This window comes from Bubalus kerabau, chromosome 3, assembly GCF_029407905.1.
Source record: "Bubalus kerabau isolate K-KA32 ecotype Philippines breed swamp buffalo chromosome 3, PCC_UOA_SB_1v2, whole genome shotgun sequence".
In the NCBI taxonomy this organism is placed as follows: domain Eukaryota; kingdom Metazoa; phylum Chordata; class Mammalia; order Artiodactyla; family Bovidae; genus Bubalus; species Bubalus kerabau.
In genome coordinates, this window is record NC_073626.1 from 63,992,529 (window position 1) to 64,064,617 (window position 72,089).

At 37.7% G+C, this 72,089-nt stretch overlaps 2 long non-coding RNA genes across 2 annotated transcripts; both read left to right on the forward strand.

The window, feature by feature from the left end:
* The first annotated feature begins 670 nt into the window (after nucleotides 1–670).
* Nucleotides 671–1,319, forward strand: LOC129647679 (uncharacterized). The gene is made up of 2 exons (XR_008712425.1): nucleotides 671–849; nucleotides 883–1,319. It is a non-coding gene; the product is annotated as an uncharacterized LOC129647679 (long non-coding RNA).
* A 1,445-nt stretch (nucleotides 1,320–2,764) lies between these two features.
* On the forward strand, nucleotides 2,765–53,842 carry LOC129647680 (uncharacterized). Its single transcript, XR_008712426.1, has 5 exons — nucleotides 2,765–2,839; nucleotides 4,840–4,960; nucleotides 9,970–10,061; nucleotides 50,939–51,001; nucleotides 53,784–53,842. It is a non-coding gene; the product is annotated as an uncharacterized LOC129647680 (long non-coding RNA).
* Nucleotides 53,843–72,089: the final 18,247 nt, after the last annotated feature.

Consider the following 72,089-nt stretch of genomic DNA (forward strand, 5'->3'; position numbering starts at 1 on the left):
AGAAAAAATAAGTAGTGGCCTTGGTGTTAGTAACTTTAGACCCTTAAGGTAATAAATTCTTTCCTTTGTAAACCCATTACACATCCACCCTATAGGAACGTAATCTTATCTTCGGAAGATGGCGCCAAACCTTAAAATAATTACTCTTAGAGAAAATAAGTCTTTGTTGATAAGTCCTTTTCAAGAGTCATAAAATGTTAATAGGCCTTCTGGCCAGAAGATGATGTAAATCACCTAAACCATTTGTATACGATAAATTTACAGGAAAGAAACCCTGGTTTTTGATAAGCATCAAAGACTGCTGACTTCGCATCCCCTATTATCCTCTATGTGTAACTTAGGGTATAAAAGCCCCTGTTGAAAATAAAGCTATGGGCCTTGCTCACCAACGCTTGGTCTCCCCATGTCATTCTTCGCTTTAACTTCCAGCTGAGTGTCCATCTGGAGCGCGGATATCCTCTGCGACCATTTATTTGCCTGGGCTTCTAAGACCCACTCGAGAAGGTGTCTAAGGTGGGGCACCTTCCGCTATTCGAGAGGGCGCCTGCGGCCTCCGTGGTCAGAGCTAACCTGGTGTCACGGGTTATATTGATTTTCCGCGTAAACCAAGCCACTCAGCTTCTTTTCTCCACTGAATTTTCCTACTGAGCTATCCTCATTCTATTACTGAGAGGGTAACAGGCAGGAAGGCCAGGGGTCTCCAAATGGAGGAAATAGCCTGCAAGTGTCAGACATTTTTGTCTCTCTTAAGCGGCAGGAGGAAACAAACTAACAATATTTTTTTTCCTTCTCTATACAAATTTAAAGAGAGGTTTCTCTTAAAATACTGTGTTGCCATAATGACACCTGGTTTCACCTGAAGTTAGCTATTCTTGAGCCTAGAGATAACCAATGCCTTTTTCTTATGGAAATGTTTGTCTTAAGCTATGCTAATGTACTACGCCTTTACCCCAAACTCTGTCTCCAAGTCGGTTCCGCCTCTTGGCCCAAAACCTACTTGACAAACCAGTATGTTATACTCAGATATTGTTCCCCTAATCTATGTAAATGAAACTATTTGTATGGTGGTCTGTCCTTCTTTAAGATTCAAGTTAATTATTTTATGGCCCAAGATTATCCCAAAATGCATCTTATGGGCGAGGGGCCTGGTGCTATTCTGAATTATAAGACATTCCTTTCTTTCATTAACAGACTGCTAGTGACTATATAACATCCAGCTGAAGACTAGCAGGGGGGTGCTCTTTCTGCCCCCTTCTGATGCCTATGTCAGAAGCTTTCTCTATCTCCTTTATACTTTAATAAAACTTTATTACACAAAAGCTCTGAGAGATCAAGCCTCGTCTCTGGCCCCGGATTGAATTCTTCTCCTCCGGGGGCCAAGAATCCCGGTGTATTCGTGTGATTCAACAACAACCTTTCATTACTCTTTATTATCTCTAATTAACATTTGAATAGGTCGCCTAGCCGTCTCTCCTTCGAATACCCTGGATCAGCCGGGGCTGGACCTCGGCACTTTTGAACTGTGGTGTTGGAGAAGACTCTTGAGAGTCCCCTGGACTGCAAGGAGATCCAACCAGTCCATCCTAAAGGAGATCAGTCCTGGGTGATCATTGGAAGGACTGATGCTGAAGCTGAAACTCCAATACTTTGGCCACCTCATGCAGAGTTGACTCATTGGAAAAGACTCTGATACTGGGAGGGATTGGGGGCAGGAGGAGAAGGGGATGACAGAGGATGAGATGGCTGGATGGCATCACTGACTCGATGGACGTGAGTCTGAGTGAACTCTGGGAGTTGGTGATGGACAGGGAGGCATGGCGTGCTGTGATTCATGGGGTCGCAAAGAGTCGGACACGACTGAGCAACTGAACTGACTGAATTATAATGTATCCTCTTTCATTTTCAATTTTATGTGAGACTTCTCTCTTTTCTCTTGGTTAATCTAGTCAAAGATTGGTCAATTTTGTTTACCTTTTCTAAAAATAAACTCTTGGTTTCATTAATTTTTTTCTATTATGTTTCTAGTCTCTATCATCTATTTCTGATCTAATCTTTATTTTTTCTTTCTCGCATCTAACAGGCATAGTTTGTTCTTTTTCTAATGATTTGAGGTTGTAAAAGTAGTTTGTTTATTTTAGCTCTCTCTTTCTCTTTTTTTAATGTAGTATTTATTTCTATAAACTTCCCACTTAGAATGGCTTTTGCTGCATCCCATCTGTTTTAGTGTGTTTTCCTTTATATTTGTCTCAAGATACTTTGTAATTTCATTTTTGATCTTCTTTGACTCGGTTGTTCAGTAGCATGTTGTTTAATTTCTACTTATTTGCGAATTTTCCAGCTTTCTTCCTGTTGGTGGTGGTTAGTGGTTTAGTCCCTAAGTTGTGCCCGTCTCCATGCAACCCCATGAACTGTAGTCTGCTAAGTTCCTCTGTCCATGGGATTCTCTAGGCGAGAATACTGGAGTGGGTTGCCATTTTGATTTCTAATTTCATACCATTGTAGTTAGAAAAAACTTGACATGATTTCAATAATTACTTTAAAAACTTTTTCATAGTTGTTCTAAGTACCGGGTTTATGATGGCAAGCAAGAGTGAGAAGGTGCTTGACCTAAATGAAGAAAAATAAACAAAAAATTTTAAATAGTGATATTTTTCAGAGAATTATGATGTAGGGAGGAAATAATAGAAGATGGAAGATGGGTTAATTAGGAAATTTTCTGAGAATTTAACATTAAAAATGAAGGATGAGAAGTTTGCTTTACAGAGGTCAGAAGGACGGAGAAGAAATGAGAAAAAAAAACATCCTCAGGGACAGAATGTTCCAGGTACAAGGGCTTCGGGTGAGAAAAGGAATATTTCCTTTCATTATTATTATTATTAGCATGTTCTTTATAATTTAGCCATAGTGCTTTTTGGGGTTAAACAATAAAATTAGGAATATTAATGCCTTACTAATATGCAATAAGTAGTATATATTTATAATATTTTTAAAACAAAAATACTTGCAATATTCTGTTTCTTAATATAAATTGTATCTGAGAATTGATATCTTCAGTTCCATTTCTCTGTTTTTAACTTGCTGGTTTTGCAAAAAGGTGAGAAATGTCATTTAATTGGTATATTTTTTACTTTATGCAAATAATTTTATTTTAGCTAAAGGATGTGCATTTAAAATTTTTCATCATTAGTTTCAGCATGAAAATGTCTAAAAAGATAGGAGCTGTACAATGTTTAGGGTTTTTTTCCCTCTAACTTAAGGGTTTGTATATAGATAGCACCATATAACCTAAAAAAAGATGAATACAATTTTTAAAATGTTTTATGTTTTTTATACAAAGCAAGGTGAAATTATATTAAGCCACTGACCTCTTGATCTTAACTTTGCATTGACTATTAAAAGGAAATAAAAATAGAGACATTCATTGCTAAGAATAAATTTCTTACCTTAAATTGAGAGAAAATAAAAGCCCTGACAACCTTGACAGAGAGTCAGAAGTTTCCATCTTTGGAGTAAACAGGTGTCCACACATTCAAGTGCCAAAAATGCTAAAATCTTAAGGGGCAGAGAGACAGTTACAGAGAACATTACTGGACCTACTGAGGTTAAATCATTTATTACTTTATGTCTTTTCAATCTATCTCCTTGATCTAGTAGTTTCAATCTATCTCCGTGATCTAGTATGTTAGGGCTGTTAATGTTTTAATTAGTCTTAAGCTGTTAACTTATCACCTTTACATTTGGGTATACATGAAATTGTTTCTTGTGGGAAAGCATCTTATTGAGCAGTGTTTGAACATTCAACCTTGAAAGGGAAGTTATATGAACTTCTTGCTAAACTAGTTACCTTTCTCAGTAAGTTATCACGTAGTTTGCCCAGCAGTTAAGCTGATTGAAAGTAGATTAGTGGACTGGGAGATATCACTGATGTCTCACTTTCCTTAATCTCTCATATGCCACTCCAACCTCCCATCATCTTTAAAATTTAGTTTTTTGTTGTAAGAACACTTAATGTGAGATCTACCCTCTTTGTAAATATTTAAGTTTGCAATAATTTATTGTTGACCATACCTATAATATTGTACAGTAGATCTCTAGAGTTTATTCATCTTGCTCGGCTGTAACTTTATGCCTATTTCCATCATCAGCTTTTGATGGGCTTTTAAAAATAGCTCCCTGTCTCCCAGCCTACAGATTCATTTTCTAACAGTCACCATCTCACAAGCTATTGAAGACTTGAAAGAGATTTCCAAAACATATCTATGACCACTTCACTTTTCCATTGAAAATTCTTCAGTCGTTTCCTTTCACCTTTTGGATTCATGATAAGCAAAGATTCCTGTCTGCTTTTCCCAACTTATTGTCTGACTTTGTCAGGCAGTAGAATACAGTATCTCAACATTCAGCCATCCATATATTCAATAAAGCAAGAACTGGTTGAAAATTTCTCAATAAGTGACTTTAATCAAACTAAAATACCAACCAAAAGAGAGTAGATCTTATCAATGGATTCTCTCATGCCTACATCAACAACGTTGTGAAAATGTTCTCAACTAGAGACGGGAAACATGCATTGGAGTCCTAGATAATACAGCCCTACAAACCAGAAGTGTGCAGGGTGCCATGATTATCAGTTATTGCTTGGTAATCTATAGTTTGTAGAGGTCAGTTGGAAGGCTACCTATTGTATTACCAAGGAAAGAATATGTTCCTTAATATAAGTACTAGGCATCATTTTTAAATAATAGTTCAGTTTCTTTCCTTTGAAACTTAAGCCTTCACATTATGTATTAAATTCAGCTTAGTTCAACAAATGATTATTGATTACCTACTACATTTCAGGCTACTTGAGAATACAGCATTGAACAAGGCATCCAGAACTTTTTTTCAAAAGAGTTCATAGTCAAGTTGGGAAGACCTAAAGGATAATTTTGAAGTGATGTGATAAGTTCAAGTAATGCAGGTATGTATAGGGTGCTATGGGCATATAATTAATAAGACAAATATAGATAATGAAGACTTCTCTAAATCCTTTGGAGTTTTAAAATGGAAAAAAAAGAGATAATTCAGGAAAGAAAATGAACAAATATTCAAATTTTGGGTGTAGAAAGGACCTATTAACTGTCAAAGATGATTGTAAAACCACTTTGCATCTAGACACATGTGATCAGAACTCTAGGTCTAAAAGTAAATGATTTAAGCATATATAGGAAAAAAAAATACAACCAAATGAATGCAACTGAGAATGACTTCAAATAACTTATCAACAACAAGAGACTGGAAAGTGCCAAGTTCTAATGGAAATTGAGTTTGGATCTATAATTCTGTTTACAGCAAAAAAAAAAATGTAGAACATGATATGCAATAATGAAGAGCAGCTAAGGATAATATGAAATGAGTATAGAGAGTCAACAATACATCAAAGCGGATCCACTGAACTTTGATGCTTAGAGCACTTGTCTTTGAGCAGGAAGAGTTTAGGATAAAGTGAAATACAATTAAATTTACTTCTAAAGTGCACAATAATCTCAGAATTATAATGATTATAATTTTTGTATACCAATGCTCATAACAGATCTGTAATAGCAAATGCTTAAAAAACCCCAAATGTCCTTTAATTAAGTGACTAGTTTAACAAACTATAATGTTACACAGTAGTAAAAAGGAGCACACAATTGCCACACATAATAATTTGGATGGTTTGCAAGGGAATTATTCTGAGTGAAAAGAGTCAATATAGAAAGATTATATAACATATAATTCCATTTATACAGCAAACTTTTTTAAAATTGAGGTATAATTGATACATAACATATAAATTTCCTGTATGGTTTTCCAGGTGGCTTAATGGTAAAGAATCCACTTGCTGATGCAGGGGACACAGGTTCTATCCCTGGGTCAGGAAGATCCTCTGGAGGAGGAAATAGCAGTCCCATCCAATAGTCTTAAGGAAAATCTCATGGACTGAGGAGCCTGGCAGCTACAGTCCATGGGGTCGCAAAAAATCAGACACAAAGATATATTATACAATGAAATAATATTTTTATATATTGTAAAATGATCACCACAATAAGTTAAGTCTAGTTAACATCCATCCACATATATATAATTAAAACCATTTTTCCCCTTGTGATGAGGGCCTTTAAGATCTACTCTCTTCAGTTCATTTCAGTTCAGTCGCTCAGTTGAGTCCGACTCTTTGCGACCCCATGAATCGCACCAAGCCAGGCCTCCCTGTCCATCACCAACTCCCGGAGTTCAATCAAACTCAAGTCCATCGAGTCAGTGGTGCCATCCAGCCATCTCATCCTCTGTCATCCCCTTCTCCTCCTGCCCCCAATCCCTCCCAGTATCAGAGTCTTTTCCAATGAGTCAACTCTTTGCATGAGGTAGCCAAAGTATTGGAGTTTCAGCTTCAGCATTAGTCCTTCCAATGAGCACCCAGGACTGATCTCCTTTAGGATGGACTGGCTGGATCTCCTTGCAGTCCAAGGGACTCTCAAGAGTCTTCTCCAACACCACAGTTCAAAAGCATCAATTCTTCAGTGCTCAGCTTTCTTCACAGTCCAACTCTCACATCCATACATGACCACTGGAAAAACCATAGCCTTGACTAGATAAACCTTTGTTGGCAAAGTAATGTCTCTGCTTTTCAATATGCTATCTAGGTTGGTCATAACTTTCCTTCCAAGGAGTAAGTGTCTTTTATTTTCATGGCTGCAATCACCATCTGCCATGATTTTGGAGCCCAAAAAAACAAAGTCTGACACGGTTTCCACTGTTTCTCCATCTATTTCCCATGAAGTGATGGGACCAGATGCCATGATCTTCGTTTTCTGAATGTTGAGCTTTAAGTCAACCTTTTCACTCTCCTTTTTCACTTTCATCAAGAGGCTCTTTAGCTCCTCCTCACTTTCTGCCATAAGGGTGGTATCATCTTCATATCTGAGGTTATTGATATTTGTCCTGGCAATCTTGATTCCAGCTTGTGCTTCTTTCAGCCCGGTGTTTCTCATGATGTACTCTGCATATAAGTTAAATGAGCAAGGTGACAATATACAGCCTTGATGTACTCCTTTTCCTATTGGAACCAGTCTGTTGTTCATGTCTAGTTCTAACTGTTGCTTTCTGACCTGCATATAGGTTTCTCAAGAGGCAGGTCAGGTGGTCTGGTATTCCCATCTCTTTCAGAATTTTCCACAGTTTATTGTGATCCACACAGTCAAAGGCTTTGGCATAGTCAATAAAGCAGAAATAGATGTTTTTCTGGAACTCTCTTGCTTTTTTGATGATGTTGCAAATTGCACGATCTCATTCTTTTTTACAGCTTCTTTACACATACACACACGCGCGCACACACACACACACACATATATATATATTTACACACATGGTAAAGATTTCAGCTGCCAATGCAAAAGCTGCAGGAGATGCAGGTTCAATCCCTGCATCAGGAAGATTCCCCGGAGAAGGCAATGGCCATATACACCAGTATTCTTGCCTGGAAAATCCCATGGACAAAGGAGCCTAACAGACTATAGTCCATGGGGTCGCAAAAGTGTTGGACATGACTTAGGGACTTAGTTGGGTTGCCATTGCCGTCTCTAGGGGATCTTCCTGACCCAGGGATCAAACCCACAATCCCTGTGTTGTCAGGCAAATTCTTTACCACTGAGCCACCAGGGAAGCCCATCTATATATATGTATGTGTATATATATATATATATATATGTGTGTGTGTGTGTGTGTGTGTATTTGTCATTTCAGTCATGTCCAACTCTTTGCAACTCTTGCAACTCTTTACAACATCATCTTTATCCGTACATTTTTCAATGGACACGAGTTGTTTTCATATCTTGGCTGTTGTAAATGTTGCCGTGTACAAGGGGGTGCATATAGCTTTTTGAATTAGGGCTTTGATTTTCTTTGGATAAATATCAAGAAATGGGATTGCTGGATCATATGTTAGTTCTATTTTTTATTTTCTTTTGAGGAATCATCATATTATTTTCCACAGTGACTGCACCAATTTACAATCCACCAACAGTGTACCATATAATGGCTGTTTTATCAACTTTAAAATTATGGAGTTTTTCTATTGCCAACACACAGAAATTTGATAGTTTGGGAACCGAAATTAATCATATAACAGACAGAAATCTGAAAGATGAGAAGTAAAAAGTATGTTCCTGGCTCAGATGGTAAAGAATCTGCCTGCAATGCAGGAGATTTGGGTTCGATCCCAAGGTCGGGATGATCCCCTGGAGAAGGGAATGGCAACCCACTCCAATATTCTTGCCTGGAGAATCCCATGGACAGAGGAGCCTGGCGGGCTACAGTCCATGAGGTCTCAAAGAGTTGGACATGACTGAGCAACTAGCACTTTCACTTTCACTTGGTTTTCTAGATGAGCCAGCAGATCACCTTGCAGGTGATAGAGCAAGAGACAGAGGTTTAAATGGATTGTTTTATATTATAAACATAAGCACAAGGTACAAATTATAACTAGTATATATCATGAACTAGGTGGTAAAAAGAAAAATTATGAAGAAAATTATAAATTATTTTTAAGAAGAGGTGTGATAGCAGATCATAAAGAAGAGAGACTGAAAAGTGGTTATTTTTATTTACTTTAAACTTTTCCATATGGCTTGACTTTATTCCTCTAGGTAAAAATATTGTCTTAGAAAGAAAGATACTTAATCCATATAATGAAAGGGAAACTACCAAAATACTACTGGATGAGCATATTAGAAATGACTCCCCTTCCCCTTTAAGTTTTGTATTTTCCCCCCAATTTTCTAACTATTACTTTTACAATCTTAAATTCTATAAAATAAATGTCATGTTTAAAGAAGTGACAACATTTGATGTAACACAACGTATTTTAAATAGACATGCGTGTTATTTTGAAAAATCAGATATACTATTTACAAGACAAGTTGTTCGTGTATGTTGAGTTTCCATGATATAGTTGCAGTGTAACTTGAATGGTTTCTTTAGTCTTGTAAGTACTGACTTAAGTCCTGTGCCTCACAGATAATATGACAATTCCAAAAATTAAGCTGTAGAGAAAAATGCCTTGTTACTACATAGAAAATCACTTGATAGAATTAAATGAGTCAGTCAACCGTGCTGCACAAATTTATAGCCATTATCTGTGGAGAAATAGAGTTAGCACTGACATTAAATGTACCATTAACCACTACCATATGGTTTTCATTATGTTTGTTGCCATTTGTTATGCCCAATAAGTTGAAAACTTTATTATATATTGATTTACTGCTGTGAATACCTGAAAACCCTTGTACTCTCAACACTATCATTGATCAGATATCAACTGTTTTTTACTCTCAGACCACAGAAAATATTAAACTGATTCTGGGTATAGCTGATACATGCTAAAGGACCTGACCCCAATTTTTCTGTTAAAGGCCTTTTAGCTTCAGCTTTAAGAACAATTTTGCTTCTTACAGTATTGTACTCTTCCTGACTAGGATTCCCAATTTTTCATTTATTTGGCTGGAAAACAGGACTAGAGCAGTATTTGAGATAATTTGTAATTTATAGAGATGTAGCAGCTATTTTTGATGTAAACACTGTCCATAAAAATGACTTAGGAATGTATTATTTGGAAAATGAGTTGTACAGGTAGGTCATAAATTAAAGTGATTTAAAAAAATATAACATTTAAAAGGAATGAATGCTTTGTCCCACCCTGGACTCTTTACATATCACTTTAATATGCCTCTATATTGTGGGATATAGAATGTCCAAAGAATTACATACTGCAGATGAATTTGAAAGACAATTTTCTGATTATTTTCCTTTATTTCCATCTGTTTTGAGATACCTATTTAATTATCTAACACATAATTGAAAACAACATGCTGTATCCCATGTGCAGAAGTCTAAAATAGCATATAAATATTAAAAATTTTAACCATATTGACATGGTGTTTTTGTGTTTAGTCATTAAGCTGTGTCCGACTCTTTTGTGACCCCATGAACTGTAGCCCACCAGGCTCTTCTGTCTATGGAGTTTCTCAGGCAAGAATACTGAGGTAGGCTGCCATTTTTTTCTCAAAGGGATCTTTCCGACTCAGGAATCAAACTCATGCCTTCTGCTCGGCAGGTGGATTCCTTACTGCTGAGCCACCTGGGAAGCCATTTTGACATACAGAACATGAAAAAGTTAATTAAATAATTAAACTAATATTAAATACTTTCTGAAAAATAAATGGGTGGATCTGAGTATTAGAATTTTTCTAAGCACTATTTTCTCTTAAAAGTGATAGTTTAGTCTACACATGAGTGAACTACACAGAAATAATAAATGTCTATGCAGACTTCTGTTTCTCATTCTATATGAAAATTAGGGATGTTGAGCATTTTGTCAGCCTAAACTTTGAAGTCAAGGAAACCTGATTTTGAAACCAACTTTTACATGAATTTACTACCTGTTGAAGAAGGAACATTAATTTCCTTATCTGAATTGAGGATTAAATGAGATTATGGTTGCATATGAGAAGTTCCTGGTACACAGGATATAATAAATGCAAAAACTGTCAATTATTTCATAAGATTTACACTAATGACGGCCTAAGCATCTCACTTTATCTACCTTCCTGAATGAGCTGATTAACAGATAAAAGTAATGTGATTGCTAAGAAAACAGCTGAAGTTTCCTCATTTAGAAATGATAAACAAGTAACTGCCACATGGCATTTTAAATTTAATTAAATTGTATTCCTTTGGCTACTTGTGTGTGTCTGTGTAGATTTCAGTTGGGGCTTTGCTAAGTCGTTTCACTCGTGTCCGACTCTGTGCGACCCCATAGACAGCAGCCCACCAGGCTCCCCCGTCTCTGGGATTTTCCAGGCAAGAGTACTGGAGTGGGTTGCCATTTCCTTCTCCAATGCATGAAAGTGAAAAGTGAAAGGGAAGTTGCTCAGTTGTGTCTGACTCTTAGCGACACCATGGACTGCAGCCTACCAGGCTCCGCCATCCATGGGATTTTCCAGGCATACTGGAGTGGGGTGCCATTGCCTTCTCCAGTTGGGGCTTTAGGACAGTGCTTTTCAAAATTTCAATGTACATGTGAATCATCTGGAAATGTTGCAAAAATCCAGATTCTGGTTCAGTAGGTCTGGAGTAGGGTCTGAGATTCTGAATTTCAGAAAGCTTACTGGTGATGCTGAAGCTATTCGACCATGGTGTGTGTGCTGGTACTTAGGGCAGTGAGGTGATAGACTGTAGATGCTACATAATAAATACCCTCTTGCTCTTTCCTATTATATGCTCCCATAGGACCCTGAATGTACACTTTCAAAATTATTTGTTTCTGGTATTAAAATGTTTTAATTTTTTTACTTCCTTCCATTTACTATAAGCTCCTGAAAGTATGTCTTCTTTCACTTGTTGTGTCCAAGAACAGAAAACTGCCTGGAGCTTAGCAACGAATATCCATCTGGTTAGTGCTGGTAAGCTACATGCCAAACATGAAGCTCATGGCTGAAAAGATAATCCACAGATTGAAAGGTTCTACATAATGGCTGGGTTACAAAATAATTTTGCAAAATGGACTGCTTTTCCATCACCCATGCTGCTGCTGCTGCTAAGTCGCTTCAGTTGTGTCTGACTCTGTGTGACCCCATAGACGGCAGCCCACCAGGTTCCCCCTTCCCTGGGATTCTCCAGGCAAGAATACTGGAGTGGGTTGCCATTTCCTTCTCCAATGCATGAAAGTGAAAAGTCAAAGTGAAGTCACTTAGTCGTGTCTGACTGTTAGCGACCTCATGGACTGCAGCCTACCAGGCTCCTCTGTCCATGGGATTTTCCCGGCAAGAGTACTGGAGTGGGGTGCCATTGCCTTCTCTGTCCATTACCCATAGGTTTAGTTTAATTTCCTCCCCCAGAAATGTATGTGTGTGCATGTGTCTAGTGGTCATAGACAGAACTGGTGTTTGAAAGACATGTATTATTCTGGTAATTAGATACAATATAACTAAACTTACTGCTTTATAAATTTACTTTGACATTGATTCAAGAAGGAGCATTTGAAGAGAATAACTGAATACAAAGTCAAATGAGGGCTAGGTCACTAAGTTTCTTTAAGGCCAAGATGCTGCCAACCTGGAGTTTTGAGAAGATACAGTACCATATTGTATACTGGAAACTTTTAATAGAGTAAGTCTTAAGAGTTTTCACCACACACACACAAACACAAATGCGCATGTGCACACACACACACACACACACACACACATGCAAAAATGGTAACTGTGTAAGATGATGGATGTGTGAGTTAACTTGGTTGTGGTAATAGTTTTGCAATGTTTACTTATATCAAACCATCACCTTTTCTGTCAGTAATGTGTCATAATAGATTAGCTTGCATTTTCTGAGATTTTTATATAAACAGAATCATGTAATATATGCTCTTTTTGTCTGACTTCTTTCAGTCAGCAAAATTATTCTGAGACTCATCCATGTCGTTGTGTGTATCAATAATTTGTTTCTTCCTAAATGGAGCAGAATTCCATCTAAAGAAGAGAAAGTTTACATTTTGAAGTAGATGCTATTCAGGCTTTCATGTCTCTGCAGGATGTGTGGAAAGAGAAAATTATGAGCTATCAGTTATGAGTGTGTGGTTAAATAGAGGTGGATGACAAATATAAAATGTTGCCTTTCTAGTACTTCACAAGCTAACTTTAATTATTTTATATATGGGTATTAAGGTATGCATTCATTTTATTTGAAAATAACATATACAGTATTCATATGAGCTAACTTTAGTCTATCAAGTCTAGCTAACTCATGCTCTCAGCAGATTCTTACAGGCAACAGTGAATTAATGGGGACTGGGATTGAGAGCATTAATGTTGATTTGTGTCTCTTGGAGTTTTCTTCTTGTGCGGTCCTTCATAAAGGGTTACTTATGCATGGAGAGATGCACATTGAAAGAGGGACAGAAATTTCAGATTGCTCTCATCTATTTTATCAGATTACTATTTTGAACCCCTTCAGTTTTTCTTTTTCTCACTGTCTCTGGGCCACTTTTCTAGCATCGGTTCACAACCCAGAAACTGAGTATGTGTGACTCTGGTCAGCTTCAGGCAAACATACATGTCCACGTTCAGCAATTTTTGCCTTCTGCCACTCAGGGTTAATCTTTGAATGAAGGAATCTGGAATAGGGAGATAAACATAGAATCATAATGGTATAGTTTTCAGTCAACTCTCAAATATTGCAAATATTAACATGTAATTAATACTGAGAGGAGAATATAAAGGAACACGAGATTTGAGTAGATATTTCTTAAACTTTCCATTATGAAATATTTTAGTTTATAATTATACATTTAAGAGAAAATAGAAATATAGCACAGTGGTGAAGAATCCAACTGCCAATGCAGGAGACGCAGTTTCGATGCCTGGGTCAGGAAGATCCCCTCGAGGAGGAAGTGGCTTGCCATTCTCTTGCCTGGAGAATTCCATGGACAGAGGAGCCTGGTGGGCTACAGCCCATTGGGTCACAAAAGTCAGATACAACTTAGCGAATAAACAACCACAGCAAGAAATATTCTTAAGTTTCTAATGTCAGCTTTTCATGAATTTAATTATTATATATGTACATATATATTTACATATAAATATGTCAATAATAATTTTAAGGTTATTTGGAAATTTTACCAAGAACTGAAAAAATCTTTAGAGTTTGGGAAGTTTGCTTTTTTTGTTGTGTGTTTGTCATTTTCCCTGAGTCCCTTATCTCAAGTATCTGAACAGAATGCCATATTAAGGGATTGATTGCATTTCACATATTTATGGTGAAGGAACTCAGAAGTTTTCACTATTACTTTTATTGCTTTTAGATAGATGAGGAGTATGAAAGGGTAGTTATCCTTAGTTAATCTTAGGTAATTAAATCTATCTAAGGAAAACCAATTGGAAACGATTTTTTATCTTGGGCTATGGGCCTTTGTTCTGCAATAATGGCAGCCATTTAAAGTAAATTGTCCATTAAAGTACCACTCTGGCTTTTGACAAATTGCATTCAACTGTTTTCTTCCTCCAGGGAAACACAAACCTGAAAACGGTGGTTTTATATTTTCTGCTTGACATATAGGTTGCCTGAACCAGCGGGCTAAAATGCTTTTAGGTGCTCTGTAAGACAACTCAAAGAGGTTATATATGGTCCAGTAGAGCCCAAGTGAAGATATTGAATACTAGCAACTTATCTTGTGTGATGACAAATAATTTGTCATGCTCTTGTATCATTTATCATTTTAAAAACAGTTCTCACTTTTTAATCATGTAATATAAGAACAATGGAACAGAACTGACAAAACCTATAAATCCTATTTTTGGCTAAAAAAACGTCAAACCATACAAAAATAATTCAAATGACTGGTAAGGTAAAATTGAACACATTGCTCTTATAGGCAGACACCATCTTACTTTCAGATGACAAAAGTTCAAGGTGCTAATTATAAATGAGCAAAAAATCAATTTTAATAGCAGCCTTCTCTTATTTGGCAAAACTAATACAATTATGTAAAGTTTAAAAATAAAATAAAATTAAAAAAAAAAGTAAATAAGCTGTAAAAAGATGTGGGCTTCCTAGATGGCGCTAGTGGTAAAGAACCCACCTGCCAATGCAGGAGATAGACACAGTGGGTTCAATCCTGGGTTGGGAAGATCCCCTGCAGGAGGGCATGGCAACCCACTCTAGTATTCTTGCCTGAAGAATCCCATGGACAGAGGACGCTGGCAGGCTACAGCCTATAGGGTCACAAAGAGTTGGACATGAATGAAGTGACTTAGCACACACACAGTTAAAGATTCAAAGATAACTATACAACTGTGGTTTAGATGTTAATGGAATAAAGTATTCTACTATCTTTTAAGCTTAGATTATTTTAGCTATGAAAAAACAATAACTGAAGTGTTTTTAGGAGTAAAAATGGTTATAATTGTCTATCTTTACAGAATATAATAAAAAAAATAAACATGGCCTGTGTTTCTAAAACAAGTTATTCACTATAGCTTAGATGGTCAATATGTTGTGGTCATATAATTTATGAGTAAAAATCTTTGATTGTGAACTAAAATTTCTAACTCACAAATATAAAAAAAATGTGAGTTATGCTAAAGTAATTGAAAGTTGTTTGATGCTTTGACTTTAGGCACAATTTTCTAGTCCTCAACATTTTGTGGAAAGAATAAAATTATCTCAGACTGGATCAATAGATTGTCTGGAAAGCTCTGAGTAGTGTCAATTTCCTTGATTTTCACAACTTTGGCACTTTGGAAGATGATGTGGTGGTTTAGTTGCTAAGTCATGTCCGACTCTTGGGACCCCATGGACTGTAGCTTGCCAGGCTGGAAGATGATAGGTCTGTTATTTGGTATAGAGTGTTTCTGAATTTGGGTTTGTCTGAGGTTCCGATTGATTAGATTCTAGTTACACACATTTTGGAAGAATATCACAGAAATGAGATTATATTCCTGTCAGGAGGAAAGTGATTTCAATTTGTCTCATTATTCATAGTGTTAACTTTGACTATGTATTTAAAATCATGTCTGCCAGGTATATCTACTGTACAATTAACTCATCTAACTTTTGTAATGATTAATAACTTTATGAAAGGGTATTTTGAGACTGTGTAAACATTCCTATCTTTACTAAACTTTTGAAACATTCATTTACTTGTTTAGAATAATTCAGTTCAGTTCAGTTGCTCAGTCATGTCCGACTCCCTGCGACCCCATGAATACGCAGCATGCCAGACCTCCCTGTCCATTACCAACTCCTGGAGTTCACTCAGACTCATGTCCATTGAGTTGGTGATGCCATCCAGCCATCTCATCCTCTGTTGTTCCCTTCTCCTCCTGCCCCCAATCCCTCCCAGCATCAGACTATTTTCCAATGAATCAACTCTTTGCATGAGGAGACCAAAGTATTGGAGTTTCAGCTTTAGCATCATTCCTTCCAAAGAACACCCGGGACTGATCTCTTTTAGAATGGACTGGTTGGATCTCCTTGCAGTTCAAGGGACTCTCAAGAGTCTTCTCCAACACCACAGTTCAAAAGCATCAATTCTTCGGTGCTCAGCTTTCTTCACAGTCCAACTCTCACATCCATACATGACCACAGGAAAAACCATAGCCTTGACAAGACGGACCTTTGTTGGCAAAGTAATGTCTCTGCTTTTGAATATGCTATCTAGGTTGGTCATAACTTTCCTTCCAAGGAGTAAGCTTCTTTTAATTTCATGGCTGCAATCACCATCTGCAGTGATTTTGGAGCCCAAAAAACAGAGTCTGATATGGTTTCCACTGTTTCTCCATCTATTTCCTATGAAGTGATTTGACCAGATGTCATGATCTTAGTTTTCTGAATGTTGAACGTTAAGCCAACTTTTTCACTCTCCTCTTTCACTTTCATCAAGAGACTTTTTAGTTCCTCTTCACTTACTGCCATAAGGGTGGTGTCATCTGCATATCTGAGGTTATTGATATTTCTCCCGGCAATCTTAATTCCAGCTTGTGCTTCTTCCAGCCCAGCGTTTCTCATGATGTACTCTGCATATAAATTAAATAAGCAGGGTGACAATACACAGCCTTGACGTACTCCTTTTCTTATTTGGAACCAGTCTGTTGTTCCATGTCTAGTTCTAACTGTTGCTTCCTGACCTGCATACAGGTTTCTCAAGAGGAAGGTCAGGTAGTCTGGTATTCCCATCTCTTCCAGAATTTTCCGTGGTTTATTGTGATCCACACAGTCAAAGGCTTTGGCATAGTCAATAAAGCAGAAATAGATGTTTTTCTGGAACTCTCTTGCTTTTTCCATGATTCAGCAGATGTTGACAATTTGAGCTGTGGTTCCTCTGCCTTTTCTAAAACCAGCTTGAACATCAGGAAGTTTACAGTTCACATATTGCTGAAGCCTGGCTTGGAGAATTTTGAGCATTACTTTACTAGCCTGTGAGATGAATGCAATTGTGCAGTAGTTTGAGCATCCTTTGGCATTGCCTTTCTTTGGGACTGGAATGAAAACTGACCTTTTCCAGTCTGTGGCCACTGCTGAGTTTTTTAAATTTGCTGGCATATTGAGTGCAGCACTTTCACAGCATCATCTTTCAGGATTTGAAATAGCTCAACTGGAATTCCATCACCTCCACTAGCTTTGTTCATAGTGATGCTTTCTAAGGCAGACTTGACTTCATATTCCAGGATGTCTGGCTCTAGGTGAGTGATCATACCATCGTGATTACCTTGGTCGTGAAGATCTTTTTTGTACAGGTCTTCTGTGTATTCTTGACACCTCTTCTTAATATCTTCTGCTTCTGTTAGGTCCATACCATTTCTGTCCTTTATCGAGCCCATCTTTGCATGAAATGTTCCCTTGGTATCTCTAATTTTCTTGAAGAGATCTCTAGTCTTCCCCATTCTGTTGTTTTCCTCTATTTCTTTGCATTAATTGCTGAGGAAGGCTTTCTTATCTCTCCTTGCTATTCTTTGGAACTCTGCATTCAGATGCTTATATCTTTCCTTCTCCTTTGCTTTTTACTACTCTCCTTTTCACAGTTATTTTTAAGACCTCCTCAGGCATCCAGTTTGCTTTTTTTGCATTTCTTTTAAATCAAGATGGTCTTGATCCCTGTTTCCTGTACAATGTCACGAAACTTCGTCCATAGTTCATCAGGCACTTTGTCTATCAGATTTAGTCCCTTAAATCTATTTCTGACTTCCACTGTATAATCAAAAGGGGTTTGATTTAGGTCATACCTGTATGGTCTAGTGGTTTTCCCTACTTTCTTCAATTTAAGTCTGAATTTGGCAATAAGGAGTTCATGATCTGAGCCACAGTCAGCTCCCTGTCTTGTTTTTGTTGTCTGTACAGAGCTTCTCCATCTTTGGCTGCAAAGAACATAATCAATCTGATTTCAGTGTTGACCATCTGGTGATGTCCATGTATAGAGTCTTCTCTTGTGTTGTTGGAAGAGGGTGTTTGCTATGACAGTGCATTCTCTTGGCAAAACTTTTTTAGTCTTTGCCCTGCTTCATTCCGTATTCCAAGGTCAAATTTGCCTGTTATCCCAGGTGTTTCTTAACTTCCTACTTTTGCATTCCAGTCCCCTATAATGAAAAGGACATCATTTTGGGGTGTTAGTTCTAAAAGGTCTTGTAGGTTCATAGAACTGTTCAACTTCAGCTTCTTCAGTGTTACTGGTTGGGGCATAGACTTGGATTACTGTAATATTGAATGGTTTGCCTTGGAAACGAACAGAGATCATTCTGTTTTTTTTGAGATTGCATCCAAGTACTGTATTTCGGACTCTTTTGTTGATCATGATGGCTACTCCATTTCTTGTAAGGGATTCCTGCCCACAGTAGTAGATATAATGGTCATCTGAGTTAAATTCACCCATTCCAGTCCATTTTAATTCGCTGTTTCCTAGAATGTCGATGTTCACTCTTGCCATCTCCTGTTTGACCACTTCCAATTTGCCTTGATTCATGGACATGACATTCCAGGTTCCTATGCAATATTGCTCTTTACAGCATCGGACCTTGCTTCTATCACTGGTCACATCCACAACTGGTATGGTTTTTGCTTTGGCTTCATCCCTTCATTCTTTCTGGAGTTATTTCTCCACTGATCTCCAATAGCATATTGGGCACCTATTGACCTGGGGAGTTCCTCTTTCAGTATCCTATCATTTTGCTTTTTAATACTGTTCATGGGGTTCTCAAGGCAAGAATACTGAAGTGGTTTGCCATTCTCTTCTCCAGTGGACCACATTCTGTCAGACCTCTCCACCATAACCCACCTGTCTTGGGTGGCCCCACAGGGCATGGCTTAGTTTCATTGAGTTAGACAAGGCTGCGGTCTGTGTGATTAGATTGACTAGTTTTCTGTGATTATGGTTTGTGTGTCTGCCCTCTGATGCCTCTTGCAACACCTACCATCTTACTTGGGTTTCTCTTACCTTGGATGTGGGGTATCTCTTCACGGCTGCTCCAGCAAAGTGCAACCGCTGTTCTTTACCTTGGACGAGGTGTGTCTCCTCACAGTGGCCCCTTCTGACCTTGAACGTTGAGTAGCTTGAACTTTTAGAATAGTAAGCTTACTTATTTTGATGCCCCAATTATTGTGCATTTAGCCAAAGGGAGACTCTATAATATGGCTTCTCTGTCCTTTTGAAACACATCCAAATTGTCTTTTAAGCACTTTTTTGTGGCATTAGTAAGATTTTTCTAGTCCCATTTTCTACTTTCTCTCACTTAGTGAGCTATTTCACTAAAGATCCTCAGGTTCTTTTAGTGGAGAATGATGTTCAGAAACCAAGATCTGGTAGCACTTATTAATAAGGTGCCTTATTCCCAGGCCTGCTTAATAGACACATCTAAGGAATAAGTGTATATGTACATGGATATGTACATACATTTACATCTACACTAATTCTGTATTTCTACACCACACATTGTATCTATATTTCTTTCTTTCTCTGTTCCTCTGTATCTTTCTCTCTGTGTATTAAAATACTTTAGTTATCATCAATGCCTTCAGTTCTACTGCAACACTCAGGATTCGTCCTTATTTTCTCCAGTTTTATATGCCCTTCTCTGAGTATGTGTGACTCTTAATAGATTCAATCTATGTACCATATTTGGTCATTCCCTCTGTATATAACTGATCTTCCTGTTGTCCCCACTGTCCTCCTCTGCGTAGATGTCCCTCTCATCCTGCTCAGGCTCAGATTCGTGGTACTGTGTCACCCCTCTGCAAAGATGCTCCATTAACTGTTCATGCTTCAACACCAAGGTGGGGCCACCAGCCTTCCTCTACAGGAATGTTCTCCCACACATGTTGGTCTGTGGCATTCTGTGGTGTGCTTTCTCTTACCCTCATGGTAACCTACTTTCTCTTTTCCTCTGATCTCTCTCTCTCGCACACACACATACCTCTCTTCCAGGATCTCTTCTATCCTTGTTTTATTTTCAATACTTTTCTTTTCCTGCCTGCTCTCTAAATATTCAAGTTCCCTGGAGCTTATACCTTGCTGTCTACATGACATCAACCAGTCTCACAGTTTTAAGTGTTTTCTCCATATCAGTAACACCCAAATCAGCATCTGAGGCATTTAGGCTGGTACACATAACTACCTACGTGGTGTCTGTGCATGGATCTCATGAATCCAAATATAAGTTGTAAAAATTATTGACTTGATTCTTCTTGCCCCACTCTTCTTTCTCCAATAAATAATACCACTATTACTGTACAGCCAGAATACAGGAATAGTCCTTGATTTGTCTGTTTTCCTGACTCACACACATGCAGTATATCAATATGAGCAAATCTAGCTGGTATTTTCATCAGATGTTTTCCTTATCTCTTGATTCACATCAGATCTCCATTGCTGCCACTGTAGCCCAAGTCATACTTATATCTCATGTAGACTATTGTAATAGCCTATTTCCCATGCTTCTATAATCGATTCTTCTGTAATCTATACTCTATTCCTCTAAAGAAGGTACAACTAACCTTTAAAAATTGAATCAGACCACATTGTCTCTTAATAAGAAATCTTTGTTTTTCCATTGCACTTATCATGAAATGTAGTCTTCTTGCCCTGGTCTACAGTGCTTCGCTATTAGTTTGACTTATCTCTGTCGTGCCATCTTTTACCACTTTCACCCTCTGGATTACTACCGTCTAATCTTGTCATTCTTGTTTTACAGCCAGGCCAAGTTTTTCCCAAGCTGGGCATTTGGATTGCTTTCTAGTATGCTGAAGTCCATAGGGTTGCAGAGAGTCAGACACAACTGAGCCACTGAGCGTGCACACAGTTTCTCCAAATTATCATTTAGCTGACCCCTTCTCATATGGATCTTACTGAAATGTCTTCTCAGAGAGATTAAATTAATTGACTAATTTATCATGAAACTCTCAAATTTGTCAGTTAAGTTCTGAGTTCAGCAAGACACAGAGATCATTTACAAGTAGTTGATGAAGGTCACAGAAGGGGAGTTGGAGTCTGTCCCACAGAGACAGTTCCTAAGAGGCAGTTGAGTCATCACGAATCATTAGAGTTCAAGTGTTGTGAGAACTCATGATATAGGAGAAGTCAGGAGCCAGAAGATGGAAACTTATGATAGATTTTAAGTTCTAAACTTTATGACCTAGACTGTAGACCAGCATGGTCATAAGTACCCAGTAGAAGCTGGTAAAATCATCTACTACAGCATAAAAAGCATGAAGTAAGGTCAGGCAGGATCTAAAGGTATCCAGCAATCTCCCTTCAGTTCAATTCAGTCGCTCAGTCGTGTCCGACTCTTTCCGACCCCATGAATCACAGCATGCCAGGCCTCCCTGTCCATCACCAACTCCCGGAGTTCATTCAGACTCACATCCATCGAGTCAGTGATGTCATCCAGCCATCTCATCCTCTGTCGTCCCCTTCTCCTCCTGCCCGCAATCCCTCCCAGCATCACAGTCTTTTCCAATGAGTCAACTCTTCCCATGAGGTGGCCAAAGTACTGGAGATTCAGCTTCAGCATCATTCCCTCCAAAGAAATCCTAGGGCTGATCTCCTTCAGAATGGACTGGTTGGATCTCCTTGCAGTCCAAGGGACTCTCAAGAGTCTTCTCCAACACCACAGTTCAAAAGCATCAATTCTTTGGTGCTCAGCTTTCTTCACAGTCCAACTCTCACATCCATATATGACCACAGGAAAAACCATAGCCTTGACTAGACGGACCTTTGTTGACAAAGTAATGTCTCTGCTTTTGAATATGCTGTCTAGGTTGGTCATAACTTTCCTTCCAAGAAGTAAGCATCTTTTAATTTCATGGCTGCAGTCACCATCTGCAGTGATTTTGGAGCCCCCCAAAATAAAGTCTGACACTGTTTCCACTGTTTCCCCATCTATGTCTCATGAAGTGATGGGACCAGATGCCATGATCTTCATTTTCTGAATGTTGAGCTTTAAGCCAACTTTTTCACTCTCCACTTTCACTTTCATCAAGAGGCTTTTGAGTTCCTCTTCACTTTCTGCCATAAGGGTGGTGTCATCTGCATATCTGAGGTTATGGATATTTCTCCCGACAATCTTGATTCCAGCTTGTGTTTTTTGCAGTCCAGCATTTCTCATGATGTACTCTGCATATAAGTTAATAAGCAGGGTGACAATAATACAGCCTTGACGTTCTCCTTTTCCTATTTGGAACCAGTCTGTTTTTCCATGTCCAGTTCTAACTGTTGCTTCCTGACCTGCATACAGATTTCTCAAGAGGCAGGTCAGGTGGTCTGGTATTCCCATCTCTTGAAGAATTTTCCACAGTTGATTGTGATCCACACAGTCAAAGGCTTTGGCATAGTCAATAAAGCAGAAATAGATGTTTTTCTGGAACTCTCTTGCTTTTTCCATGATCCAGTGGATGTTGGCAATTTGATCTCTGGCTCCTCTGCCTTTTCTAAAACCAGCTTGAACATCTGGAAGTTCACAGTTCACGTATTGCTGAAGCCTGGCTTGGAGAATTTTGAGCATTACTTTACTAGCATGTGAGATGAGTGCAATTGTGCGGTAGTTTGAGTATTCTTTGGCATTGCTTTTCTTTGGGATTGGAATGAAAACTGACCTTTTCCAGTCCTGTGGCTACCTCTGAGTTTTCCAAATTTGCTGGCATATTAAGTGCAGCACTTTCACAGTATCATCTTCCAGGATTTGAAATAGTTCAACTAGAATTCCATCACCTCCACTAGCTTTGTTCGTAGTGATGCTTTTTAAGGCCCACTTGACTTCACATTCCAGGATGTCTGGCTCTAGATGAGTGATCACACAATGGTGATTATCTGGGTCGTGAAGATCTTTTTTGTACAGTTCTTCTGTGTATTCTTGCCACCTCTTCTTAATATCTTCTGCTTCTGTTAGGTCCATACCATTTCTGTCTTTTATCGAGCCCATCTTTGCATGAAATGTTCCCTTGGTATCTCTAATCTTCTTGAAGAGATCTCTAGTCTTTCACATTCTGTTGTTTTCTTCTATTTCTTTTCATTGATCGCTGATCTCCCTTAGATACTTCTGAAACACCCAAAAGAGAACTCCCAGTTGTGAGGTTTTGTTCCTCAATGGCCCAGAAGACCTTAAACATCTCCTTATATGTATTTCTAGGTATCATCTTAGGGGAACAGTTTAGTGTTGAGTGAAGTGCTAAATGATTATTACTTGCTTAGAAAAGAAAGAGATAACCTGAGAAAATATAAATGGAAGAGATTTCATTTATGTCTGTTGAAGGAATTTTGTAAATCTAAGCCCACCCAAGTTTCCTAGTAGACTAGAGTAAATGGGCCACATGATCAGGTGCATTTGTGTGTGTGTAGCACATATAGTGTTGTATACAAATAATTTTTAACCTCACAGTTGTAAATAGTTGCCAGCATTATGGAATTTGTGTATTTGTATGTGTGGATTTATAAACTTCCAGGGACTAAAGATAGATACAGCAAGATACAGCCAGAAGGGAAGCATATATATTAGAGCAATTGTTCTCATCTTTTATTTCTCATTTTATTCAGTGGGTGGAGCTTAAAAAAGCTAATTTCTGAGTCACTTACCCAAGAGCTTCTGGTTTAATTGGCCTGGGCATTATGATTTTTTGAAATTTTCCCAAGTGCTTCTCATGTGCATCCAGGGTTGATAGGCTGAAAGACAATCTTTTAGTTAAAAAAAAACAAATCTATATACATTTCCAGTCTCATATCATTATTTTGTGTGTGCCTGCATGCTAAGTCACTTCAGTCATGTCTGACTCTTTGGAGCCCTGTGGACCATAGCCTGCCAGGCTCCACTGTCCATGGGATTCTCCAGGCAAGAATACTAGAGAGGATTGTCATGGCCTCCTCCAGAGCATCTTCCTGACCCAGGGATCAAACGCATGCCTCTTATGTCTCCTGCACAGGCAGGCAGGTTCTTTACCACCAGCACATCTATTTTGCATATGTTATCACTTCATGGGAAATAGATGGGGAAACAGTGGAAACTGTCAGACTTTGTTTTTTTGGGCTCCAAAATCACTGCAGATAGTGATTGCAGCCATGAGATTAAAAGACGCTTACTCCTTGGAAGGAAAGTTATGACCAACCTAGATAACATAAAAGCCGAGACATTACTTTGCCAACAAAGGTCCATTTAGTCAAGGTTATGGTTTTTCCAGTAGTCATGTATGGATGTGAGAGTTGGACTGTGAAGAAAGCTGAGCACCGAAGAATTGATGCTTTTGAACTGTGGTGTTGGAGAAGACTCTTGAGAGTCCCTTGGACTGCAAGGAGATCCAACCAGTCCATCCTGAAGGAGATGAGTCCTGGGTATTCATTGGAAGGACTGATGCTGAGGCTGAAACTCCAATACTTTGGCCACCTCATGGGAAGAGTTGACTCATTGGAAAAGACTCTGATACTGGGAGGGATTGGGGGCGGGAGGAGAAGGGGACGACAGAGGATGAGATGGCTGGATGGCATCACTGACTCGATGCACATGAGTTTGGGTGAACTCCAGGAGTTGGTGATGGATAGGGAGGCCTGGTGTGCTGCGATTCATGGGATCACAAAGAGTCGGACATGACTGACCGACTGAATTGAAGTGAACTGAATATATCCTAATATGAGTGAGATTTAGCTAGGACCCCTAATCCCTGACACAGTAGACAGATTCTGATTTAAAGAGTTTCCAAGGGGTATAAGTACAGAAACATTTCTAGAAAGTGAATGATTTTAATGGAGTTAGCTCCACTCAAACATTGATTGGTTGAGGTCCCTTTTTGCCTTTCTCCTAGGATTTGTGAGCAGTCATCCTTGTGGTCAGGATCAGTCCCCAAATTCCCAATTTCATATATTTGGCAGAATTGCCTAGTTATTTTTGTTAAAGCAAGCAGCAATAACAATAAAAACCAGGTCTTTCAGCTGCATTCTACCTTGTCTAAGATACACAACTGGCCAGTGCAAGATTAATGGGTCTCAGGAGAGAACCATGGCAAAGCTTGCTAACCCAGCAGTCTTTGGAAATATGCCATAACAGCTATCACATCTTCACAATAAGTTTCATGAGGGTGTATATTGAGTCTAATGAACTTTGGTTAGCTCTGCTAGCTGTCTCTCACTTTGTTCAGTTTTGCAGCTGCTAAAATGGGAAGGATTGAGATCAGCAAGTTTCTGTGAGTAAGTTAAAAGAGGCTTTTGAGTAATTTTTTTCTGCCTACTTGGCATATTTCTCTTGTGACAGTTGGATGTTATTTGGGGTTTCATACTTGGAGGAAGAAGCACAAGCAAGTTTCAGTCATTTTAGAGATTAAATATTCTCTGTATATATATTTGTAGCTGTTTTTTTCTTCTTTTTGAGGTTTATGATTGATCTTTAGCATGTGATCCCTTGTGTATTGCTCTGTCTGAAGCAGCCTGAAAAGAATTTTCTGAGAATTATGCAGAGTTTCTCTTTAGTTACAATTCTGCTTTCTTACCTCACTTGAGTATCAGTCTTCAGAGAATCAACATAACAAAGGAGTAAATACAAATATGTACAAAAATATCTGCCAGAAGATCACTGAATTAGGTTTGTGAAAGCACACTTAAAGTAATTTTCTACTGAAAAATTTAATCAAATTTATTAATCATATCACTGCTTACCGGTGTTAAATAAAAATTTAAAAGGTAGCAATCAATAAACAGAGATAAAAGTGTCTCAAGAATAAATGAAAGGAAGTAATAAAAAGACTCGCCAAGCTGAAGTGCCTCCTATCAACAGTAGCTGATAAAATATTAAAAGACTTGACTTGTGTAATGTCTCCGGAGAGCCATCTGGCTGATCTGCTAGACCATGATTGACAACTTTGAGACCTTGCTGGAAGCCACAAAAGTATATCTATAATATTATGCTCAACTGCATAGGTCTTTCTTCCTAAATGGGGCTGGAAATAACATACCACTGAATGATTGGCTTTTAAGAAATTGAACATTCTCTTCAGTCCCAGCTGAAGTTTAATTTGCTTAGAATTAGATGCTATGTGGTATTTGGAATACAAAAAAAAAAAAAAAAAAAAAGAAAAGAAAAGAAAGAAAGAAACAGAGCCTTGTATCTAAGAACATGTAAAACTGGTTTGGAGGAGTTAAGAAATCAATGGGGGGAACTTTATTAGAGGAGGCAAGTGATTTCAGTGTCAGAATAAATAATTATTTACTAACACATTTCATGTGCCTGGTACTAAGCTCCTGATTTATGTTCATTGTCTTAATTAAGTGTCACAAAAAAAAAAAAAAAAAAAAGCCTTACCCATGAGAAATGTAAAGATATTTTTACTTTTCTTGAGATAAGAAATTGAAACTAAGAAAAGTTAAAGAACTTGCCCAAGGTCTTTATAGTAAATAGTGTCTTAACTTGTATTTGAACTCAGATCAGCACAACTCCAAACGGCATGACAAACCAAAACTGACTATGAGGCTGGTGACACCCTAGACATTTATTCACAAAAGTGATGTGCCTTTTCACTTTGATGGTTTCCTCCACAGTGCTAAAGCTTTTTAGTTTGATGTAGTCCCATTTGTTTATTTTTGTTTTTTTTGCCCTTGTCTGAGGTGACAGATCCAGAAAGATATTGCTAAGATCAATGTTAAAGAGTCTACTTCCTATGGGTTCCTCTAAGATTTTTATGGTTACAGGTTTTTCATTTAAGTCTTTAATATATTTTGAATTTATTTTTTATATATATGAAAGTGATCCAGTTTCATTCTTTTGCATATGTCTGTCCAGTTTTCCCAACACCATTTATTTTTTAATTTTAAATTTATTTTTTAATTGAAGGATAACTGCTTTACAGAATTTTGTTGCTTTCTGCCAAACATCAACATGAATCAGTCATAGGTATACATTTGTTCCATCTCCCTTCCCATCCTACCCATCTAGGTTGTTACAGAGCCCTAGTTTGAGTTCCCTGAGTTATACAGCAAATTCCTATTGGCTATCTATTTTACACATAGTACTCTTAAGTTTCCATGTTAGTCTCTCCATACATCCCACCCTCTCCTGCTTCCCCGCTCCCATGCCCATAAGCCTGTTCCCTATGTCTGTGTATCCACTGCTGCCCTGCAAATAATTTCATCAGTACCCTCTTTTTAGATTCAATATATATGCGTTAGTGTATGACATTTGTTTTTCTCTTTCTGACTTACTTCACTCTGTATAATGGGTTCATCCACCTCATTAGAGGTGACTCAAACGTGTTCCTTTTTATGGCTGAGTAAAATTCCATTGTGTAGATATACCACACTTCTTTATCTACCTCTTTAGAACTGACTCAAAGGCATTCCTTTTTATGGCTGAGTAATATTCCATTGTATGTATGTATATATAATCACGGCTGCTTTATCCATTTATCTGTGAATGGACTCTAAGTTACTTGCATGTTCTAGCTATTGTAAATAGTGTAAATGAACATTGGGGTACATGTGTCTTTTTCAGTTTTGGTTTCCTCAGGGTATATGCCTACTAATGAGATTTCTGGGTCATATTGTGGTTTTATTCCTAGTTTTTAAAGGCATCTCCATACAGTCTTTCATAGTGGCTGTATCAATTTGCATTCCCACCAATAGTACAAGAGGGTTCCCTTTTTTTCCACATCCTCTCCAGCATTTATTGTTTGTAGACTTTTTGATGATGGCCAATCTGACTGGTGTGAGGTGACATTTCATTGTAGTTTTGATTTGCATTTCTCTAATAATGATGAGAGATGTTGAGCATCTTTTCATGTGATTGTTAGCCACCTGTATGTATTCTTTGGAGAAATGTATAAAGAAATCACTTGCATTCCTATATACCAACAATGAAAAATCAGAAAGAGAGATTAAGGAATCAATTCCATTCACCTTTGCAACAAAAAGAATAAAATATCTAGGAATAAACCTACCCAAGGAGACAAAATAACTGTATGCAGGAAAATATAAGACACTGATGAAAGAAACCAAAGACAACATAAACAGATGTAGAGCTATTCCATGTTCCTGGGTTGGAAGAATCAATATTGTGCAAATGGCTATACTACCACATCGAGTCTACAGATTCAGTGCAGCTCTATCAAATTACCACTGGCATTTTTCACAGAACTAGAACAAACATGTTCACAATTCATATGGAAACAAAAAGGACCCAGAATATTGGGAAAAGCAATCTTGAGAAAGAGGAATGGAGCAGAAGGAATTGACCTTCCTGACTTCAGACAATACTACAAAGCTCTGGTCATCAAGACAGTATGGTACTGGCACAAAAACAGAAGTATAGACCAATGGAACAAGACAGAAAGCCCAGAGCTACACCCACACACCTATAGGTACCTTATTATTGACAAAGGAGGCAAGAATGTACAATGGGGCAAAAATAGCCTCTTCAAAAAGTGAGAAATAAATAAATATGACAGGAAATAGAAATTATAAAAAATAATCAAATGAAAATTCTGAAGATGAAAAATATGTCTGAAATGAAATTGCCCTTGGATAAGATTAAATGCAGACTAGACATTGAAAAAGAAAATTTGACAGCTACATATAAAAGAATGAAATTAGAGCACTTCTTAACACCATACACAAAGATAAACCAAAAATGGATTAAAGACCTAAATGTAAGACTGGAAACTATAAAACTCTTATAGGAAAACATAGGCAGAACACTCAATGACATAAATCAAAGCAAGCTCCTCTATGACTCACCTCCTAGAGTACTGGAAATAAAAACAAAAATAAACAACTGGGACCTAATCAAACTTAAAAGATTTTGCACAGCAAAGGAAATTAAAGACAAGGTGAAAAGACAACCCTCAGAATAAGAGAAAATAATAGCAAAGAAAAAGAACTGACAAAGAATTAATTTCCAAAATATACAAGCAGCTCATACAACTTAATACCAGAAAAACAAACAACCCAATCACTAAGTGTTCAGAAGACCTAAACAACACTGTTTATTGACGAGAGTCTTTTCCCATTTTATTTTCTTGCTTTCTTTGTTTTAGATTGACTGTGTATGCATAGGTTTATTTCTGGGCTCTATATTCTGTTGCATTGATCTATGTGTCTTCTTTTTTTTTTTTTTCACCAGTAGAGTGAGGTGAAGTCACTCAGTCGTGTCCAACTCTTTGTGACCCCATGGACTATAGCCTACCAGGCTTCTCTGTCCATGGGATTTTCCAGGCTAGAGTACTGGAGTGGGTTGCCATTTCGTTCTCTAGGGGATCTTCCCGACCCAGGGATCAAACCCAGGTCTCCCTCATTGCAAGCAGATGCTTTACCCTCTGAGCCACCAGGGAAGTAGAGTAGTGTTTTGATTCTGAAACTACAGTTTTATAATATGGTTTGAAATCAGGAAGTATGATGCCACCAGCTTTGTTATTTCTCAAGGTTGTTTTAACTATTCAGGTTCTTTTTATTTCCATACACATTTTAGGATTATTTTTTCTAGTTCTGTTAAAAGTGTCATTGTGTCTTGATAGGAATTACACTGAATCTGTAGATTACTTTGGGTAGTATTGATATTTAACAATATTAATGCTTCTAATCCATGAGCACGGTGTATCTTTCTACTTATTTGTGCTGTTGTCAATTTGTTTCATCAATGTCTTATTATTTTCAGTACAGGTCTTTTGCCTCATTAGTTAGGTTTATTCCTAGGTATTTTATTCTTTTTGATGCAGTTGTAAGTGGGATTTTTAAAATTGCAGTATAATTATTTTGCAATATTATGTTAGTGTCAGGTGTATAACATAGTGGTTCAAAATTTTAAAGGTTATACTCCATTTAAGGTTATTACAAAATATTGGGTATATTCCCTGGGCTGCACAATATATTCTTGTAGCTTATTTATTTTATATATAGTGGTTTGTACCTTTATCTCCCATCCCTTAAACACAGGACTATGTTATTTCTCTTCCTAGTTCCAGGATGTTGTTCTAACAGTGGAGAGGATAAAAATAAATAGAAGCCTGAACATAATTTGAAATTTATGTGTAAGCAATGTGATCTTTGTGACCAGGCCATACAGAGTTTGGGATTGGAGCATTTTCCTTGTTTATTCATTTGTCACAGTATACTTTAACATATCTTAGCTTGCTCTCCAAAAACTTCTACCACTTCACAGATGTAAGATTCTTAGACTACATGTTTCTGTTCTTTCACTATAATTGGTGCTTTTTTTTTTTTTTTTTTGTAACACATTCTACTTCTACATATATTATAAATTTCACATAAACTTAAAAATTGATTTATACACAATTTTCCTTTAGGTAAATTAAAATGAAAAAACCAATATTTTATATTTACTAACATGTTTTCAATGTCTTGTGCATTTCATTTCTTTGTAGAAATCTTAGTTTCCATATGTAACCATTTTTATTCTGCCAAAGAATTTTTATTAGCATTTCTTGTGGTGTTATTCTGATTGCAAAGAATTATCTCAACTTTTGTTTTTCTGAAACTATTTTTTGAATAACTGTTCTTTGAGGTGGAGGTATAAAATTCTATGACAGGTTCTTTTAATTTTAGCATGTAATGATATAATTCTGTGATCTCTGATCTGCTTAGTTTCTAATTAGAGGTCTGTGTTCTTACCTTTATTCTTCTATGTATTATATTTTCTTACATTAGTAATATAGGAAATGAAAAATACCAGGCTAGGGGACATGGATATATGTATATATATATATTTTTTTTTTTTTTTTTCTGCTTCATTGTTAAACCCTCAGGTTCAATGATCTTTTCTTTTTCAATGTGTAATCTGCTTTTAATCTCATCCAGGGACAATTGTATTTCAGATGTTATATTTTTCATGTTTATAATTTGCATTTGATTATTTTTTATAATTTCCATTTCCTGACATTTTTATTTATTTCTCTATCTTCTTAAGTATATAAAAAATAGCTTTTTAAAATTCCCTTTTCTGATAGTGTCATTCCTGGGTCTGTTTCTATTGGCTTATTTTTATTCAGGTAATAGGTTACATTGTTGTGCTTTTAGACATGAGTAGTCATTTTTTTTTTCTTTTATTGTATGTTAAACATTTTAGTTACCTTGCTGAGTGTTTAGATTTGTCTTCCTTTAAAGAATGTTTTATTTATTTTTGTTTGTTTGGGCAATAACAAAAGTTATTGGAGATCATTTTGATCCCTTCCAAACAATTCTTTAGATCTTTGGGGGCAGATAAAGAGTAGTTGGGCTTCCTAGGTGGTGCTAGTGGTATTAACCCACCTGCCATTGCAGGAGACCTAAGAAACGCAGGTTCCATCTCTGGGTGGGGAAGATCCCTGGAGGAGGGCATGGCAACTGAGTCCAGTTTCCTTACCTGCAGAATTCCATGAACAGAGGAGCTTGGCAAGCTACAGTCCATGGGGTTTCAAGGAGTTAGACACGACTGAAGTGACTCAGTATGTACTCTAGACTCACTCTAGAGATTGTTTAAAGTTAGTGTTAGCCGCTCAGTCACATCCAACTCTTTGTGACCCCGTGGACTGTAGCCTGCCAGGCCCCTCTGTCCTTCGGATTCTCCAGGCAAGAACACTGGAGTGGGTTGCCATTCCCAAGTCTTGACCCTGTTAGGGCTCCATAAATGTGTCAGACTGCAGTCACTATTTCCTACATCAACCAGGCCACTAGGCTTTGTTTGGGTTCCCCCTCCGTGTTTTCCTGGTCTAGAAATTGCCTGTAGGCAGAAAGCCATGGAAGTTTTGTTATTCATCTCATTTATTTCTCTTATCTCAGGAATCGTAGTTCTGAGCTGCCTCTTTTCTGGTCTCTGAAAACAATTTTTAATAATTTTATAGTTTCCAATTGTTTACAGAAGAGATTTTGCCTAGGTTGTAACTGCTTTCTAGCTTGAAGCAGTAATTAATAGATTTTTTAAAAGAAATGTTTGTTCAGTAAAGGCCTTTTAATGAAAAAGGAGACCATGTTTAGAGGTATGTGAAATATACCAATTTTAATCTCATGAGAATGAAAAAGGTATACTAGTAAATCCAAATAATGCATTAAATTATAGATTCATAATTTAAGGAAGGACTTTAAGAAGTCGTTGATCTAGTTCTCTGAATATTGACACTGGTGAATGTGTCATTAAGGTTGATTGACTAATGGTTAGAACTGGCCTGATGTATCATAGCATCCCATATGAACATTTTACTATCAACATGGTCAACCCCATAAAATCAGAATATTCCTGTTTTAATTTCATTGACCTCCACTTATTTGGATACCATTATCCTCCCTTTTCCCATTCATATGCAAAAGAAATGAGGCCAGTCTCTCATATGTAAAACATTTAATGGCAAAAGATTTATGCATGATGATAGAAAAGGACAAGAGAAAACAACACAATCTTGGCTGAAGTTGTAGTTTTTCTAACTCCTAAATAGTATACAGGGACATATTCTAAAGCTATGAGAAAAGCTATGCAAAAGTTAGAAAGACATTAACTTTCCTTTTAATGATGTATATTCTTCATTTCAGATTTTTACATGACTTTTTTTATGTTCCTTTGTATGGATTTATATTTACAACTATGTAAATAAATGGATAATATCAAACCTATCTTAATTCTCACAATTGTGGTTAGCATAATTAATCCTGGTCATATCAACAGAAAATTATGAGTATATAGTAGTAAATATTATAATTACAAGTAAGTCACCATAATTAAATTCCTTTTCAATGCTTCTGCCTAAATTTTTTTCTTTGTTTTTAAATAACTGTATATTTTTATGATGTTTGGGTAATATATGTAGTGTATTTTATATTTTGTTATATTATAGTTTGTGGCAAAGATTAATTTCTTCAGACTCTAATAATAAACCTCATGTAAACTTCTCTATATTATTTTTGTTATTGGTAGAAATAATTCTATATCAGAATTTAATTCAACATATACAAATTCATGTTGATATTTATGTATTAGTTGAAGCATTCCATTCATATAAATATTTCATGGATTGTTTCCAGCTAAATGTCAGATTTTAAAATACTGTATAAATATTACTTAAATATTCAGAAAAATGACTTTTTAAGTGAAAAAATCAAGAATTATCACTCTGAACATATAAGAAACACTTAATAAATCAGAATAAAAATGTGAAATAAACCTTATTTCTTTTGAGCTCTTGAGGAGAAACAAATTCAGTTAGCAAAAGTGATGAGAAAGGTTATGTCAAATAAAAATAACAAATAGCACCACAAGCAAAATAATTTGATGAGATGTGATGAAATATACAGCAATGAAATATTCTCATTGAGATATCACACAAAGGTATAGAAAGTTTCTTAATAACCTAAAGAAAAGTAAATTTACCTAAGTCTCAAATTTGGTCATAGATCAGCTTATGATTTTGATGCATGGCTACAATGTATTCAATATCAAGGTTCACAGAAGTTGCAAATCAGCTTCACACATTGGTTGTGAATATCGTTCTTTGGTTTCCTCTAGTTTCAGGTAATGAAAAATATCACAAGTACCATGGAGGATTGGCTATGAATTTAATGACTAACTTTGATGTGTGTATTTATATCTAAAGAGTTTTAACAATAAAATTGTAAATGCTAATGTAAACACACAAACCTGTGTCTACCAAAATTGTGTGAATAATCGCTCATTCTATTCTTTATAATTTTCCTGCAATTCTTCCTTTTCCCCTTTTATTTCTTCTTATTACAGATTTGCAGACACACGTACATTCTTATTGTTATGTGGTCCGAGATGAGATGAAAATTGCAAAGCCTTCCCTTCCCTGTTTAAAAGAATTCTACATGACCAAAGAACAGGCACAATGTTGTTAGTGAATTTTCTAAATGTTGCTTCTCCTCTGTGTGTATAATATTCCTATTGCTCATGTCTTTCCATCATCCTACATCATCTAAAGACATCTAACATAGTGCTCTGTCCACCAAAGTGTCAGAAAAATCCTTCACTAACTGAATATTTTTTTGGGCTCCAAACTCACTGCAGATGGTGATTGCAGCCATGAAATTAAAAGACGCTTACTCCTTGGAAGGAAAGTTATGACCAACCAAGATAGCATATTCAAAAGCAGAGACATTACTTTGCCAACAAAGGTCCATCTAGTCAAGGCTATGGTTTTTCCTGTGGTCATATATGGATGTGAGAGTTGGACTGTGAAGAAAGCTGAGCACCAAAGAATTGATGCTTTTGAACTGTGGTGTTGGAGAAGACTCTTGAGAGTCCCTTGGACTGCAAGGAGATCCAGCCGGTCCATTCTAAAGGAGATCAGCCCTGGGATTTCTTTGGAAGGAATGATGCTAAAGCTGAAACTCCAGTACTTTGGCCACCTCATGCGAAGAGTTGACTCATTGGAAAAGACTCTGATGCTGGGAGGGATTGGGGGCAGGAGGAGAATGGGATGACAGAGGATGAGATGGCTGGATGGCATCACTGACTCAATGGACATGAGTTTGAGTGAACTCTGGGAGTTGGTGATGGACAGGAAGGCCTGGCGTGCTGCAATTCATGAGGTTGCAAAGAGTCAGACAGGACTGAGCAACTGAACTCAACTGAACCGAACTGAATATATCTTTTGCATTCAGCTTTGAATTCAAGTTCTTAGTGTTTAAATTAATTTTCAATCTTGAGTTATTTGGTATAATCACATATCATATCATTGAAATGATATGTGTTCAGTCACTCAGTTGTGTCCGACTCTTACTGACCCCATGAATTGCAGCACGCCAGGCCTCCCTGTCCATCACCAACTCCAGGAGTTCACTCAAACTCATGTCCATAGAGTCGGTGATGCCATCCAGCCATCTCATGCTCTGTCATCCCCTTCTTCTCCTGCCCCCAATCCCTCCCAGCATCAGGGTCTTTTCCAGTGAGTCAACTCTTCACCAAAGTACTGGAGTTTCATCCTCAGCATCAGTTCTTCCAATGAACACCCAGGACTTAACTCCTTTAGGATGGACTGGTTGGATCTTCTTGCAGTCCAAGGGACTCTCAAAAGTCTTCTCCAACACCACAGTTCAAAAGCATCAATTCTTCGGTGCTCAGCTTTCTTCACAGTCCAACTCTCACATCCATACATGACCACAGGAAAAACCATAGCCTTGACTAGACAGACCTTTGTTGGCAAAGTCATGTCTCTGCTTTTGAATATGCTATCTAGGTTGGTCATAACTTTCCTTCCAAGGAGTAAGCCTCTTTTAATTTCATGGCTGCAATCACTATCTGCAGTGATTTTGGAGCCCCCAAAAAATAAAGTCTGACACTGTTTCCACTGTTTCCCCATCTATTTCCTATGAAGAGATGGGACCAGATGCCATGATCTTAGTTTTCTGAATGTTGAGCTTTAAGCCAACTTTTTCACTCTCTTCTTTCACTTTCATCAAGAGGCTCTTTAGTCCTCTTCACTTTGAATCACGTATCATTGTTCATGAAATTGTCTCTTTATGTTATAAGAGAAATCTGAGACAGTAAAGTAATTAACAAGTGTTATGTGTCATTACAAGGAAAAGGGCATCATCTCTTCAGAAAGTGTGCAGGTTTCAACAGCAGGTTCATTGAATGTCAATAAAAAAGTAATGAGCTTTCCAAATTTTGCAAAAGCAATTTCTATAAAGACCTTAAGGCTTTTAGGAAGCAAGAGAAAATGAAAGAAGAAATCTACTAGAGACAGAGTTGATGAACTTGTCCCTATAATTTTTAAGAAGAACATGTCTACTGGTAACTCGATTTGGAAAATAATTTTTTAACCTGTATTTCATATTTTCACTTTCTATAATAAGTTTTAGTGATGATTTTGGCTTACTTCAGCAAAGTATTAGTTGAAAGAACTTCCTGTTTGCAATTTGAAATTATTACATCGCTGCCTGTAAAGTCTATTTTAGCAAGTATCTTTCTGCAACTTGCTTTAAACATTTTTTTCTCTAAAGCAGTTTTAAGTTCACAGAAAAATTGAACATAAGGTATAGAGTTTCCATATACTCCCTGCCTGCAAAACATGTGCAGCTTCCCCCACTATCAACATGCTACACCAGTGATACATTTGTTACAATCAATGTATCCACAATACTTCACTATCGTCCAAAGACTATAGTCCACAAACAGTTTGCGCTTGGTGTTGTATATTCTATAGGTTTTAACAAATATACAGGAACATGTATATATAATTATATATCATGTACAGGATAGTTTTACTGCCCCCAAATCCTCTGTGTGCTGCCCCCAAAGCCCTGACAAACACTGATCTTTTCACCATCTCTATGGTTTGCCTTTTCATGAAAATTAAGTGATTGGAATCATGTATTATAAGACTTTTCATATTTTTTTCACATAGTAATATGCAGTTAGGATCCCTCAATGGCTTTTCACAGCTAAATTGCTCATTTCTTTTTAGTGCTAAATAATATTCTGTTGTCTATATATAACAGTTTGTTTATTCAGTAAACTATTGAAGTACGTCTCAGTTGCTTCCAGATTTGGGGAATTAAGAATAAAGTTTCTATAAAAATCAATGTGTAATGTTTTTATAGACAAGTTTTCAACTCTTTTGGGTAAATACCAAGGAGTTCAATTGCTAGATCATATAGTAAGGAGATGTTTAGTTTTGTAAGAAACTGCCAAAGTGTCTGTCAAGGTGGCTGTACAATTTTGCATCCTCACCGTAAGTTCTGTTATTAATAATGTAAAAACAAGAAATATTCAGATAAGTTCAGTTCAGTTCAGTTCAGTCACTCAATCGTGTCTGACTCTTTGAGACCCCATGAACTGCAGCCTGCCAGGCCTCCCTGTCCATCACCAACTCCCGGAGCTCACCCAAACTCATGTGCATTGAGTTGGTGATGCCATCCAGCCATATCATCCTCTGTGGTCCCCTTCTCCTCCTGCCCCCAATCCCTCCCAGCATCACGGTCTTTTCCAATAAGTCAACTCTTCACATGAGGTGGCCCAAGTACTGGAGTTTCAGCCTCAGCATCAGTCCTTCCAAAGAACACCCAGGGCTGATCTCCTTTACGATGAACTGGTTGGATCTCCTTGCAGTCCAAGGGACTCTCAAGAGTCCTCTCCAACACCACAATTCAAAAGCATCAATTCTTTGGTGCTCAGCTTTCTTCACAGTCCAACTCTCACATCCATATATGACCACTGGAAGAACCATAGCCTTGACTAGACAGACTTTTGTTGGCAAAGTAATGTCTCTGCTTTTGAATATGCTATCTAGGTGGGTCATAACTTTCCTTCCAAGGAGTAAGTGTCTTTTAATTTAATGGCTGCAATCACCATCTGCAGTGATTTTGGAGTCCCCAAAAATAAAGTCTGACACTGTTTCCACTCTTTCCCCATCTGTTTCCCATGAAGTGATGGGACCAGATGTCATGATCATAGTTTTATGAATGTTGAGCTTTATGCTAATGTTTTCACTCTCCTCTTTCACTTTCATCAAGAGGCTTTTTAGTTCCTCTTCACTTTCTGCCATAAGGCTGGTGTCATTTGCATATCTGAGGTTATTGATATTTCTCCCAGCTATCTTGATTCCAGCTTGTGCTTCTTCCAGCCCAGTGTTTCTCATGATGTACTCTGCATATAAGTTAAATAATCAGGGTGACAATATACAGCCTTGATGTACTCCTTTTCCTATATAGAACCAGTCAGTTGTTCCACGTCCAGTTCTAACTGTTGCTTGCTGACCTGCATACAGGTTTCTCAAGAGGCAGGTCAGGTGGTCTGGTATTCCCATTCTCTTTCAGAAATTTCCACAGTTTATTGTGATCCACACAGTCAAAGGCTTTGGCATAGTCAGTAAAGCAGAAGTAGATGTTTTTCTGGAGCTTTCTTGCTTTCTTGATGATCCAGCATATGTTGGCAATTTGATCTCTGGTTCCTCTGCCTTTTCTAAAACCAGCTTGAACATCTGGAAGTTCACGGTTCACGTATTGCTAAAGCCTGGCTTGGAGAATTTTGAGCATTACTTTGCTAGCATGTGAGATGAGTGCAATTGTGTGGTAGTTTGAGCATTCTTTGGCATTGCCTTTCTTTGGGATTGGAATGAAAACTGACCTTTTCCAGTCCTGTGGTGACTGCTGAGTTTTCCAAATTTGCTGGCATATTGAATGCAGCACTTTCACAACATCATCTTTCAGGATTTGAAATAGTTCAGCTGGAATTCTATCACCTCCACTAGCTCTGTTTGTAGTGATGCTTTCTAAGGCCCACTTGACTTCACATTCCAGGATGTCTGGCTCTAGGTGAGTAACCACACCATCGTGATTATCTCAGTTGTGAAGCTCGTTTTTGTACAGTTCTTCTGTTTATTCTTGCCACTTCTTCTTAATATCTTCTGCTTCTGTTAGGTCCATACCATTTCTGTCCTTTATCAAGCCCATCTTTGCATGAAATGTTCCCTTGGTGTCTCTAATTATTTTGAAGAGATCTCTAGCCTTTCCCATTCTGTTGTTTTCCTCTATTTCTTTGCGTTGATTGCTGAGGAAGGCTTTCTTATCTCTTCTTGCTATTCTTTGAAACTCTGCATTCAAATTAGAATATCTTTCTTTTTCTTCCTTGCTTTTCACTTCTCTTCTTTTCACAGCTATTTGTAAGGCCTCCTCAGGCAGCCATTTTGCTTTTTTGTATTTCATTTCATGGGGATGGTCTTGATCCCTGTGTCCTGTTCAATGTCATGAACCTCTGTCCATAGTTCATCAGGTACTCTGTCTACCAGATCTAGTCCCTTAAATCTATTTCTCACTTCCACTGTATAATTGTAAGGGATTTGATTTAGGTCATACCTGAATGGTCTGACTGTGAAGAAAGCTGAGTGCCAAAGAATTCATGCTTTTGAACTGTGGTGTTAGAGACGACTCTTGAGAGTCCCTTGGAGTGCAAGGAGATCCAACCAGTCCATTCTGAAGGAGTTCAGCCCTGGGATTTCTTTGGAAGGAATGATGCTAAAGCTGAAACTCCTGTACTTTGGCCACCTCATGTGAAGAGTTGACTCATTGGAAAAGACTCTGATGCTTGGAGGGATTAGGGACAGGAGGAGAAGGGGACGACAGAGGATGAGATGGCTGGATGGCATCACTGACTTGATGGACCTAAGTCTGAGTGAACTCCGGGAGTTGTTGATGGATAGGGAGGCCTGGCATGCTGTGATTCATGGGGTCTTAGGAGTCGGACATGACTGAGCGACTGAACTGAACTGACCTGAACTGAATGTTCTAGTTGTTTTCCCTACTGTCTTCAATTTGTCTGAATTTGGCAATAAGGACTTCATGATCCGAGCCACAGTCAGCACCTGGTCTTGTTTTTGCTGACTGTATAGAGCTTTTCCATCTTTGGCTGCAAAGAATATAATCAATCTGATTTTGGTGTTGACCATCTGGTGATGTCCATGTGTAGATAATAAGAGGTAATTCTATGGAATATATCAGCTTTCAGTAGAAATTTTCCTTTAAACTCCAGAATGAAGTGTCCAGTATTTTCATTTGTATTTCCTGTGTCCACTTCAAAGAAAAATAGAGCTCTTGACATCCCATATGTTCCTTGGTCCTCAAACATGTTTCACTATCTCAGTAAATCCACTCATCCACCCAGATTTCTACCTTGCTTCACCATTTACTTTCTGTCTATCAGGAAATACATTTCTCTCTTTAAAATGTTTTATATCTATTTTCTTTAATAATATTTATTATATTCACTTCTTCTATGATATTGAGATTTTCTTTTCATTAACAATCAGATGCTATGAAGGCAGAGATCTCACTGTACTTATTCTTGATTTTATTTCTTGTGTCTAATGGGTAATGCCTGCAACATGGTAGACATTCAGTAAAACTTGACTTAATAAGTAAAGTGAATTCAATGATCAATATAGTAGCCATTGTTGAATGTTCACATAACATTTAGTGGAATTTCCTCAGCTCCTATCCCTTTTGTGTAGTGCCCTCATTTTATTCATCTAATTCAATCTCCTTCCCAAGGTCCTGTGCTTCATGTAGCCAATCATTTAGGCATATAACATTTTTCTGTGCAATAAGCTGTGAAGTAATATATGTTATTGGCTTCTAAGAATTGTTTCCATAGTCTTAGTAAGGAACACTGGATTGGCATTTGTCGAATTCCCTACATGTCCTATCTGCTTCAGACATTTGGGCCTGTGCTTCCCTGGTGGCCCAGATGGTAAAGAAAAGGAAAAAAGTAAGTCACTCAGTCATGTCTGACTCTTTGTGACTCCATGGACTTTACAGTCCATGGAATTCTCCAAACCAGAATACTGGAGTGGGTAGCTTTTCCCTGCTCGAGGGTATCTTCCCAACTCAGGGATCGAACCCAGGTCTCCCATGGTGCATTCCTGCCTACAATGTGGGATACCTGGGTTCAATCCCTGGATTGGGAAGATCCTCTAGAGGAGGCCATGGCAACCCACCCCAGTATTCTTTCCTAGAGAATCCCCATGGACAGAAGAGTCTTGTGGGCTATGATCCATGGGCTCGCAGAGTCAGACACCACTTAGTGACTAAGCACACACAAGCCTTCCTGTAACCATAAAGGAAATGAGCAGAGAACACACTCTGAAAATGCCTGAGGAAACTATAGAAAGAACACGGGTCCTTGAAATGTTGAGTTAATGAAACTTGAGTTGCTGATCCTGGTATCTTTTGTTGCGTAGAATATTACATCTAACTCATTTTTAGCAAGTTGAGTTAAAATTCTGGCTGCTTGTTGCCCAAACCACACAATAGATACATATACGTTTAAAAATTTATGAGATATAAGCAAATATAATCTAACATATATTTTATTTTGTTGTTTTAATACCCATGCCTACTTATTAACCCAATACTTTAAAAATAAATAATACTGAAGCAACTTCTAATATATTTATTTAAGATTTTCTTTTTTCAACAGCTGAATGAATTTCTAGTGCAAGAACAGATAAAATGCCTGAATTTCTATTATTTGTTCTTTTTATTACTTGTCTTTTAAAGTTAAAATATTATTCTTCATCTAAAAAATATTTTTACCTGCCCAGTTAGAAATTATGATAGGTTCTTTTTGAAGGACACTTTTTTGCAGGGACAGTTAAGATCTTTGGAAGTTTGAGAACTTTGCCATCTTCTGAGTTCTGAAATCTTGGCACTGAGTTGTGGTTTAGTGTATGTTCTGACTGATCATTTGCATTTATTGCCTCTCCAAAAATATTATATCCAGTGATCAATCTGTTATTCACCCAGAGACTTAGACATTTCTTGAATAAATTTCTTTTTAATGTTAGCATTATCGCTGAATATCTCCCACAAAAGTGGATTTACGGCCTAAAATTTTTGTTTCAGGGACTCTTACATACCGATTTTTATTACCTCACATCCTTTAAAGTAGCCATATCATAGAGGACATTTCAAAGGAACTAAAATACTTTTGTTTCCCTGAATGAGAGAAGAAAAATAAATGAAGTAATTTTATATTTAAGAATAAAAATGGTCATAATTATCCCAACATATAACTTAAACTATGCCAAATGATGTGTATTAGAAGGTCTGTGCTTGTTAAAAACAGCAGACATGACAACCTATTCCCTTAGTGTAACAGAGTTCCAAGAAGAAAAAAAATTGATCATTGACTCACAAAAACACTCCCACAGGATTAGATGAAACACCTATTGACTTTCTTGGAAAGCAGGCTGAAATGATTTATAATGACTAAATAACTAACACCACAAAAATTACGTATTGAATAAATGGTCAAGTGTAGAGAAATAAACTTTGGGGTCAATGGGAACACATTAGACTTGAATTTTTGGAGGCTTAAAGTATTTCTGTTTTTTGTGAAAAATGAAAGCCTCAAAAGGTCAAAATGTAAAGTTCATTAATTCATTTATCCAACAAATAGGTCCTAATTACTTCATGTTATGAACATTTTTCTTGAATCCCACAACAAAAGAAAATGTTTTTGCACTCCTCACAGAACTTTCAATTATAGTAGGAAGAGAAGGAAAGGAAATATCACATGTAGAAAAATCATTGTATGCTGGATTGTAATATATGCCAAGGAATAAAAAGAACAAGGTAGATTATGAATGTAGGGTACAGAGTACATTATTTGACTTGCAATTTAAAAGAAGGCAATCAGATTAGACCTCCTTTGAAAGTAATTTTTGTTTAGTTGCTAAGTCATGCCTGACTCTTTACAACTGTATGGACTATAGCTCTCCAGTCTCCTCTGTCCCCCACTATCTCCAGAGTTTATTCAACTTCATGTCCACTGAGACACTGATGCCATAAAACCATTCATATCAGAAATTTAATTGTATTTTAGAACAATACAAAAATAAAAGATTGACTGATATTCCAAATGCACCACGGGAAAGTGAGCATTATAATATCTTTTTTTTTTAAAGAAAAAAATAATACATTTTATATGAAAATTATAAACTTTGATACAACAAAGTAAGACACAATATGACATAAAGTTAAAAATAAACTAATAAAAATGCAACATAGATCAAAAGTGAAAGGTTGATTTCCCTGTTATATAATCGTTTTACAAATCAATAATAAAAATGATGTAAACACCACAACTGAAAAATGGCAAAAAAAAAGTGAGAAATCCTTATATAACTAAGTATATAAAAAGATGTTCAGTTTCACTAATAGTTAGAAACATCTAAGTTAAAAAATAGAGGTACAATTTTTCACCTCTCAGATTGGCAATTTTTAAAAATAGCATCACCAGTATTTGTTGAGAACATGAAGAAACAAGTACTCTCATACACTTCTGGTTACAGTATAAACCAGTGTAACTTTTTCAAGAGTGATCTGGCAATAGGTATTATAATTTTAAATGTGTACACCTTTCTCACCTCAGTTTCCTTAGCAGAATTTATCTTACAGCAATACTTGAATGAGTTTTTAAAAATGAACATCATAGTATTTTTGAGAAGGATGAAATAGAAAACATTTAAACGTCTACCAGTAAGAAGCAGGTTACATAAATCACATTTCTTTCGTTCAATGGAAAACCATGTATGGGGGGAGAAAAGGACATTTCTGTTTTGCTCATAGCTTTTTAACTTGATTTCACAATACTAAGGACAACAATATAGATGATTATATTCTCTCATTCTCTTTGACTGTAGAATTAAAAATAATTCCACTGATTGATTTACCCCCTCTTTTTGTTTGGCCATGCCTTGCAGCTTGTAGGATCCCCAGCCACGGATTGAACCCAGGCCACCACAGTGAAAGCACCAAGTCCTAACCATTGAACCACCTGGGAATTCCCCTTATCCATTTATTTATTCAACAAATATTTTTGCATGCCCATTGCACTGTTACAATGCCCCATTAGAAAATTGTGTAATGGGGTCTCAAGTTCCCTTCTAGGTCTCTTAGTCAGTTTCCCTTCTTAAACACAGTGAAGACTGTGTTTGTTAGTATTTATGACAACCTGGGAAGCTGATATATCTGATATAACAGCAGAAATAATTTTCATTCTAAAAACCAACAGACGGAAGCAAAAAAGGTAGAATAGTTAAAGGGTGGTTGTGACAGGTTGGTTACAGAGTTGGTTGGGAATTCCAGAGAATTGTTTCTTACTGCTGCCATGCTTCTTATAGTACTCCTGTTGCTTTTTTTTTTTTTTTTTTTTGCTGGCATGAAGGGACTTGAAAGAAGGAAGTCACTGCCTCATCATGTTTATTTGCTCTTTAAAATCTCAGTTCTTTCTCTCATAATATAACTTAAGAGGGAGATTTTCTGCAACATCATGAATTAACATTCATAACAGAGAAACTTGACAGGGCTGAAAATCAACCAGATGCACTGGCTCTGTTCAAAATGTTGTCAACACATTGAAATCTTTTCTTAATGGTTGGAAGGAAGCCTCTGCTCTGATACCTACAAGAGCTGCTCACATTCCTGGCTGCCCAGTCCTGTCCCAGGATTCCCAGGCCTCCTCTTGATACATCTGAAAGTGAAAGTGAAGTCGCTCAGTCGTGTCCGACTCTTTGCGACCCTATGGACTGTAGCCTACCAGGCTCCTCTGTCCATGGGATTTTCCAGGCAATAGTACTGGAGTGGATTGCCATTTCCTTCTCCAGAGGATCTTCCCAAACCAGGGATTGAACCCAGGTCTCCCACATTGTAGACAGACACTTCACCGTCTGAGCCACCAGGGAAGTCCTCTTGATAAGGGCCTAGATGGGATCAGATCAGATCAGTCACTCAGTCATGTCTGACTCTTTGCGACCCCATGAATCGCAGCACGCCAGGCCTCCCTGTCCATCACCAACTCCCGGAGTTCACCCAGACTCACGTCCATCGAGTCAGTGATGCCATCCAGCCATCTCATCCTCTGTCGTCCGCTTCTCCTCCTGCCCCCAATCCCTCCCAGCATCAGAGTCTTTTCCAATGAGTCAACTCTTTGCATGAGGTGGCCAAAGTACTGGAGTTTCAGCTTTAGCATCATTCCTTCCAAAGAAAGGATTATAATATCTTATATGTGTATAACAGTGTTTACACACACACACACACACACTTATCTAATGTATATGATGAGGTTGTTACTGTTAGCCCATTTTAAGTTCAGTCAGTTGTGTCCAACTCTGCAATCTATGGACTGCAGCACACTATGCTTCCCTGTTCATCACCAATTACTGGAGCTTGCTCAAACTCATGTCCATTGAGTCTATGATGCCATCCAACCATCTCATCCTCTGTCATTCCCTTCTCCTCCTTCCTTCAATCTTTCCCAACATCCTTTTCCAGTAAGTCAGTTCTTTGCATCAGGTGGCCAAAGTATTGGAGCTTCAACTTCAGCATCAGTCCTTCCAATGAACATTCAGGACTGATTTCCTTTAGGATGGACTGGTTGGATATCCTTGCAGTCCAAGGGACTTTCAAGAGTCGTCTCCAACACCACAGTTCAAAAGCATCAGTTCTTTGGCACTCAGCTTTCTTTGTTTATTTTGGCTTCCTCTCTTTGAAAGACTCTTCAGTGTCTAATTTCTACCCCAATGCAAGAGGGTGAAGTTGGTCACTTATTTAGGCTCACTTGTTTGTTGTGTTTTGAACTGGCATGTGTGGCATGTGTGGTGAGTGTTCACAGTGGATGGACCACAGGGGTTTGCCACAGCCCAAGGTTGCATGCGTTTCCTAGGTCTACATTGCTGTGTCTCCAGGTGCTCTGCAAGGGCACTGTCCTAAGTGGTCCCTGCATTTTGTGCACTTCCCAGGTCTAAAATGCTCAGGTTCTCATGTGCTTCACAGGCATACAGACTGGACGGCCTGTGCGTTTTGTGCCCTTACCAGGTCTGAGCAGCTCAGCTGACCAGGTGCTTGGTGAGTGCACCGTCCACGTGGGCCATGCGTCTCATTTACCTTCCAGGCCCCCACAGCTCGGTGTCTCAGATCCTCCACAAGAGCTCAGTCCCAGGTATGCCGTGTCTCCTCTGGGGAGCTGATCTCAGGCTGTGACACTCCTGGCAGATGTCAACTGTCCAGGATCCCAGAAAAATGAGGTTAGCAACTGGGATCCTCCTTATAGTTGGTGGAAGATGCGGTCTCTGGGGCTGAGACTGCAGCAGCCCCTTGCCTTCCAGCTCTGGCTGTCCCTCGTCTGCCTCTGCCTCTGGGGATGGGGCTCAGCAATTTTTATGGTCCAACTCTCACATCCATACATGACAACTGGAAAAACCATATGTTTGACGACATGTGACAATAGACAAAGGAAAATTACGTGACTTGTCTGAAATCAATTACTAGTTCTTTCAGCCCTAACTTCTGTATTTAAATCACATTAGTTAAAACAGTCTTAAGTTTTCCAGCTCTTGTAATCTATTTTTTTTTAACCTTTTGGATGACCATCGTGAGAAATCACAATTTATAATGTTCAGACTTGGTTCAATTTTTTAAACTACTTTGAACAATGAATTATGATTCTTAATAGGAAGAGTCAAGATGTACTCTGACTACAGAGACTCATTTTTAAATAACATTTAATGTGCAGATTATATTAATGAGATTTAGCACAGATAACCTGTTTAATTGGCTCTGTGGACAGTCAGCATAGGTATAGAAGCGAGGTAAGCTTCTTTTGATTAAATTGTACAGGCTGCCCCCAATAGAGTAAGGTGTCAGATACAATAACAATCTTGTATTTCTGACTTACTGGCTTATGGACATTATTTAATAGCTTGTCAAAAGTCATTTAAATCAACTCATTTGAAAAATGGCATTCAGTACAGATTATTCATGTAGAAAGCAACATTTAAATCAGAGTAATAAACATTTTTGTTTTGTTACCCATAAAGAACAAATTTATGTAAATTCCACCACAAGGTCTTATTAAAAGTATTGAGCGATGATTGCCAAGTGTTTAGCAAAGTTTTTAAAATACATTACACAGAGTTAGATGCTGTCTTGAAGATTGTAACTGAATGACACCACACAAGTATCATATAGGATCTAACAATGAGAAAATATATATATTTTTTATAAATTGAAATGCAGGAAAGCAAAGATATAAAATTCACTTTCCATAAACAGTTTGTAAAATAACTTCTAGCTAAACTTTCCTAATATATACTTGGTCATCATATTCTGTATGTGAGGCAGGACATGAAAATTAGAGTCAGAATTTCCATGTTATAACTGACGAGAAGCTCTGGTCAAAAATTATTGGTGAGAGAAATGCTTGGAGTATGATATGAAATGTCCATCAAGATAGTATAAAATGAAAATTTTAAAAGGTAAGAATCAGATACTACAGAGCCTTGAAACAACATCAAAATGCTTCACATTTGCCTTAAAAACAGAGGAAAGTTACTGAGCAGGAGTCTGACATAATTAGATTTGAATTCCACAAAATTCCTCTTCCTGCAGTGTTAAAAATAAATCTAAAAGATATGCAGTATAAGGTGGAGGACCACGTAAGACAAAGATTAGCAAATTAGGGATCTATGGGTCAAATCCAGCCTATCACCTGCTTTTCTTTTCAATCCAGGACTTAATATTAGTTTCTACATTTTCAAATGTTTGAAGGAAAAATAGAAGAATAATATTAATGTCACATAAAATTATATGAAATGCAAATTTAAGTGTTCATAAACAAAGTTTTATTGGAACATAGCCATGCTTATTCATTTCATTAATATCCCACCTCTGACTGCTATTGCCATTATAACCTCAGCATTAGTAATTGCAACAGACATCGCAAAGCTCAAAAAGCCTAAAATACTTATTACATCGCCCTGGACAGAAAAAGTATAATGACTCCTGATTTCAGCTATTGAAGTGATCCAGGTAAGATCTGATAGTAATTTACAAAGATAGAGAATAATAGGTGAATCCAAGAGGGATAATTTTACCTTCACTTGACAATACATTGAGTGTAAGTATAAGGAAAAATGTGTTGTCAAGAGGCTCCTAAATTTCTAAATAACATGTACATGTTGACAGTATCCATAAGTTAGTTCATATTGGAAGAGGATCACATTGGCCAGTGAGTGGAGGGAAAAAAGGTCTCAGTTTCACACATCTGAGTTGCAGATACTTTGAGTTATGAATACGTATGTAAAGCTGACAGCTGAATATATATGGAGTTCAGATGAATGATTCAGGCTGGAGCTATAAAAATGTGAGTGACCAATAGGCCGTATATAGCAATTAAATTCATTAGTTTCTATGAGGCATCCAAGGATGAGAGTGCAAAATGATGCCAGAGTCATCCTAGGGCCAAATATGAAGGATTTGTGGTATTTATTGTATGTAAAGTAAGATGTCCCTGTGAAGAAGTCAGAAAAAGAGGGGTAAGAGAGAAAAGATGAAAACTAACAGGCTTTACTGTCATGGAAAACAAAGAAAAAATGTCAAGAAAGAAGGAACGCTCAACCATGTATGACCTGCTAAGAAGCAAAACAGGCGACTGACCAAATCTCTATTGATATAACTAACTTTAGCCATGCTTTTTTGGACTGAAATTTATTTCTACATTATCTATAATAAATATTCTGAAGAATGGTCAGGCCAAATAAGTCAATAAAGACAAAAAGCCCTGATAGTTTGAATTATACAAATATTTAAAACTGTACAACTGAAAAGCAAATGCCAAATCAAAGAAAAACAGAAAACTGGGAAAATATTTGCAATGCATATGATAAAGATTTATGAAGCAAAATTATTAAAGATCAATGATAAACTACTGAGTTCTGCAATAGAAAATAATCAGACAAAAATTGAATAGGCAGTTCAGAAAAATAGCAATGCATATGATTGGTAAACTTTTTTTAAATTTAAATTTATTTTTAATTGGAGGATTCTTGCTTTACAATATTGTGTTGGTTTCTGCCATGTGTCAACATGAATCAGCCATAGGTATACATATGTCCCCTCCGTCTTCAACCTCCCTCCCACTTCCCACCCCATCTTAACCCTCGTGGTCACAGAGCAAGCACTGTATGATTAGTAAACTTGAACAAAATACTCAGCAAATGAACATTTCATTTCTATGCCTGTAAAGTTGAGAACTAGACCCTATAAAGTGGTTACTCATTATATAGGAGATTCACTTCTACCTTCTGGTTCCTAAACCAATATGTGTGTGTGCTTAGTCACTCATGTCTGGCTCTTTGCGACCCCATGGACTCCTGCCAGGCTCCTTTGTTCATTGGATTCTCCAGGCAAGAATACTAGAATGGGTAGCCATTCCCTTCTCTAGAAGATCTTCCCAATCCAGGGATCAAACCCAGCTCTCCTGAATTGCAGCGAAATTCTTTACCATCTGAGCCACCAGGGAAGCCCCTAAACCATTATAAGTTAATTAATTGTGTGTTGAGGTTTTATATATTGATGGAAATTTACAAACAGTGATAATGTCTGAAAAAGAAACATTTTTGAGTGATTATACTTAAAAACTTATGGCCACAAAAGCATAACAAATGCTATGAAATTCAGGATTATAAAGTGCAATTGAGGGAAAGCAAGTGTTTCCCTTCAGAAGAAATGTGCAGTTTTTATGCTGTACAAAACAGAGATGAGTGCTTAAATAAGTGGACAGGGGTAGCCTAGGAGTTGAGAGACCTGTATGGTTCTAATCTTGTAAATAACATCTCTGTGTACATTTCCTCATACAGAGAATTGTTATGAGGCATAAGAAGTTATTTTGATGGAGAAAAATTATTACACATGTATGTTTTTTCTCTGGGATCAGATTGTATTGTTGGTCAATATGTTATTTACATATTGCACCTTTTCAAGACCCTGTTTCAGTGCACATCAAAACATAAACAATATCAGTAATGACATTTAAAATGCATTATCTTTATCAGTAGAAGTTTATGCTATTTTAGTAATGTCAGGATGATGAATAGCATATAATTCAGAGAAGAATGGCCCAGAGCAGATATATAGAATTTACATAGGATGGGTTCATCTGGCAATAAATCAAATGAAAATTTCAATTTTATGGTCTTAACATTTCAAGAAGCTAATCCTAATTTACAATTTATTTGCAAGATTTGAGCATTTTGACCCTTTTATTTAATCTCAAATTATGTCATCTTTACCTAAATGATCATCATTTTTATGTTATTAAGAGGTTAATTAGTTTTCTAATGTATAGTACTGAAAGGTACTTTTGAGACTGAGATAAATGCATTTTTCTAAAAGAAAGTCTGCTATAATTCCAGTGTCCCATTTCCATCATGTTATTCCATACTTCTAAACATAGTTCCAACATTTGATATGTTCCTTTGAAAGCATGCTCAAGTCTTATTTACACATGAATGTCCAATGTAATTAGTGAAATCTAAAATTCCTGGAGTGCTGGGTTACTGTCCTCCTCTTCTTTCTTTCTTTCTTTTTTTTTTTTAATATTTCCCTACAACACATAGTAGAGTTCAGTGGTTTTCAACCCTGGCTGAGCATCAAAATGATCTGTGAAGCTGTTAAAAATATCGTGAGAGAGGCCAACCTCCTGGTCCATTCCCACTGAGTCTCAAGCTGAGACAGAATCTCCTGGGGTGGGCTCTGTCATTTTTATTTTGAAAAAATCTTCACAGATGATAGTGAGACTGAATTAATTAAGCTTTTTCAGGTTATAAGTAAAAAAAAAAAAAAAGTTCCTCTAGAGCTATCTTATAAAAGGAGGACTTATTTTAAGGTTACAGAAATCACAGAACAGAGCCAAAGCCTGGGAGCATGGAAGGGGCCCCACGGAGGGCTTTTCCTGCAGCCTGCTTTCTGACCCCTTTTTGTCTCTGCATGTCAGCATCATTCACCGTTATACTTCGAGGCAAGCATCCACTGTTTCCTAGCTTCTCAGTTTGCATTATTTGTTTTTGAGGAAGCAGTCAGACTGATCCCTGAATCTCTTAGTACTGATTCTAAGTTCTTAGGATAGGGTCCATCTGTTGAATTTGAGTCAGATTCCAAATCTTTGCATGCTTGGTCACTCAGGCATGTCCGACTGTTTGCAACCCTTTGGATTAGCCCACCAGGCTTCTCTGTCCATGAGATTTTCCTGGCAAGAATACTGGAGTGGGTTGCCATTTCCTTCTCCAGAGGATCTTTCTGACCCGGGGATCAAACCCACATCTCCTGTGTCTCCTGCATTGCAGGTGGTTCCTTTACCTGCTGAGCCATCAGGGAAGCCCAGAACTGGCCATGTACTACCATTTACTACCGTTACTGCTCCCACCAAGGATGGTGTGAGGGAAATAGAGGGACCGATCTACTAGGTCCACTATAATGGTGTGTCTCAGGTTCAGGATCACTGGATAATTCATTTAAACAACAAACATTTACAAGTTCACACAGGTGCCCCACTGGACTAAGAATATAAAGTTAAACAGCATAGATATGTTCCCTGCTTTGCAAGATGCTTCAAATATTCTGTTTAATTTTTTTCCCCAGGGGAGAGATAGTAGCATACTGATGCAGGTTGAAAGTGAAAGAGAAGTGACAAAGATGATTAAGGTAATCCCATAATTTATTATACAAACGAATATACTTTCGAGAGTGAAAGACACTAATGAAAAGCATATATGATCACTTTAAAATTGAAGCTCAGGTTTCTGGCCTGGGAAACTGGATGACAATGCTGCCGTTAAAGATCACAGAACAGGTTCAAGTCAGGAGGAGGGCTTCAGTTTTAAACACATCAAGATGGAAATGGAGCTACCTGCCTATGGGCTTGTAGGTCTGGAACTCCAGAGGCTTTTCTCAGCAGAGATATTCATTTAGAGTCGATAGTCTATTGACAATAAATGAAAGCAATAGGGTATATCACTCTCACCAAGAGCTTTTATCTTTTAAATCTTCCTAAGGCAAAACATTTGCTTCTTTAAGATCTATATGTCCCTGCCTGTTTACCTCTTTCAGATGTTGACATAATCTGAAGCCACACTTCCATATTACTGTTAGTAAACTACCTTTACATTGAAAAATTCTGCCAAAACTAGATGGACATTTCTACTCTCAGCTTGGTAATCAAATTTACAATAGTGATTTTAGATTTCACTGGTTTATTTGTTTCCAAAGCCTTAATTTTTATTTGTAAAAATATTATGTTTAATTCTTGATGACATTTATATAATTACATTCAATAATAGATTGAGTGAATGAAGAATTAGTGAAACTAGATGTTGAGAAGGGAGGATTTGAGCAGATGATGAGGATAGTGTGGTATGTGTGTATGTGGTGTTTGTGTGTGAGGGAGAGAGACAAAGACAGAGATAGAGGGAGAGAGGGAGAGAGGAATGTAAAGGAAGGACAGAAAAAAAAAGAAAGGGAAAAGAGAGAAGGAATAGAGTTTTATGTACTTTGCTAAATTCTTCAGCATTCTTATTATCTTGTTATAGTCTTATTTGTTCTCACAGTATAGGGCTCTTTCCCTCATTTTATTTTCTCACTTCCCAAGGCTGTGCTTAGAGCCATGAGTTCTAAGGATGCTGAAAGGCAATAATCATTCTCAGTACCAGTGGGTACCAATGCCTGGAGGCTTAAGACATGATGGATTTAACACTGTCATCATCTGTCCCTCATTTCGCTGAGTGCACACACTGACTTCCTATTATCAGAACTGTGTAATTTAAGAAACACCACAGTAACTACTTTATACTGACACTACAACAGTTTTACCTATGGTACAAATGTTTTCCCAGGTATAGAGACTGACAAATGTATAATGCCTAAAGAACTTTTGTGAAAACCAACATTTATAGATCAGAAAACTCCGTTTTTGGTGTATTCCAAATTATCTTCCAATATAGTCTCATTCCCAAGATTCCAATTTCAGGTATCATTTCTGTTAGATTTAAGCTAGTAACTGATGAGACTGAAAGTATGTGATATCTTTTCAGCCTCTCTTTAACAATCGAAAACATAAATCTCTATTGGCAAACTCTTAACTTGGAGGGATGGGTGTGTTTGTGTGTGCGTGTGCACGTGTGTATGTGTGTGTGTATACATGCCTGCAAGGGTCTTCACATCATCCATTAGTTGGCATCACATTAGTTAGTTACTTAGTTAGGTAGTCAGGGTAGACAGGCATTGCCTATTGGAACTGTGTGTTGGAGGTGATTATGAGGATTATGGTCTTTTCCAACATGGCTATGAAAGACTTTATCATAGTGGTTATGGAAACTGACCATCTTTCCCTATAATTGAGTAATTCATTCTATTAAATTAATATACTTTCATATGGTATACATATTGTAATACCTGTGAAAATAGATTTGACATATGATTATATCTTATTTTCTTATCTTATTTTATATCTTTTATTTATTTGGTGAAAATATCTAGATGGCACAGTGGTAAAGAATCCACTTGCTCATGCAGGAGATGTAAGAGCTGCAGGTTTGATCCCTGTGTTGGAAAGATTCTGTGGAATAGGAAACGGCAACCCACTCCAGTATTCTTGCCCAGAAAATTGTTTGGACAGGCAACCCTGGTGGGCTATAGTCCATGGGTTGCAAGGACGTGGACAGGACTGAACAACTGAGCACAAACACACACGCACACACACAGACGCAGGAATTGAGTGAATGGTTCAAGAATTCATTCTCTTTGCTCCTTTCGTGTACAAAGCAATAACAGCTACAGTAGAGGCATTAGAATATGAAGTTGTTTAGGCTCATGATGTTTAGATAATTCATGAAGGCATTATCAACTAAATAACGTCTCAGATCTCAGAGATAAAGTGAAGTATTTTAAAATGATTGTAGATTTTAAAACTTGAATTTGAAAATTAGTGATATGCATCCTGTTGCTATTTTAACCAAACTATATAAATATGAAAATTATATAAATATTTAGTAAATTATATAAATAATTATTTATTATTTAGTATATTGCGTAATAATTTCTTTAATTTTGTGTCTGTATGAGATGATGAATGTTAAATAAACTTATTGTGGTAGCCACGTCATGAGGTATATAAATCAAGTCAAACCAAAAAAACTAGTTATATTGGGATATAATTGACATACAACACTGTGTAAGTTTAAGGTTTACAGCATAATGATTTGATTTACATACATCATTTCATATAGATACAAAATTAAAATATTAAAATTTTTTTTTCTTCTGATGAAAGCTCTTTGAATTTATTCCCTTAAAAACTTTCATATATAACACACAGAAGTGTTAATTGTATTTATCATGTTGTACATTACAGTCTTAGTATTTATTTATCCTATACTGGGGTTTTTTTAAAATTTCTTTAATGCATTTGTTATTCAATCATTCTATCAAGAAAGTGAAATGTTGCTGCTACAAGCTGTGAATGACGCCAGGATTCATGACCTCCAGAGGAGAGCAATTCAATCCAGGGCCAGTGATGAGGCTTGATTGCTCAGGGCTTTTTGTGTATAAAGTTTTATGAAAGTATAAAAGGTATAGAGAAAGCTTCTGACATAAACATCAGAAGGGGATAGAAAGAGTGCCCTCTTGCTAGTTTTTAGCAAGGAGTTATATACCTGTTAGCAAGCTGGTAATTAGAGAAAGGAAATGCCTCAAAACAGAGAGAATTGTACCAGACCCCTCACCCACAACATGCACTTTGAGATAGCATTGGCACAAAGTGAGTCGTCCTGGGCCATAAAACAATGGTCATGAATCTTGAAGAAAGGTAGATTTCCAAGCAACTACATAGTTCGTTAACATAGTTTAAAGAAGACATTTCCATGGGAAAAGTGCATTGGTTAGCTCAAGGTTTGAGACAAAGTTCAGTTCAGGTGGAACCAAGTGTTGTCATGACAACACAGAATTTTAAAAGCAAAGCAAAAAAAAAAAAAAAAAAAGTCTGCCACTTGCAGTTTTATTTCCTCCTGCTGCTTGGAGATTTACAGAGTCGGACACGACTGAAGTGACTTAGCAGCAGCAGCAGCAGCCTCCCTACCAAGGCCATTGACACTCTCAAAATTCCTCTTTTGTTTTCTCTTCCTCTCACATCCCAAAATTCAATAAGTGACGCTGTAAGTCTGCTTGGCTTTCCATAACAACATACCACATCCTGGGTGGCTTAAACAACATAAATTCATTCTTCACAGTTCTGTAGGATGGGAAGTCCAAGGTTAAGGTGCCAGCCAGGTATGCCTAATTCTTAGACCTCCTGTCCTAGCTTGTAGGAGGCTGCTGTCTCACCGTATGTTCACCTGACCTCTTTGTGTGTTTGTGGAGAGCAAGTGAGCTCTCTGGTGTCTCTTCTTGTAGGGACACTAAGCCTATCAGATCACGGTCCCATCCTAATGACCTCATTTATTTCCTTAGAGGCCTCTTCTTCAAATATAGATACACTAGGGTTAGGGCTTCAATGTATGAATTTGGGGAGGGGACCCAAATATTCATATTATAGCAAAGACCAAGTCCAGGAAAATTGGTAAAGATATTATTGCCATTACTACCATCTTATTTTAGATTCTTTTTGTTTCTTGCTTGAATAATGTTGAAATTTCTAATCTACAATTTTTGTTTCTCCATTCCATCCTTCTCATAAGCGCTTTGTTTTGATTATAATGTTTAAATTTGATGCAGTTGCTTCCATGACTAAATATTTCAGTTGTTCTTTAGAATAAAGTATAAGTTGCATGATGTGTACAGCCATCTATTATCTATCTCTTTTTGCTTTACTCTACAGCATAATACATAGAATGCTCCTCATGGTACATATGACACAATGCTATAGATTTATAAATGACTCTTTCAAGTACCAAGGTTTTATTCTTTTTATTTATTTATTTTTGTCTTGGGAGAGCCTTTCTCTCATTGGAAAATGTCTACATATCATTATGGTCCCAGCAGACATGTCAAATCCTCTATGAAGTCTCACTTATTTTTTGTTCCTATAGACTATGTCTAGAAAAAATTTTCTACTAACCTGAAACAAAATGTATGTTTGAAAAAGACCTAAGATAACTCTAAAAAACTTTTGGGCCACACAAAAAATCAAAGTTGTTATTGCAAAAGACAGAGCAAATAAAAACCATAGTGTTCAATATTCAAATACATGAGAAATAGTTAAGTAATGTTTTTAGTGAAACTTTGTAGCTTTAAATGCTTATCTTGATAAATAACAAGCTCACTTCAATCAGAATTATGCAAGTTAATTTGAAAACCTGGTTGGAATGAGTGAATTTTTAGGTAATTGCAAAACATACATGGCAAAAGATATACAAAATCCAAACAGAATATTTTGCATATTAAAAAATGAGAAAAGAGAAAAACTATTTCTGAAATAACTCCAGCTCAAAACCTTTTTAAAGAATTATTCGAAACCAAACAACAACACGAAAGGAAGAATATAAAAAAGAAATCCATCCAAATTCCAAATCCTTTGGAAGAATACCAAGGTTTATGAAAGACAGCAATGAATTAGAAAGCAGAAACCAAGACAGTTTTTTTGAATGTTGCTACAAAAATGCGGGGAGGGGAGAAGGCAGCAAATGAAAGAATAATAAACTTTGAACAAGTCAAGTTCATAAAGTAATGGAAAGATGATCCAATATTAAGAAATCAAAAATTATTTCCATAGTGCCAATATATTTGCCTACACTTAATAAAGTTGGGCTAGACAGATACTTATTTACTATCATAAAATAGAAATGGCCTCACTCAAAAATCACAATTATACTTAATGCAAAAAAATAGTTATGCTTCTATTATGTCATGAGTATAAAAATTATGTTTATTTGCAGTATCTAAGAGAATAAGATAATTTAGAAAAATGTTGGGCATAATATTAAAATTCAGAAATCAATTTTATTCCATATAAATGATAGGCAATTAGAAGCTATACTTGAAGAAAGGACCCAAATAACAATAATATGATAAATGAAATATCTAATCATTGCATATCATATCAGTTAGAGAATGGCAGGCATTTTTTTCACGTGAGTAGCTTTCACTTTTTTGTGGGTTAATTCTTTTTCACTTTTAAACATGGAAAAATTCAAATATATAATAAAGTAGAGAGACTAGTGGAATGAACCTCTACCTACCTTTCATACAGCTTTAATAATACTACATGGCCAATCTTCTTTCATCAAAATGTTAACCCATGTTTCTAAAAACTTCACAAACTTAATTTGACCTAATTATTATATGTAAAATGTAGTTAACAATAATAATTCTTTAATATCATCTGTGTTCAAATTCCCATGATTGTGCACATATCACTCTCTTTCTCCTGCCTCCCTTTCTCAATTTATTTATTAACCAGTTTTGTTTGTCTCATATTTCCTATTGTCTGAACTTTGTGAATCATTTAAAATGACACTCTAGTGTCATTTAATGTATTCTTATAGGGTTTGTAGTTAATGGCTAGATCAGGCTTATATATTTTTATTTTAGTAAAACACTTTCAATATGGTGTTGTACACATCAATCAGGAAGCATGTGCGTCTGGCTGTGTCTTTCTGTAATGTTGGTAGCCACTGATAATCATTGTTAGAACCATATTTTTCATTATGAGTCACAAAATAGAGCTATTAAAATTTAATTAATCCATTAGTCAGACTAAATGTTGTCTATTGAATAACAGAAATATCTTTATTAGAGTGAACATTTTAAATATTTTTGTACCTTTCATTTTTTGCTATGCTTAAAGATATATCCTTATTTGTTTCTAAAAAGCCTATTGTTATTTAGTATTTTTATAATCTTCCCAGTCATTATTGCTTGACATATTTTAACAACACACTCAAAAATATTCGTCCTATTCATGCAATTTTCCTATTGCTTTAGACTGAATTATTCCAATCTAAGATTCTGAGGCAGAAATTTTTATGGAAGAGGTTTCTTAGGAGATTTTCAAGAGAGGCAGACTTGGGAAAAAAGTATGTTAAACTCTAATGCAATAATAATAATAATAAAGGAAAGCTATATGGAAGCCAATTATATGGAGAACTCTGGAGCTGGACAATTTCCAGAGTTGTCTTGGACCAGTGGGAGGATACCAGATCTCATTACCCTTAAGGAACCAGAGTTTGGCAACAGAAAGGAAAAAGAAAACAGAGGAAGCTGTCTGTGTTTAAGGAAAATTCCTGGAGAGCAAATTAGATGTGAGATGTCAGCAGAGGGAAGATGCCTCGTGCCTGGAGGGCAATTCTTGTGGGCACCACAGCATCCAGAATGGCTTATTTTGTGCCACTCACACCCACCTGCTTCCTGTAGTAAGTTTAGTTCATCTAGAAATACCTTCTCTAGGTATCTCTATAGAAATATCTTCTCTCGGACACTACAAAAACCAGGTGAGTAGGAAGGACTCAAATCCCAACAACTGCAACTGGTCTTGAGGATATAACTGATACCCTTTCTTTCCCTCATCTTTGACTCATTCTAAATTCCCTGTCAGCTAGAACAGCCTGTATTCTGAGTGATTTTATATATATATATATATATATATATATATATATATATATAAATGGCTTACCCCAGACCATCACACCTGGTAAAGAATCTGCCTGCAATGAAGGAGACCCTGGTTTGATTCCTCGGTCGGGAATATCCCCCGGAGAAGGGATAGGCTACCTACTCCAGTATTCTTGGGCTTCCCTGGTGGCTCAGATGGTAAAGAATTCTCCTGCAATGTGGGAGACCTGGGTTCGATCCCTGAGTTGAGAAGATCCCCTGGAGAAGGATATAGCTACCTACTCCAATATTCTGGTCTGGAGAAAACCATGGACTGTATAGAGTCGATCATGACTGAGTGACTTTCACTTTTTTTTCAGACCTTCACACCCGAGGGACTGGTTTATCATGGCCTCTTCAGGTTACCAGGCTACTGCACTCATCTATTTGCTGCTACACACAGGCAGAGTAGGAGTATTAGGAAATATCCAAGTGGATCCCAGGGAGACAAATGTTTTCTTTTCTGCCTCCAATGTATAGTAGCATTCCCATCTCCTCTTGATGTGTGTGTGTGTGTATGTGTGTGTGTGTGTTAAGTGTTAGTCACTCAAGTAGTGTCTGACTTTGTGACCCCATGGATTGTAGCCTGCCAGGCTACTCTGTCTATGGAATTTTCCAGGCAAGAATAATGGAATAGGTTGCCATTTCCTTCTCCAGATATTCCTCTTGATACTCAAGGTTAATTGCCAGTGTTGTGATTCCTTCCTATGCTTTCTCTTGGCACTAGGACCTTGAAGAAACCTATACCAACCATCACTTAATGGTTCACTTAAACGATCCTTTTGAGAACTGGGATCTCTAGAACAACATCATCAAAAAAGGAAACCACAAATTCCCCAAGTAAATATTCTTGTATGATAAGCAAGGCCACTTTTACCCCTTGGTTACCTTACCCTCATATTCTATCTGTGGGGGATATAGTACATACAGTGGTCTTTGAGGATGAAGAGTTAGAACTTTCTACTATTGGCTGATACAAAAAAAATTTTTTTTTAATGTTTTGGTTGCAAAAGTCTTTGAAGTAAAGAATTAAATGTATATTTGAGTAATACATATGAATAATTTCCTCAAAAACTTTTAAACTATCTATAGTAGCATTCTTGTTATTTAGGCTTTGAACCAGAGCAGAAAATTGTTATTAATTGTTACTAAGAATTTATAATCAAATAAATGGCTTACTTGCTAATGTAATTGAAATATAGTACATGAACAAAATTTTCCCAATCCGTTTTATTAAACAGTTTGTGGAGCAAACATAAAGTATGAAAAGTTAAGCCAATATGAATGCAGTAATATAAACGTATATTAAATATTAACATTTTTATTGTGGAGATAAAATTCCTTTAATCCTAAAGGAAATCAACCATGAATATTCATTGGAAGGACTGGTGCTGAATCTGAAGCTCCAGTTCTTTGGCCTCTGATGCAAAGAGCCAAATATTTGGAAAAGACCCTAATTCCGGGAAAGATTGAGGGCAGGACTAGAAGAGGGCAATGTATGATGAGATGGTTGGATAGCATCATCTACTCAGTGGACATAAGTTTGAGCAAACTTCCAGGAGATAGTGAAGGACAGGGAATTGTGGCACACTTCAGTCCTTGGGGTAGAAAAGAGCCAGACACGACTGAGAGACTGAACAATTGGATTATAATAGTACAAAAAAGAAAGCCTCTTTTAGCTGTGTACTCCTATTTAGCCAGTTAATTCAATAGGTAGCACTTTACATGTCTAAAATACTTACCTAGGGAAGTAATTTGGAAGGAAAACTATGACAAACTTCAGTTCAGTTCAGTTGCTCAGTCGTGTCCGACTCTTTGCGACCCCATGAATCACAGCATGCCAGGCCTCCCTGTCCATCACTCAGATTCACGTCCATTGAGTTGGTGATGCCATGCAGCCATCTCCTCCTCTGTCATCCCCTTCTCCTCCTGCTCCCAATCACTCCCAGCATCAGAGTCTTTTCCAATGAGTCAACTCTTCACATGAGGTGGCCAAAGTACTGGAGTTTCAGCTTTAGCATCATTCCTTCCAAAGAAATCCCAGGGCTGATCTGCTTCAGAATGGACTGGTTGGATCTCCTTGCAGTCCAAGGGACTCTCAAGAGTCTTCTCCAACACCACAGTTCAAAAGCATCAATTCTTTGGTGCTCAGCCTTCTTCACAGTCCAACTCTCACATCCATACATTACCACTGGAAAAACCATAGCCTTGACTAGATGGACCTTTGTTGGCAAAGTAATGTCTCTGCTTTTGAATATGTTATCTAGGTTGGTCATAACTTTTCTTCCAAGGACAAACTTGGACAGCATATTAAAAAGCAAATACATCATTTTGCCGATAAACGTTTGTATAATGAAAGCTATGATTTTTCCAGTAGTCATGTATGGATGTGAGAGTTGGACTGTAAAGAAGGCTGAGTGCTGAAGAACTGATGCCTTCAAATTGTGGTGCTGGAGAAGACTCTTGAGAGTCTCTTGGACTGCCAAGAGACCAAACCAGTCAATCTTAGAGTAAATGAACACTGAAAATTCATTCAAAGGACTGATGCTGAAGCTGAAGCTTCAAAACTTGGCCACCTGATGCAAAGAGCTGACTCTTTGGCAAACACCATGATGCAGGGAAAGATTGAAGGCAAGAGGAGAAGAGGACATCAGAGGATGAGATGGTTGGATGACATCATCTTCTCAATGGACATGAATCTGAGCAAACTCCAGGAGATAGTGAAGGACAGGGAAGCCTGGCATGCTGCAGTGTGGGGTTGCAAAGTCAGACACGACTTAGCAATTGAACAACAGTCTCATTAAAGTATATGATGGAATGACTTATTTGGTGAGTTGACATTGGAAACAGACCAAAGAGCTATGTATGACCTTTTACAATTTAAAGGCATGTTGTTCAGTTGCTCAGGCATGCCTGATTCTTTGTGACCCCATGGACTACAGTACGCCAGATATTCCTGTCCTTCAACATCTCCTGGAGGTTGGTCAAACTTATATCCATTGAGTTAGTGATGTCATCCAACCATCTCATCCTCTGTTGATGCCTTCTCCTCCTACCTTCAATCTTTCCTAGCATCAGGGTCTTTTCTAATGAGTCAGCTCTTTGCATCATGTGGCCAAAATATTGGAGCTTCAGCTTCAGCATCAGTCCTTCTAATGAATATTCAGGGTTGATTTCCCTTAGGATTGATTTGCTTGATCTTCTAGCAGTCCAAGGGACTCTCAAGAGTCTTCTCCAACATCACAGTTCAAAAGCATCAATTCTTCAGGTCTTAACTTTCTTTATAGCCCAACTGTCACATCCACACATGACTAGTGGAAACACCATCACTTTGACTATATGAATCTTTGTTGGCAAAGTAATGTCTCTGTTTTTTAATATGCTGTTTAGGCTGGTCATAGAGTTTATTCCAAGGAGCAAGTGTCTTTAATTTCATGGCTGCAGTCACTACTTGCATTGATTTTAGAACCCAAGAAAATAAAGTTATTGTTTCCATTGTTTCTTCATCTATTTGCTGGGAAGTGATGGAACTGGATGCCATGATCTTTGTTTTTTGAATGTTGAGTTTTAAGCCAGGTTTTTCACTCTCCTCTTTCACTTTAATCAAGAGGCTCTTTTGTTCCTCTTAACTTTCTGCCATAAGGGTGGTGTCATCTGCATATCTGAGGCTGTTGATATTTCTCCCAGTATTCTCCTTTCTAGCTTGTGTTTCATCCAGCTTGGCATTTCATATGATGTACTCTGCATATAAGTAAGCAGGGTGACAATATAGAGTCTTGATGTACTCCTTTCCCAATTTTGAACCAGTCCATTGTTCTGTGTCCAGTTCTTTTTTTTTCTTTTTTAAATTTTATTTTATTTTTAAACTTTACATAACTGTATTAGTTTTGCCAAATATCAAAATGAATCTGCCACAGGTATACATGTGTTCCCCATCCTGAACCCTCCTCCCTCCTCCCTCCCCATTCCATCCCTCTGGGTCGTCCCAGTGCACCAGCCCCAAGCATCCAGTATCGTGCATCGAACCTGGACTGGCAACTCGTTTCATACATGATATTTTACATGTTTCAATGCCATTCTCCCAAATCTTCCGACCCTCTCCCTCTCCCACAGAGTCCATAAGACTGTTCTATACATCAGTGTCTCTTTTGCTGTCTCGTACACAGGGTTATTGTTACCATCTTTCTAAATTCCATATATATGTGTTAGTATACTGTATTGGTGTTTTTCTTTCTGGCTTACTTCACTCTGTATAATAGGCTCCAGTTTCATCCACCTCATTAGAACTGATTCAAATGTGTTCTTTTTAATGGCTGAATAATACTCCATTGTGTATATGTACCACTGCTTTCTTATCCATTCATCTGCTGATGGACATCTAGGTTGCTTCCATGTCCTGGCTATTATAAACAGTGCTGCGATGAACATTGGGGTACACGTGTCTCTTTCCCTTCTGGTTTCCTCAGTGTGTATGCCCAGCAGCGGGATTGCTGGATCATAAGGCAGGTCTATTTCCAGTTTTTTAAGAAATCTCCACACTGTTCTCCATAGTGGCTGTACTAGTTTGCATTCCCACCAACAGTGGAAGAGGGTTCCCTTTTCTCCACACCCTCTCCAGCATTTATTACTTGTAGACTTTTGGATCACAGCCATTCTGACTGGTGTGAAATGGTACCTCATAGTGGATTTGATTTGCATTTCTCTGATAATGAGTGATGTTGAGCATCTTTTCATGTGTTTGTTAGCCATCTGTATGTCTTCTTTGGCCATGTCCAGTTCTAACTGTTGCTTCTTGACCAGAATTCAGGATGCTCAGGAGGCAGATAAGGTGTTCTGGTATTCCCATCTCTTGAAGAATTTTTCACAGTTTGTTGTGAACCACACAGTCTAAGGTTTTAGTGTAGTCAATGAAGTCAAAATAGATGTTTTTCTGGAACTCTCTTGCTTTTTCTTTGATGTTGGCAGTTTGGTCTCTGGTTTCTATGCCTTTTCTAAATCCAGTTTAACATCTGGAATTTCTCGGTTCATATACTGTTGAAGCCTAGATTGGAGAATTTTAAGCATTACTCCGCTATCATGTGAAATGAGTGCAATTATGCAGTAGTTTGAACATTCTTTGACATTGCCTTTCTTTGGGATTGGAGTAAAATTTGACCTTTTCCAGACCTGTGGCCTTGCTGAGTTTTCCAAATTTGTGGGCTGTTTGAGTGCAACACTTTCACAGTATCATATTTTAGGATTTGAAAGAGCTCAACTGGAATTCCATCACCTCCACTAGCTCTGTTCATAGTGATGCTTCCTAAGGCCCACTTGACTTCACATTCCAGGATGTCTGCCTCTAGGTGAGTGATCACTCCATCTTGTTTATCTTTGTCATTAATATCTTTCCATATAGTTCTTCTGTGTGTTCTTGCCACGTCTTCTTAATATCTTCTGCTTCTGTTAGGTCCATACCGTTTCTTTCATTTATTGTGACCATCTTAGCATGAAATGTATATCTAATTTTCTTGAAGAGGTCTCTAATCTTTGCCAGTCTATTGTTTTCCTCTATTTCTTTGCATTGATCACTGAAGAAGACTTTCTTATCTTTCCTGGCTATTCTTTGGGACTTTGCATTCAGATGCATACATCTTTTTCTACTTTCACTTTCTCTTCTCTTCACCTTTCACTTTTCTTCTTTTCTCAGCTATTTGTAAGGCTTCCTCAGACAACCATTTTGCCTTTTTGCATCTTATTCTTAGGGATGATTTGATCTCTGCCTCCTGTACAATGTTATGAACCTCCTTCTGTAGTTCTTCTGGTACTTTGTCTTTCAGATCTAATCCCTTGAATTGCTTTTTCACTTCCAGTGTATAATTCTAACAGATTTGATTTAGGTCATACTTGAATGGTCTAGTGATTTTCCCTACTTTCTTCAATTTAAGTCTGAATTTTTTAATAAGGAGTTCATAATCTGAGTCAGTTGGCTCCCAGTATTGTTTTTGCTGACTGTGTAGAGCTTCTCCATCTTTGACTGCAATAATAATCACTCTGATTTCAATATTTATCATCTGGTGATGTCCATGTATAGAGTCATCTCTTTTGTTGTTGAAAGAGGGTGTTTGCTATGACCAATGCATTCTCTTGGCAAAACTCTATTAGCATTTGCCCTGCTTCATTTTGTACTCCAAGGCCAAACTCACCTGTTACTTAAGGTATCTCTTGACTTCCTATTTTTGCATTCCAGTCCCCTATGGAAAGGATACCTTTTTTGGTGTTAATTTTAGAAGGTCTTGTAGGTCTTCCTAGAACCGTTCAACTTCTTCAGCATTTGTGGTTGGGACATAGACTTGGATTACTATGATGTTGAGTGGTTTGCCTCAGAAATTAGTAGAGATCATTCTGCTGTTTTTGATATTGTACCCAAGTACTGCATTTCGGACTCTTCTGTTAAGTATGAGGATTATTTCATTTCTTCTAAGGGGTTCTTGTCCACAGTAGTAGATATACTGGTCATCTGAATTAAATCCACCCATTCAGGTCCATTTTAGTTCACTGATTCCTAAAACGTCGATGTTCACTCTTGCCATTTCCTGTTTCAATTCAGTTCAGTTCAGTCACTCAGTCGTGTCTGAGTCTTTGTGACCCCATGAACCGCAGTACGCCAGGCCTCCTTGTCCATCACCAACTCCTGGAGTCCACCCAAACCCATGTCCATTGTGTTGGTGATGCCATTCAACCATCTCATCCTCTGTCATCCCCTTCTCCTCCTGCCTTCAATCTTTCCCAGCATCAGGGCCTTTTCAATGAGTCAGCTTTCTGCATCAGGTGGCCAAAGTATTGGAGTTTCAGCTTCAACATCAGTCCTTCCAATGAACACCCAGGACTAATCTTTAGGATGGACTGGTTGGATCTCCTTTGCTGTTTGACCACTTCCAATTTACCTTGATTCATGGACCTAATATTTCACGTCCCTATGCATTATTGATCTTTACAGCATTGGACTTTACTTTTACCACCAGACACATCCACAAACTGGAAATTTTTTCCATTTTGGCTCAGACTTTTCATTCCTTCTAGAACTATTTCTCTGCTCTTCTCCCATAGCATATTGGGCACCTACTGACCTGGGTAGTTCATCTTTCAGTGTCATATCTTTTTGCCTTTCATACTGTTCATGTGGTTCTCAAGGCAAGAAAACTGAAGTGGTTTGCCATTCCCTTTTGCAGTAGACCACGTTTTGTCAGAACTCTCCCCTATGACCCATCTGTCTTGGGTGGCCCTACACAGCATGGCTCATACTGTCATTGAGTTAGACAAGGCTGTGATCTATGTGATCAGTTTGGTTAGTTTTCTGTGATTGTGGTTTTCAGCCTGCCCTCTGATGGATGAGGATAAGAAGCTTGTGGAAGTTTCCTGATGGGAGGTACCAGCTATGGGTAAAACTGAGTCTTGATCTGTATACCACATCTCCCAAGATTGTTGTTCAGTGTGCTTGACCCCTCAGCAGGCCCCTGTTTACCCATGCCTCCGCTGGAGACCTCAGGGCACTCACAGACTAGTCTGGCTCTGTCTCTTGTGGGTTTACTGCTCCTTTCTCCTGGGTTCTGCTGTGCCTAAGGTTTTGTTTGTGCCCTCCAAGAGTCTGTTTCCCCAGTCCTATGGAAGTTCTGTAATCAAATCCCACTCATCTTCAAAGTCAAATTCTTTGGGGGAATCTCAGTTCCTTTGCTAGATCCCCAGGTTGGGAAATCTGTTGTGAACCCTAGAACTTTTGCAACAGTGTGAGAATTTCTTTGGTATAATTGTTCTCCATTTTGTAGGTCATCTGCTCAGTGACTCTATGGGGGGGCTAATGGCAACCTATTCCAAGAAGACTATGTCACACATCACACCTCCCAGGTCTGCTACAGCCAGAGCCCCTGTCCCTGCTGCAAGTCATTGCTGACCTGTGCCTCTACAGGGGACACTCAAACACTCAAAGGCAGGTTTGGTCAGTCTCTTGTGGGGGTCACTACTCCTTTCCCTGGGTCCTGGTGCACAAAATGTTAGTTTGTGTCCTCTGAGCATCTCTGGTGGGTATGAGGTTTGATTCTAAATATGATTTCATCCCTCCTACTGTCTTGTTGGGTCTTCTCCTTTGCCTTTGGATATGGGGTATCTTTTTTTGATGAGATCCAACATTCTCCTGTCAATGATTGTTCAGCAGCTAGTTGTGATTTTGGTGTTCTCGCAGAAGATGAGGATGAGTCCTTCTACTCTGCCATCTTAGTTTTGAAAGTCATGAGCATATGACTTTGAAAGTCATGAACATATGATAAATTTTTTGATTACAGTTGTCATTCTCAGTATCATGAAACTCTAAAAAAACAGGAAGCTTCATCACATCTAAAATGTGTTGTTTAATATAGAAAAAAAAAAATCCAGGTAGATCTCATTCCCATTTCACTGTGTGTAAGTTGGTCACCCTGGTCCACTTTCTGCAACTGGGGTTTAGGGGACTATATGACTTTCCATGTCATTTATGTCATTTCTGGAATATAGTAAAGACATGGGAATATATTATACAGTGGTATAATTGCATTTGTAGATGTGAAATACTTAGTTTTGCATATTCAAACAATAATTTAGCTTCTTACACTTTTTATTTCATTTGCAATTTTCATTCTATGATCCTTTCGATTTGGAATATTTTTCCTGTAGTATATAGTTTTAGTTATTAAGTTATAAGTTATAATTCAGGAGACTAGAATTTAAAAAATGATGATCACTGGAAATACTACCAAGTAGATATATTGCAATTAGAAAAGTGAGCTGATTCTGTGGCTATTTTCTATAAACCATGACAGCCAATTAAAAAAAGATTAGCTATTGGTATTCAGTTCAGTTCAGTTCAGTTGCTCAGTTGTGTCTGACTTTTGTGACTACAGCACACCAGGCCTCCCTGTTCATCATCAGTTCCTGGAGTTTACCCAAACTCATGTCCATTGAGTCTGTGATGCCATCCAACCATCTCATCCTCTGTCATCCCCTTCTCCTCCCACCTTAATCTTTCCTGGCATCAGGGCCTTTTCAAATGAGCCAGCTCTTTGAATCAGGTGGCCAAAGTATTGGAGCTTCTGCTTCAACATCAGTCTTTCCAATGCACACCCATGACTGATCTTTAGCATGGACTGGTTGGATCTCCTTGCAGTCCAAGGAACTCTCAAGAGTCTTCTCCAATACCGCAGTTCAAAAGAATAAATTCTTCTGTGCTCAACTTTCTTTATAGTCCAACTCTCATATCCATACCTGACTACTGGAAAAATCAAAACCTCGACTAGATGCACCTTTGTTGACAAAGTAATGTTTCTGCTTTTGAATATTCTGTCTACGTTGGTCATAACTTTCCTTCCAAGGAGTAAGCGTCTTTTAATTTCATGGCTGCAGTCACCATCTGCAGTGATTTTTGACCCCCCAAAATAAAGTCAGCCACTATTTACACTGTTTCCCCATCTATTTCCCATGAAGTGTGGGACCAGATGCCATGATCTTAGTTTTCTGAATGTTGAGCTTTAAGCCAACTTTTTCACTCTCCACTTTCACTTTCATCAAGAGGCTCTTTAGTTCTTCTTCACTTTCTGCCATAAGGGTGGTATCATCTGCATATCTGAGGTTATTATTTCTCCTGGCAATCTTGATTCCAGATTGTGCTTCCTCCAGCCCAGCATTTCTCATGATGTACTTTGCATATAAGTTAAATAAGCAAGGTGACAATATACAGCTTTGATGTTCTCCTTTTCCTATTTGGAACCAGTCTGTTGTTCCATATTCAGTTCTAACTGTTGTTTCCTGACCTGCATACAGGTTTCTCAAGAGGCAGGTCAGGTGGTCTGGTATTCTCATCTCTTTCAGAATTTTCCACAGTTTATTGTGATCCACACAGTCAAAGGCTTTGGCATAGTCAATAAAGCAGAAATAGATGTTTTTCTGGAACTCTCTTGCTCTTTGATGATACAGCAGATATTGGCATTTTGATCTCTGGTTCCTCTGCCTTTTCTAAAACCAGGTTGAACATCTGGAAGTTCATGGTTCACGTATTGCTGAAGCCTGGCTTGGAGAATTTTGAGCATTACTTTACTAGCGTGTGAGATGAGTGCAATTGTGCTTCAGTTTGAGCATTCTTTGGCATTGCCTTTCTTTGGGATTGGAATGAAAACTGACCTTTTCCAGTCCTGTGGCCACTGCTGAGTTTTCCAAAGTTGCTGGCATATTGAGTGCAACACTTTCACAGCATCATCTTTTAGGATTTGAAATAGCTCAACTGGAATTCCACCACCTCCACTAGCTTTGTTCGTAGTGATGCTTCCTAAGGCCCACTTGACTTCGCATTCCAGGATGTCTGGCTCTAGATGAGTGATCACACCGTAGTGATTATCTCGGTTGTGAAGATCTTTTTTGTATAGTTCTGTGTGTTTTTGCCACCTCTTCTTAATATCTTCTGCTTCTGTTAGGTCCATACTATTTCTGTCCTTTATTGAGCCCATCTTTGCATGGAATGTTCCCTTGGTTATCTCTAATTTTCTTGAAGTGATCTAGTCTTTCTCATTCTATTGTTTTCCTCTGTTTCTTTGCACTGAGGAAGTCCTTCTTATCTCTCCTTGGTATGCTATGGAACTCTGCATTCAAATGGGTATATCTTTCCTTTTCTCCTTTGCTTTTCCCTTCTCTTCTTTTCACAGCTATATGCAAGGCCTCCTCAGACAGCCATTGTGCTTTTTAGCATTTCTTTTTCTTTAGGTATAATAACTTAAAATTTATACCAAATCAATTTTCAGTTTTAATGGAGTTACAAGCAGGGAATTTGAACACACATTACTTTGCCAGAATTTTCTCCTTGGTGTCATAATGATGTCTGTGTATAACATAATATCTTCCCTGGTGGTTCAGATGGTAAAAAAAATCTGCCTGCAATGTGGGAGACCTGGGTTCAATCCCTGGGTCAGGAAGACCCCCTGGAGATGGGAATGGCTTCTCACTCCATCGTTCTTACCTGGAGAACTCCATGGACAGAGAAGCCTGGCAGGTTACCGCGCATGGGGTTGCAAAGAATTGGACATGACTGAGCGACTAATACTTTCCCTTTTTTTTTCATTGCAGTATAGCAGTATTCCTACATAGTTTATATTAATACCCCATTACATATCCAAACTGCCATTTGAACAGTATTTCACAGCTCATAATTTATAATTTTGACTACTTCATGAGATTATGCACTTGTATCAGCATTTCAGAAACAGAACATTTGAACTGCAAGGATATAAAGTGCTTTTTATTTTGTTTTAAACAATCAGAAAATTTTGCTTTGTTCCCTCCTTGGATATTCTCAAGTGTTCATAACTCTGATATACTTCCGATTTTGTTGCCATGCTGAGAACACTAAAGTCAAGCTTTTTATCACTTTGATATGTATCTTGGGTTCCTGTGGTTGAAACAAAATTTTTCCTTGAGATGAAAATGTCACAATAAGAGTGGTTAAAATTACAAAGTTTTTATTTTAAGGCAACTTGTTTTTGTCAAAGCCTTCTGTGATTGTTTTCTTTTCTTTTTTCTTTCTTTCCTATTTTAAAAAATGTTTCTATGTTCTCTCTACTGAAACATGTTAGAAATCTTGCTATTTTCATGTATAGATTTCAAATTAATGTATACTGTACTTCTGTTGAAAAAATGAGAGGTTTTTCTGCATTTTCACCTTTTTTTAAAATTACTTTATAAATTGCATTTTCTTAAAGTTTCAAGTACAGCAAATACTTTTTCCCATCTAGTGGGTTGTCTGTGCACTTTCTTGATGATACACTTTAAAATATAAAGTTTTAAATTTTTTGTAAAGCCCTATTTATCTAATTTTTTTCTCTTGTAACTTTTTTTTTTCCTGTTACATCTAAGAATGTTATGTCATTGCTGGATTCAAAGTCATGAATGTTTACTCTTATGTTTTCGTCTTTAAATTTTATAGTTTTAGCACCTACGTTTAGGTTCCTGATCCCTTTTGATATATTTTTTTGTATATCAAGTGAGGTAGGGAGACATCTTCACTCTTTTGTATGAGGATATCCTATTGTCACAGAACCATCTGTTGAAAAGACTATGAATTACCCACTGAATGATCTGGGGCCCATCTTGCCATCAACTGACCATAAACATGAAGGCTTTTATTTCTGGTTTTTCCATTCTGTTCCATGTACCTGTATTTCTGTTCATATGCTAGTACTATACAGTCTTAATTACTGCAGCTTTGTAGTAAGTTTTGAAAAGTGGAAAGTGTAAGCCTGCTGACATTGTTCTTTTTCAACACTGTTTTTGTGCTTTTCCAATTCTCATGTTGCTGTTTGTTTGCATATGTTGTCATTTGTTTTGTTGAGAATTAGACACCATAGATAATATATTAGAGCAGCTCCCCTCTATCTGAGATTTGTTGTTTGTTTGTTTGTTTAGACCTGCTAGACTACTTCAGTGACAGCTAATTCCCCTGCATTGGAAGTCTCTGAGTTTATTGCTCAGTGGTATAGTCGTGGGTGGGTGCATATTCACTCTGGGGTGACAGTGGTGTTTTTAGCAGGGCTCTGTTTGTCCCTTTACCTGATTAAACCCAGCTGTTAGACTCCACTAATTGCTCTTGTTTTTGACAATGCCCTTGAGTGTAAATTGCTCCATTATCTGATATACTTAAATTTGGCCCATTACTGGGGTAGTTTTGGAGGCCACTGTTAGAGGTTTTGGCTTATTCCATGAGAATTACTAGGTGTCTCTGCTGTTGCTAAGCTGCTAAGTCACTTCAGTCGTGTCCGACCCTGTGCGACCCCATAGACGGCAGCCCACCAGGCTCCCTCGTCCCTGGGATTCTCCAGGCAGGAACACTGGAGTGGGTTGCCATTTCCTTCTCCAATGCATGAAAGTGAAAAGTGAAAGTGAAGACGCTCAGTCGTGTCCGACCCTTAGCAACCCCATGGACTGCAGCCTACCAGGCTCCTCCGTCCATGGGATTTTCCAGGCAAGAGTACTGGAGTGGGGTGCCATCGCCTTCTCCAATATTCTTCACTGCTGCTGCTGCTGCTAAGTCGCTTCAGTCGTGTCCGACTCTGTGCGACCCTATAGATGGCAGCCTACCAGGCTCCTCTGTCCATGGGATTTTCCAGGCAAGAGTATTGGAGTGGGTTGCCATTGCCTTCTCTGACTAGATGTCTCTATTCTTGGCTTTTTCTGATTTACTTGGTTTTCTAGGGCTTAACTTGTTACTCCTGTGACATCACCTTAATGACTTACCACCAAAATCTTCAATGTGTTGGAACGCACCATTATTTTTGACCTTTACCACACTCTGTTCACTTCACAGCACCCTGTTCTTCAAGCCTGCCTCTCTTTTGGCCAAATCTCTGAGTCCTGGCTCTGGGTCTGTGGATGGGACAGTGGCCCTTTTCTCTGAGTGACACCTCTGCTTTAAGAGCAAGGTGCTGGGCAGGATGGTAGCCTCTGGTCTGTTCAGCTTGTGTCTTGTGGCATGGAACCTCCATGCTGCATATGAGCTGCCATATGGATAGACTGGAGCTGTTTTCCTGGCATTTCATGCTTGAGGTTGATCCTCTACCTTATGAGCGGGGACTGGTGGGCAAAGAGAACCTCTAACATCTTGGGTGCACTCACCTGAGATTTAGTTTCTGCAACTCATATCTGACAGAGATAAGAAATCCTGGTAGCCTGTTTCCTGCTGCATGATACTGTAGGGGAGCAAAATTGGCAACTTTAAACGTCTCTTTGGCATGTGCATTATTTTGAACTGAAAACAATTAAGGCTCAACAGACTCAGGAAAAAATTTTGACCTCTACTTTAGCTACCTAAAATAACTTAGATACAGGGCTTATTCCCTGAATAGAGAATTTACAGGTATCACCAGAGATACCTGTAAAGAATATAAGCCAGGTGTGGTGGGGAAGGGGCAGCAGGGCCTAGAGATCAGAGTCCATTCTGTGTCCCAGTGTCTCCACGTGGGCCAGTGTACATTTGTTTACTAAACATTTGCTTTTCCATCTCCATGAGCATTGCCTTCTTCCCCTTTGAGTTCCCAAACTACTACCCCTAACATCCTCTTTGTCTTCAGCTGAAGATGGTGTTTAAGCTGAGGGTTTTGGCCATTTT